Raw genomic sequence first — 53,747 nt, forward strand, 5'->3', positions numbered from 1 at the left:
GGGGTAGCAAAAATCCTGGACTGTTTGTTGAGACCTTGATGGATCCTTCATGCCCTGTAACTTCTTTGGCTAAGTATTGATAAATTCCTGTGGTTAGTATTGTTCTGTGGAAATGCACCTCAGATAAGTCAGGCTTCAGTATTCAGATAGTCCTACCCCTCCCTTTTGGATCTAGTAGCACTCATAATCTCTTCGGGCTCCATTTCATCTTTCTTTCAGAGGCAGGAGGAACACACAGGTGAATTAAATATTGCTAGTAACCACATTAATCCTTTAGGTAGGGAAGGAAAGTGAGGAGGCCTTAGGTTGAGGTGCAAGGTAACCTTGACTTTTCTAAATAGTTTCTGGCTTACTCCTCTGGTACTTTCTGTGGGTGTGGACTGTATGGATATACCAGATGAAGGGAGAGGATCCTGTAAGCTTTTGTACCAACAAACCAGCGGTGAAGCTGTGAGAGGGTGAGAAGATACTTTATTTTCTTCTTCTGATACTCCTGTTCTTCTTTTTGCACCCCATAACAGCAACTTCTCCCACTTTCACACTGTTCTCTGAGGTACCCACACTTCTGTTAGACATCATGGTTAGAGCAGGTCAGGCCCTTCAGCTAAATTAATATTCACTGGATTGGATAACAATGAATATCCCTCACTGGTTCCTTTTGTAGAACTGAATTGGGGAGGGGGTGGAGAGAAGAGGTTTTTCTTGTTTGGTGGCAGAAGTTCTTTCCCTGAGAAAGTGGGGTGTTCAGGATCACTGTGTACACAACTCTGACTTGTTAGTGGATTGCCTCACCCAACAGGTTAAGCTGTTACTTTACAGTACACAGGGAATAAAGTTGTGGCCATCAAAGAGTCTGTTCTCCATTCCAATTTCTTTTGGATTAAATAAGATAAATGAATAGGTTTTCAAATCATTGTTGAGTGAATGCCCAGATGTGATACAGATATACTGCAAATGCACATTAAAAATGAACCAAACCCTGTGGAGACACTGCTGCATAACTACTGTTCAGGCGAGTTGATATTAAACAAGCTGCCTGAATTTTTCACTTGTGGAACCTTGGCATTCAGCAAGGAAGCAATGATTTATCATTCTTGGGAAAGAAAAGGCAAGTGAAAAACTCCAAAACCAAATCAGACCCAGCAAGAAAAAATGTTCTTGTCTTTTGTTAGTCCCAGTGGGAGAAAAATAATCCAGGAAGTAGGTTCCTGGTAAAGTCCAATTCAATGTAGCTGAACCCATTGTCAAATTTTTTAAAGAACTCCACAAAAAGCAGATTATTAATGGGTGAAGTAAAATGAGAATAATTAACAAGGCATATAGGCTCTAAATAGAAAATTTTGAAAGACACGTTAAGAGCTTATCTCCATTGGCTACCAGGGTGGTTCAGGAAATGGAGAGACACCATATGACTTCCTGGGATGCACTTGGCCCTGTTCTCTTGCAGGAGCTCTCTTCTGGGCCTTTAGCATATCCTTTTGAATCAAAGTCCATGAGGCTTCTTTTGGAACAAGCTACCTTATTATTGGGTTGGTGTGAGGATGTAACCTCAGTGCTCCACAGTTTGAAGAGTGTTTTGTTCTGATTTTTTTTTTTTTTTTTTTTTTTTTTGCTAAGGTAATATCAAATTTGGAAGAGATAGGGTTGATATTCAAAGGGAGAGAGGATTAAGACCAAGGGAAGATGGAAGCAAAGAAACCAGAGACTAACAAAGGTAGAAGAGGGATATGAATGATGAATCTTTCATATTCAGGCCTGTCTGAAACAGAAGAAATGGTATGTTCACCCTTATTCCCACCATGTCAAATCATCTCTCAATTCTTTTTTTTGATTAGTTACTTTTAAAATTAGAAGCAATGACTCCTTTTTCTTTCTTCAGCACTCTAAAGACCCTCTTGCTAGTGAAGATGTAGTTGCACAAAATTAATTGAAGGCAATGCACTTAGCAGTTTGATAGCTCTTCACACATTTGAAACCCCTTTACAGAGATTAACTAATTAAGCAAGTCTAAGTAGTACATTTTAAGTACCCCCATGTTAACTCATGATTCATTTGAAGAAGAGGTAAATTTTCACGTGATTTTTTTTTTAATTGATGCTTAAGGAATTAATACTTAAGGTAATTAGCATTAAAGGACTGCATGCTAATTATGGACAACATACCAACACCACAGTAAAATCACGACTTCCCATTATGAGCAGCACCTAATGACACCAAAATTACTAGGAGGTAAAGGTATCATGGTGTCTGTGATAACTATACTAGTGCCATGTTCTGCATTGCCTTGTGCAGCTGGCCCAGCTTTGGTCTGCAAGACTATGTCTCGCTTGCCTCTGCTTTTTGTCCTTGTGGGCTCCCCAGACTAGAGGCAGTGCTACCTGCATTTACCGTACATGCCAGTAGCTGCAAGGCATAGGTGTCAGACTGCATTTTTGTACTCTCCCACAGTAGGCGTTTTCCTCCCAGTAAAACAACGGCAGAACTACGGCCCTTCCCAAGTCAATGGAGTCTATAGATACAAGGAGAGGTGTGGGCAAACGGGGGAGTTTTGCTGGGGTAGAAGGTGCTGTAGCCACTGAAGGGAGGTGTTTTCCATGCTCCATGCCATTTTCTGCTGTAGTCTGCCCATGAAATGATACCTCCCATAGATCAGGTCACTTAATAAGGAAAAAAAAGAGGGAGAGAGAGACAATCCTCTCCTCTGCCCATATATCCTGCCAACCTTTCCTCTCCTTTCAGCAGGTTTTATTTGTAACACAACCCTTGCTAATAGTGTGGTGCTTTACTTACACCTGTGCTGTGAAAACCTCAGATTCTGTTGCCCATGCAAGAGGCACATATTAGCAGTGTAGGACAGAAGCCTTAAGATGACAGTGTGGTGAACTGAGTTTACGTGACATTTGTCAATGTTTTGTAAAGATCTAACCCTCCAGAACACATCCTGAGAGAGCCCACTGTGAAACCAAAATGGGAAGAAATAAAGAGGAACCCAGAGAAGTATTTTGGTTTTTTTCTTAAGCAAGAAAGACAGTTCATGAGAAGAGAGACTGTAAACAGAGATAAAAGTAGGAAAAGTAGGCGGGAAGGCAAAATTTATTATTACAGAAATTAAACAGAAGAAGCTGGACTTGCACATGGAAAAGTATGATGAACAAAGCTGAGCTGTACTTTCTCCCATCTGAATGAACTTTTCACCTACATTCTGCTGCAGATCCCTATTTTGTTTAGAAATGTCTCTGTGACTAATAAGGCTGAGCAAAAAACAGTAAATGGAAATCTTTCATGTGAAAGCTGTCTGGGTGGGTTTCTGTGATGCAAAATAGGAGATGTCTCTGTCTTGGTGTATGTGCTTACTGTAACAGCTGCACTCACTCTGCTACAGAAACAATGGGAACATGGCTGGTTCCTGTTTGACTGCCGACAGTGTAAGAGCACCTGGGAGATGGTCCTCAGTGCTGCCTGGTCAGGCTGCTAGGCCAGTCCCTCCTGTGCCAGGGTTACAAGTTCCTGGGCTGTTATTGGTGTTTTGGTCTTTTGGGGTTTTTTTGTTTAATTTGAAAGTACTTCTCAGTTTCAATGGGCTGTGCAAGAAGTTTAGAGCTTTTCACAACGGGCACCTGTTCAACATCTTTTCTATTCAGCAGCACCTCTCATCCTTCCTCACCAAGGAAATCCTGATGCTGCAGGCTCTTGGAAGGCCATTTTGCCTTCAGTCCTTGTGGAGAGCAACAAAGGATGGCAGAAGCAAAAGATCCAGCAGCTAGGACCATGTGGTCAGGAGAAATGAGGCTTGAACAGCAATGTGGTATAAATTGGGACATTTTGTACTGCAGGGTTAATGCCCTAGCAGCTGTAGTCCAGCAGCGAGGTGAAGTGTGAGTTGTACTCTGAGTGGGAAGCAGAAGGTCTTTAATTATATCAATGTCACATCACAGGGACAACGAGGATGTCTGGTGGGACAGAGGTGTGGCCATCTGGGCTAGGGTTCTGCTCAGACTCTTGCTCTGCTTCAGCAGCTCTCTGCCAAGGAGCCTGGGTTATACCAGACTAGGTGTGAGACGTATTTGGCAATGCCGTTTCTTCCGATGCTGCCTGTCCCTGCCCAATACAACCAAGAAGCCTACCTGCACCTCCCTGCGGGTGCAGTCCATCACCTTGCTGTCCCTGGATGCACTAGAAAGCCCATCGCCCAGCTTTTGCCTCTGTGCTGATAGAAAGCCCTCTGCAGACATCTCATTTCAAATACTTGTTCAAAGCAATTGGTTTAGCTGCTTTTAAATGAAACTGTATAGAGATGAGTTGAAGCCATCAGTGTTCTATACATGATCCAGGCAGTAACATTTACTGGTCTAACACATATGAATTGACTAAGGAGCTTCTGACACCCAGACACTCCTTTCTTCTGAGAGCTTTGCATTTCAGTGGGGAACCGTGAATGTATGATAAAGCCTTTAATGGCACCGAGGAAGAGGGCATAGCATTGCCAATTTCTCCAATTTTTAGAGGCAGCTTCCCTGTGACAGAATTCAGGAGCCTTAATTTGCAACAGATGCAAAATTAGTTTCTTACATAAGCAGAACTTACAGTAGAAAACAGCCAAGGACTTATCTTCAAGCTACAGGACAGCAGGGAAACAGGCAAGTGGGTAGGAAAAGTTCACTGACCTTTGTGCAGAGGGAAAATTCAAAGCACATTGTCTGCTGTCATTGTGCAAGTGAGAGCCACTTGGCAGATGTCCAGCCTGCTAACATGAAAATGCAAAATTTCACAAATGACAGGTGTGCAGGGATCCTTATAGACATGCAGAAATAAAATTAGCCCAGGCAACAAAGGGAGGAAGAAGAAACAAACAAATTAAAAGATCTCTAGATATCTTGTGGCTTCTCTCCGCTAGTCCAAACAGGCTCATTTCCACCAGGATTTATGAAAAATATAGCCATAGCAAGTTTGTTTGTCACAAATAAAAATGAGAGCAAATCTGTGGGGAGAAAAAAGGCAGTTTATTACATGAGCTACAGTTTATTACATTACATTACTGGGCACTTTAAGCTATAAAATGGTAACAGTGTCCTGATATCATGACTGAAGTTCAACTCCCTGTTTAAGAAGTGCTTCTGGGAAACCCTTCAGTGATATCCAGCCACAGACAAAGAAAAGAAGCAAAATAACCAAACAGAAAAACCCAAAAGAGGTGCCTTCTCAACCGATCTAGAGGTCATTTGCATTGTATTTTTTATGACTGTGCTGTACTGAGTGTGTCAGACTCAGACCGTAACTTCCTTGTGGTACTGGCCAGTCCCTCTCCCCTGTCAAATTCCAAGAACAGTGTTGCTGCAGCACCAACAGATAGTAAAAAACAGCAGGAACTAGTCCACAGTGACCCTTCTCATGACTGGATGTTTTCTGCCAGGTGCAGCACTTCAGAAGTTTGGTTGCAAAATGCTGAATTAGAAGTAGACTGCATCAACTTTTTTTTTTTTTTTTTTTGGTCTCATCAAAATTTACAGTGGGAGGAATCAACTTCGAGTTTGCTACCAGCACCAAAGGACTGGGAAACTGCTGCCCTTTGGTCTGCCCCTTCCAGAGTTATTTTCATCAGAGTTGAATGCATGTGTATCATCAACAGCTCATTTTGAACTAGCAGCTTTTTATATTTACTTGGCAGAGGTGTCAGTAAGAGGGATATATGGCAGCAGAGAATCAGCTCTCTGTAGCTATGTATCTTTATATCTGAGCTCGCCATTGTGATGGCAGCTATTTGCCTGTTATCAGATGAAGATGGTCTGCTAATAACAATGGCCATGATTTCATCAGAGCAGGTGAGTCAATCTAACAGCTCACTGCCACCCTGCAGAAAATGATCCACTTGTTTTTTGCTGGGTTAATGAGTTGAGTCATCTCACCAAGGGCAGCGTCAGGAAGCCCAGAGCCAGCTCAGGGTGAGCAGTACAAATGGACAGCCAGGAGCAGAAAGGGTAAAACAGAACCTCCCAGTCCTGGTGGCAGGAGCTATTTGATCATTTCATCCTAGGCTACAAAGTCAGCAAAATGAAAACTTACTTGGCTTTGAGGTTGTCATAATGACTTTAAGGTGAGCAGGGAATCCTTTCTTTAAAGCTTGTTTGGGAGATCGGGGTGGGGCAGGAAAGGGGGTAAGAACTCAGATCTGCTACAAACAGTATGTCCTACATCTCTGAAGCTCACAGAAAATATTTTTATTTAAGCAGCAAAGCTGTAAGAGTTTTTTATTTTTTGGACTGTAAATTAAAGCAGGAATAAAACCTAATTCCTAACATGGTTACAATAGTAAAACTCTCAATCATTCAAGCTATTAGCAACATTACCTCTGAGAGGAATGGACCATGCACAATCAGGAGGAAAAAAAATAATAGCAAGAGGCACCTTGCTGCCCTGTGAAATAGCTGAAATAGTGCCACTTGTTGCTGATGCTTCTCTTTCTGGGTGGGGTGCAGTTATCAGTCATGTTTATCAAGTTGCAGAGCACACCAGTGCTTACAAGTTTAAATCTTCAGCATCAGCTGACCAAAATGATAGCTGTATATTCCCATTTTAAATGTGCATGACTTGAAAAGCACAGACATTTCACAAGCACTTAACACAGCAGAATACACTCTGGAACACCTGTCATAAACATCTTGAATTTAGGACTCTAAAAATAAGTAAGGTTTCAAGACACACAAATGGGTGGTTTGCACCAACTTCAGGCAAATTCTGACTAAAAATAAAATGTGCATATTTAAAAGAGAAGGTTCGTAACACCTTGAGTAGCATAGCAAGCTTATGGTGGTCTCTACCACACAGTCTCTGGCTCAAGGCTGGCAAAAGGGCTGGATACAAGATTTACTGGGTGAAATACTCTGGCCTTTGTTATGGGAAGCTGGAGAACATGGTCACAGCTGCCCCTTCAGGTCTTCCAAAGCCTTTGGCTCTGTTGGTGAATTGAAGGCCAACCACTATGATGAGTTTACAGTTACTAACAAAAGACTGGTGGTGTTTATTGTCCTTACAATAAACATTTACATATGAAGCCTATTTTTCTGAAGTGCTAGCTTCCCTGGGTCTAGAGGAAGATGTCTCTGAATGTTTTAGTTTGAGTGTGCAGCTGTGGTACAACACAGGTTTGAGTTTGACTCTGGGAGAAGGAGGGCACCTGAGAAGACATCTGAGCACGCAAGAGGACTGAGCTTTGTCTGAGTAAGTCACTGTTGTATGTTTTAATTCCATGGAGCTATTCTGATTTTTACTAGCTGAGGTTCTGCCTCATTATTCCAGAAAAAGATTGTACTTTAATTTGATAAGATCTTCATGTAGGGAGCCAAAGGGTGTGGGTAGTGATTTACTCCTCTTTGAAATTATAATTATAATCTTTCATCTATTTAAAGAATCTTTATATTTACCTATGTAAGACAGTCTAATATGGTCAAGGCCTTGTGGTTTTCTTTTCTGATGACTCAGACAAAGCTGACCACAGCTCCAAAGCTCTTCTCAACATACTCTTCATATTATGCTTTATTGTTCCTACCTTCCTTATTTCTGCAGCCTCCAGCTTATTGAAAAAGCTGCTGCAAAAGGGTTTTTTTCCAACCACATCTGTACATTTAAGAAAAACAGCTGGTTGACTTAGAGCTAGTTTAACTCAGTAAATAATTCAAGCTGCTGACAGTGGCATGACTGTTTCACAGTAAGTGGTCAAGCCAAGCATCCTGCATGGATGCGTGCAGTCCACACAGTGGAAGTGAAGGACACTGTTCAGTGGAGGCCTGTCCAGTGTAGAGTAACAAACCTCACAGGGGAGTCAGTGAAGAACAACTGTGTTGTACATAAATTACTATCCCATGTGAAGAAGAGCTAACATTTTGAAGAAAACGGTGCCCAAGGAGGCTGAAGTCTAGCATATACAAGACACATGTTGTGTTCAGAGAGTATTAACCAAGACTGACTAACCCTCTTTTAATGCAGCTGTCTTTTGGACATGCAAAATTCAAATTTATGTTGAGCAGCCTGTTAGAGTGTGGGTGCAAAACTCTTTCTAATATGATGTGTATTACTAGTATAGACAAGGCTTGGCTGGCTCAGCACTGCAATCACATCAACCTCCTATTTGCATCCCACCATTGTCTCCCTTTGGACTCCCACATTAGGTCTCGTCTTCATCATTGTAGCTTTCAATTCCTTTGTCCTGTATCCCCAGCCCAAATACATCATTATGATCCTGGAATTCATTCAACAGTGTTCCTAAAGTTCCCCGTCCCCATCACCTTCTCTCTCAGAAGTGTGTAGGTTTGTAGATTTGCTTTAAATTTCATTCCGCTTTTCATGGATTTTAGTACACTCTCTTTTTGTGTGTGCATGTTTTTTTTTTCTCTAAGTTTTGCTAGTATTATATTAGTATTTATTCTTACTACTCCCAAGTTGCTGTAAGCACTTGGGAATGCCCAATCCAGAACGAGACCAAGGCCCTGTAGTGCTGGCACTACGGCCATGACCCAGAGCTCTTGCAGCTTCCAGCTAGTGATAAGAGGTGGGTACAAGCAAGCAGATAGGAGTAGCACAAGGAAGAAATGAGGCACGATCAATCACTGTGATGGCCAAAGCAGCAGGCATTTCTGACTCATCTGAATATCTCGGTGCATGTTATATGAGTAAAGTATTTCCCTCTGACTTGAAATCCCTTTTAAGACTTATTTGTGCTACAGGACATACAGCAGCACCACTGTAACTCCACTGTCAGTGCTCCCTGGTGCTTCTCCCCTCTCACTGCTTTGTTCCCAGTGAAGCAGTGTGGTTTCTCCATATCTAGTGAATGGGGCAGGGTGGAGCTGGACCCCTCCAGATGTACAGACATGAGCAGCCATGCTGTGAGTCTGGCACAGCCTTACCAGCACAGGTGTCCTGCTGGTGGTCTGATCTTTTACCCCCCAGGTAAAAAGCACTAAGGCAAGAGGAGTCCTTAAAGCAAAGACCACTCATCTATGCAAGACCTCAATTTTTACCTGGAACAATCATTTTGCCTCACCTTATCAACTTGCAGTTTGTAAGACAGGGCTGGCCTTCCCTCCTTGTCTGCACAGCACATAGACACATAGGTCATGAACTAGTCTGGAAGTTTGGGTCGCTCCTGTGGTATGAATGATTGATTGCAATTAAGGATGAAGCTGAGAGGACCCCTGTGATGCTGGAATCCATAGTCTGCAGGTTTGGCAGAAGTCTGTGAAGTTTCAGCCTTTGCATCAACTGTGTTTTAGGAAGTAGCAGACTGTTCTGGCTCAGTGGCAGAGGTCAGACAGCAATTAGAAATAAAAAAGTAACATATGCCAACTAGAGGGGAAAAAAAGGGGGGGGGTGGGGGGCACAGACACAATTGTTTTAAAGCAGAAATTATAAAATGTAGAAAATTGACATGGAAAACCAAACACATCAAGGACACAACCCTGGCTGGAAAAACTAAAACCAGTAAAGTATTTTAAGAAAATCTGGAAAACTCTAGCAATGACACAGACTTAACAACATTGTTATTGATACAGAGAAGACATGGGGACTTGTGTCAGTTTTTATGGAATAAGCAGTGTATATTCATCTTGGCAAACTCTGTCCTATAGTTTTGTGCCCACTCCCACCCAAAACACAAGACAATATAGAAATAATTTTCTTGGATGTATCTATGCTGAGAGAGAATGTGACAGGTTCAGAAAATAAGACAGGAGGACCCACAAACAGGGAAGAGGATAGTTTTCATTGAACCATGACTCCCAAGCCCACAAGAGCCTCAGTTTCACCTTGAATGGAGGACAATGAAATGGGAAGCCACAGAGGCTCAAATCTTTACAGAGGTCTTTATTTCACATCAAATTTCTTTATGTTAATGGCATCTAGTGCCCATTAATGGCATCTACTACCCATAATGGCATCTAGTTGCAGTGGAGCTCCCTTGCATAAGTGGGAATTCAACATCTAATTACACTTGAGGGTCTGACCCTCCAAAATGGACCCTGCCAGACCCTGCAGAGTCCCTAGACCCTCTGCTGTGCAAGGGCTGCAGCGGGGGATGGGGACAGAGCATCCTGTCCTTGCGGTGGAGGGGAGCTGTTGCACACAGGATACTCTGACACAGGCTGCTGACGTCCTGGATCCAAGTTAATTGCTTGTGTCTTAATTTTCGTTCTCTGACTTCCCCACTAATGTTTCTTCCATATTTCTATGGTTTTGTGTGTGCGGCTGCCTGCAGTCCAGAAGGTCTATTACCTTCCCATCCTGACATCCTGATAGGCAGTAGAACAAGTCAGATGGAGCACTAAGAGGTAATTATCATTCAAATAGGTCAGGAGCTCACTTGGGTGCGTTTTCCCAATTTCTTGTCAGAAACAAGTGTTGATAGAGCGAGGATGGTCACCAGTGGTCAAACTGCAACATGAAATCAAACCTTGGTGGTGCTTCAGAAAAAGTACATGGAGGCAAGGAGGAGTTCACCTTGCACATTTGCTCATCTGCAGAAAAAGGAAGTCATGAAATGCTGCCCAGAAAATACAGAGCATGCGGCAGAGAGCTCACTGTCTGCTTCCTGCCATCTCTCCTCCGCTGTCCAGCGCTATCTCATGTTCTGAGAAGTTTCCTTTTTGGTGGATGTAATGTGATGACCACTCCTCTCCTGTCCTACAGTGAGCTTGCTGGTCCCTTATTTTCAGCGTACACCAATATATATGCAGACTACTGCGTGTATGTGTGCATTTGTAGAAGATATGGTTAGTACCTGTTTAGATTTGTGGGTATGTGTGCTTGTTAGGAGTTTCATAATTTCTCTTGGAGTTTCCTTATGTGCAAAATTGAGATAATAACACGTAATTACCTACCTTGCAGGGCTGTTGTAAGGATGAATTAACCAATGCTTATGTGGGTGTTCACAGATGAAAAGCATGATATTAAGAGTAAATATAATGATTGAATGTTACAGAAGAGAGTTTGTATTTATTATAGTGATTGAATATGAGACGAGAGCACTTTGTGGGTGTTTATTTCTTGTGCAGTCCCAAGTATTTGTGGAAGGTGGGAAACTGGGGAAGCTGAGTTTAGGGTAGGTGTCAAAGAGATGGTTAAAGTTAATCTTTAATCTTATAGCCTACTGACTTTATTTTCTCAAATAAAGGACAAGAGAACAGAGGAATGAAAACATGACCAAACTATAGAGGAAGGGAATGAAAATAAAATACAGTTAAAGATCATGATTTCTAAGGAAAAAAAAACCCCAAAACATAAAAACTGAAGGGGAAAATAAAAGCTATAGGAAATGAAGACAGGGGACAGAAAAGAAACCTCAGAGATTCATAGTGTTATATTATCTTTGTACATGGCATTCATTGTGTTATGTTATCTCAGTACATGGAATTATGAGAAAGCAAACACCAGTTTCAAAGAGACATCAGAAACAATTGATGGAAAGCATGTACAAGGAGGGAAAAAGAGAGTGGAATCGGAAGGAAGCAATTATTTTTTGGTTTGTTTCATTAAGTGTAATGGCACTGTTCTTTTATTTCCTATGCATTGTTGAGAGGCACATCTTTGCAAAATTTAAAGATGGTGTCAAGTATTTCAGACACTTTTTCCATGTGTTCCATGGGCAGACTGGTTAAGAGTTAAGGTGTGGATGCATTTGTCAGCCTGAGAATGGCCCTGTCTGATTTCATTTGGCTTTCATGATGTCTCTGGAGAATTAATGGAACAAAATCATTTCCATCAGCTCCACTGAAGCTGTACCAGGACTGCATCAGACCTATTCTCCCTGCTAAATGCAGATGTTGCCCTGTGACACCCTGATCCAAAGTGTATTTCAGACTAAACCTGGAATGTTTTGTGATTAAAAACAAAGCTTAATTGTTATGATCTCTCAGATAGTGTGGTATGTTGGTGTGTGAGCTGCCCAGAAGGGAAGGGAAGGTGGACTGTGAAAAAGAGTAAGGAGTAAATAACCACTACACTGCAGAGTTCAGGGAGCAGACTGCCTTTCTTTGCAAATTGCCCTGGGTTAGAATGTAAATCATTGGCAAACCCTGCAGGGCCCTGTGGCCTGTTTGCCTTTGCTCCCTCTTGTTCGACCACTCATTCTCACTCTGCCAATCCAGGATGGCTCCAGTTCTTCACCTGGTCCTTGTTTCACATCTCTTCCTTGCACCCCAAAACTTATTTTGGGCTGACTCACTCTCATCTCAACTCAATGACCTAAATTAATCCTTTGTGTAATTCAACTGACTAAAATTGACGTAAATGGAGTTACATCAGAGCCAAAATTAACCCAGCCTGACTAAAATAGCACCTGCCTTTTCTACTGAACCATTGCTTGTATCTTCCCCACCTCCACCCACATGTCATGATTTAACATTTCTTTCTCTTCATTGCTCTTTCTCTTATCTTGCTGCCACGAGAAAGCTGTGTTCTCAGTGGCTGGTGTTGCCCTCTCCAGCATGCTGTTCTTCTTCCCCACAGCACAGGCTGTCGGTCCCTGTTAACAGGGAAGCCTTGCCTGTATCCAAGTTTCTGCAACAGCTTTTCATCTTCCATCAGATTTTGCTGTCCTTCATGATAAAGATGCACCAGCTGAGTTCAAAGCCTAGATGCAGTGGGCACTTCATATGCCTGTAGAAATGATAAGTGTCACTCCAAAGAATTTGCAAGTCAGACTACCAAGATGTACAAAGACGTGAAGGGGGAAGTTAGATGAAGTTATTTGCCACAGGTAGCATAGCAGGACAGTGGCAGAGCTGTGGATGTCAGACTCAAAGCTCTTCTTCCTTTTCCATGACTATCTTTATGCCAGCATAGCGTTTCTCATCATCTCTTACAACCTTTGGGCCCTAACCCTCACATGGTGGTTAAGCATCTCCTTTGCTTCCTTTCTCATCCTCTCTGTCTTCCTGACTTCTTTCATCTTGCCCTTGGAGCTTGCTCATATTGGCTAGACTTTCTTCCCTCCTCTTGCAAAAACCCTAGGTGCTTGCAGCACGCTCCTCTCTGGTTGAGCTGTACTTCATGTTTGGCAGTGTGCTCCACCATTCACATCTGGGTATCTCTTTGGGGCAAGGATTTATTCTGTAATTGCTCTAGCTTATGGCATATATATCTGCAGTGTTATGCAAACTGTAAAAGGCTTCTAATTGTAAAGGTCACTATGGGTGTACCTTGTGTTTACCTTCAAAACGCAGATGAGCTCAGAACAAAAGGGACTGGCAGGCCACTGAGTAGATGAAGGCAGGGAATCATCCTGATCTAACTAATTTACCAGGGCAGTGTTCATAAAAGTAGGTTACCTAGTGCTGTAGACAAACAACCCAATCCAAACTCGCTCTTTTCCAGCTGACTGAATTAATTCCCCAGCAATCCTGTGTAGTCCCACAGCAGTATATAGCAGCAAGTCCTGGACACTCAGAGCAGGAGCCTATCCATTTCTCATCCTAAATATCAGCCTACTCAGCCTTCCATACCAGGACTCACATACGGCACTTCTTATTCTCCTGTGGGTATCATGACTGCCTGTCATTCTGCAATGTTGAGTGCCAGTGAGAGCTTCCTGGAGGTGATGGACAGAGGTTGTGATGTTGCCTTGCCATGGTGCATTTGTCCCCAAGCTCGAAAGAGCCTTGCTGCAGCTAGTACCCTTCAGATGAAGCCTAGTTGGAAAGCCACCATGCTATCTGGTCTGAGGCCACCAGCACATCCTTCACATTTTTTGTTACAGGGTTACCCCAAGGATTGGCATAAGTGATATCTGAGCTATAATTTGTTATCCACATTGCTCTGCAGTATTGAAAGAGGATCACAAGACAATTACCTTACATGAGAGGATTAAATGACCCTACTACATCCTATACACAACTTGCAGGAAGAGTAGAAGGATAAATTCAGTATTTGTGAAAAATGCAAAATACTAAGCCATTAGTAGCAGTTCTTCCCAAGATCATCCGCTGTCTAATTGCATTTCCTGCTTTACTGTGGCTTAGGTCAATTGTCAGCATGAGGAAAAAAAAAAAATCCACTCATTTCTTCCTCTACTAATTGGCAGCCTCGACAAAGTGGAAGTAGAGCCACAAAGACTGGACTCTCTCATCCTGCTTGTCAGAGCAGAGATGGTAGGGATGAGGATCTGCCACAGGCTGCACTCTTCCCCAGGGGATGTAGCTGCTTCTCCAACAGAGGAAAATAAATGCAGGAGGGTGGGGAAGAAGGTGTGGGGGTCTGACAATCAGAAACATGTTACTGAGGCAGCCTTGCTGGAAGAGTGAAAGCAAAAATGCCCATGGTCACTCTCAGGGGAAGAGTTTTAAAAGATCCTGCTAAATGATGGCAGGGCAAATAGAAAAGAACAGGTAAGGAGGACAGGCTAAACACAAGGAGAAATCCATGGATTCTCCATCATCAGGAGAAGAGGGAAACAGGAACATGGATAAGCTCAAAGCTGTGGCTTATTTCTGCTGCAGCTCCTCCTCCCCCTTCCTTCCTCCCATGCGTTTTGCATGAGGGTGCATTATGGTAACCTACAGCAGCCTCAAAATAAAGAGTCGTGGGGGACAATCTGTCTGAAAAATACCCCTCTGGAGAAAGGAATCTCTTAAATATGATGATCAAAGTGTTCAGATATTAACAGATTAGAATGGTTTATGAATCTGGATTAGCTCAAAATCCATTTGACTATTTTTAAACCTCTAAGACTGAAAGCTATAAACCTTCCTAAGAGAAATGCCATTTATTTTAAAATGAGCAGCGAAATCTTGATTAATTGAGTTGCCAAAGAAATGGATCTAAAAACAGGCACTGGAGTAACATAAGTGCATTATGCATTTGGGTTTTTCTTTTGGAAGAATTCAAACCCAGATCTTTCTGCCAACGGTGATCTGAAAAGATGAGCCTGAATTCAGGTGTCTGTAGACCAAGGGAGGGACAGCCTGGGTCACTGTCCCTGTGATCCTGTCTCAGGACCAAGACCATCACCATGCCTCAGGCTCGCCAGCTTAGAAAATGAGGCCCAAAGTAGGAGTGCCTCCTGTATCAAAACATAGGCAACTATGCTAGTTTCTCCTGTGTGGCTTCAGGGTGGCTGGAGTGCACCCATACTTGGAGCAGATAACCAAGGATACATGCTGCAGTGCACTGTCTCGGTCAAGCTGAAGGGTGATTTGTCCACTGAAGGAGCAGCCAGAACAGAGGCAGGGCATGACACCTGGTGCATTTTTTATGGCCTTAGTTCTGAAGGCAAAGAATTTAAACAGCAGATTTCAAGCATAACTTCCTGTAAGGTTTTGCTTTCACACCTACAACACGTCTTTGGAAACAGCCTTTCAGGAGGGAGGTCTGGTTGACTCCTTTTATTTGTTTTCTCTGACTCACAGGAGTCACATGCACCCACTTCATCTGCTTTCACTGTAGCACTGCTGGACAGAAACAATAGTGAGTGAAAGCCAGGGATCCTGTGGCGCTAGCAGTGCTTCTGATAAGCTTGTGAGCAGCTGACTTCTCCTTTACATTGCCTCTCTGGATATTTTTAAGCTAAATACACATCAGAGGCCAACATATGCTGATCAGTAAAGGGCATCTTCCAAACCAAATAAACGCACTTCTACCACATCTTAAAATCTAGCTGTATCTTTCTTTATGTTCATGAAATCACAAATCAACTAAGCCTACACTTCAGCCTTTTGCATTGCCACTCAGAGGGCTCCCTTCTTGCCTATGCTGCTGTCTTCACAAAGTTTTGCATTTATTGTGGGGGCCAATCTGCTTCTTACCTATTCATTTTTGTAGTTTTAGGGCCAACTTCTAACTTCTCCCCCCCCATATTCAAGCCTCACAATTCAATTCTTTCCCCCTCATAAAAAAACAGGACTTCCTATTTTGCCATGGCTTTTTTTAGCCATCTTCCAAGGTGGCTAAAACTTTGTGGATACCAAAGCCTCATCTCTGCTTCCCACTGCTCTCCTCTCCTCCACTGATTATGCAGCTCTTCAGATTAATTTGTTCGCTCTTGGATGCATCATATCTCTCTCACATCCCCTCCACTGACTCCCTCTTATCCACCATATAGCATTGGGATATCTCATCCTTGCCATCAGCACGTAACTCCATCTCCCACCTCATCTTGTTGCACCGGCTGGTGGCCTGCTCCACCATATCAGGATAGTCCCATTAATTGCTTCCTACCAGTCTGCTCTGCTCCTTATCCCTCCAGTCTCTGCCTGGGTGACCCACCCAAGCCTCCCCTCTGTGCTCCATTCCTCTTCCCATCAACTCTCACCTGAGCATTTTATTTTCCAAAGAGTTGGTAGCAATGAACACTGACAGGTGGCCATTACACAGCTAAGTAAGTGATGCTGTAGACTTGTTGCTGCACTAATTTACCTGCACTCCCATTCGTGGTGTTTCTTTGTCTATAAACCACACTGTGACTTGAGAGCTACATAATTACAGCTGCAATTAAGCATCCTATTCAGAGACTGCATTGCTTATTCCTCACTGTTTTCTTTAGCAAGAGTTTGCATTCAGGGGTTGGCTCATGTGCAAAGGGACTCTACAGCTGTCCTTTTTTTTTTTTTTTTTTCCCCCTCTGCCTGTTGCAGGAGAAACCGAAGTAAAAGTAGGTGATGTTCGTTTGGGGTTTTATTTTTTTAAGTCCTACCCTGTAGCAGGCCTGCGAAGTAGAGTAGTATCTTCCTCATTTACAGACGGGGAACTGAGTCACAGCAGACAACTTGGCCAAGGCCCTGGCAGGGTAGCTCAGCTGAATCCTTGAATTGCAACTAGTTTTGAGTCCTTGCCTACATGTGAGTTAAAAGATTAAGCAAGAGACCTGGGTCAGCACTATTTCTTACAGGAAACTGCCTCAAATTGTCGCCCTCTGAATGGGAGCAGCTGGGGAAAACAGCCACAGGCCTTTCTGTGCGAGCTCAGTCAGCAAATACCTTGCTGCAAGAAATGAGTCCACAAACACAGTTGTTCTTTATTCAGAGGACTCTCTTACCCATTTACTCTGACATGCAAACAACAACTGAAAAACTGAGTGGGAGGCCAAGAAGCATTTGACTCAGTTGCAGCAGTTCTCCAATTCAGCAGCTAGGTTTCTCCCTGAGGCAGTGTAATATGACAGAAAGGAAGCATCTGAAAGCATTTCTTCATCCTCCGGATTGCAGTCTGTCACTGCTGCTGCAGAAGTGACACACCTACCTTTCTTTCACCGACTGCAGCTCTTCCGGTCACTGGAGGGAAAACGGTAAAGGCAAACACTTCTTCCTCTCCATCCTGAAATCGCCTTGTTTCAGGCTTTTTAGCTCTGCCAATACTTGGACATGACTAATGCACCCATTCCTGCGCTGGAATGAAATTTCAGACTCCGGACAAGCAGAGTGTGGCTTGCTGTGCATGTAATAGTCTTCCCACAAACTCCTGGATCCTGGCTGCAGAGAAGAGAGTCAAGAAGATGCAATCTTCACCAAGACTTTGCAAGTCTTGTTGTGGTGCCAGCCAGCATAGGGAAGGAGTGTAGCGTTTAATAACAACCATGGCACAGGCACCTATTTATTTACCCTTCCATTTCAAGACAGCAAAGCCCCATCACCTCAGGCTAACCTGCAGCTGGGACACTGAGAAATGGAAAACACTCTTTTGTATCCTCCATGCCTTAAGCCATCCTGTTTTCTTTGCAAACCTCATTTTTACCTGTTGCTTCTTTTTATGGAGAGGAAAAAACAAAACAAATCAAAACCCCAAAAGGTAGTATGGTCGATCAGAGATGTTTTGGTAAATCATGTTTTGGAGGCTATTGCCCCTCAAAAAAAAGGTTTCTACTATACAGCTCTCAACCACTTTATTACAAAATGATACTTTCTTTTTAATACTTGCCCCTGGTTTTACTCCTACTTTGCATGTAAATGATGACTGCTCTTGGAAGAAATAATTGGGGGGGGGGGAAGCTTGTAGCAGTTTGTCACAAGAAAAACATTGATGGGAAATTTATCAAAGAATATATCATGAGGTGGGCTATTTAGGGACTGAAATTACACAGGAAGGACTGGCAAGAGAGTTGTATGCTCAGGACAAGCGCAGTTACAATTAATGCTAAATATAAGGTGTCATATCTTTATCTAATGCACAACCTGCACTGCCTCGCAAAGGAAAGTGAAGCAATTAGGCCCAAGTAACCAGAATATACGTGGGAGGTGTTTGAAGGCAGAAGATTTAAAACGCTGTAATGGGGTTGGAGGAGGGCTACAATAAGAGGTAATATTTCCTGACAGGTTAGTTTACATCCTTTGGAAAACGTTTTGGAACCAGACCAGAAAAGTAAGCAAGACCTTAGCTAGGAGTTGGCTGGGATGACACCCAAACAAAGGCAAAAAGCAAAAGAGACCCAGCCCTGCCTACATACATGCTGCCCCTCCAGCCAGTAATCCCCAGGAACAACATAAATCAAAGGTTTGATAGTGTAGTTCTGCGTAGGATTTGCAGCTGCCTCAACCCAATCTAAAAGCAAGCTTCCCCTTTCTTCTTTCTCTTGATCCCATGCTAAGGGCAGAGAGGAAAACCTGAACTGAAACAGTAATGACCCTCTTCTAGAGTGGGAAACTGGAATTCACTCCTTGATCCCAGAGGGGCAGGGTCAGACACAAGTATTTCCCCCCACCCTGCCTGCCATGTTTCTTCTCCAGTCCCAAAGGCTTGGGTTACCTCTGTGACAGAGGGCAGTTTGTTTGCACAGTCCATTTACCAGTGCTTGATGTGAAATTGTCAGCCGGAGGGTCAGGGTATATCAAAAGGGACTGAATCCCTTTTAAAAACTCCGTCTAGGAAATATGCATGGTTGGAATGTATTGCTGGGAGAACAGAGAGAGGGGCTGGGACATATGCAGGTATTGCAAAAGGGTCTCTCTTAGCTTTAGCACAGGTCCTTGCCCCTATTTATCATATCAACCCACAGACAACACTTTGTCTTTTAGAGTGAGAGATGGGGGCTATCCATTTCATCACAACAAACTGAAAAATCTCTGCTGCTTTTACTTGGATGTGGGAAATGTTCACTTGCTTTTAGATATGAAGCTATAGATATATTTGTGAACCTACTGTTGCTTTCATGTGGGAGCCTTAGCTCAACACAAAGGATTACATTGTGCAGCTACAAATGAATAGAGCACCTAGGATTAAAGAGAATTTATTTAGCCACACATGAAATAGCAGAGCTGATGGCAGCCTCTGGTAGAGAAAAAAACACGAAAACCTAAACCAAAAAGTAGTTTAGTGAGCACTGGGACTAGCAACGGCACATCTCCTGTGTATTTGTATATTGTGGTTGACTGACCAGGTGTCTAAGATGGCACAAACTTCATTTGAAGCTTTTCATACAGATCAGGCACTTATTAGTGTTTTCACTTTTATGGAATTTCTGAAATCTAATAAGACATAAACCCATATTGTAACTTTCCCTGTTGGAGACTTTGATAGGGTCTCTTTTTGCAGTCGGGCCATTTATTTTCACAAAATCTGTAGGGATGTTATTACACTTCTGCAAAACTCGATCGAAATCAGTTAGTGGGTTCAAAAGTTATTACAGAGATGGACAGACAGGCAGACAGATGCAGACACCATGACCATGTAAGCCTCATTTTCATTGGAAATAAGACTAAAAGAACCTATATTGACATTAATTTTTAAAGGGGACGAGAGACAGAGTAGACCTTTGCGAAGTGCAATTTCAAATTTTAAGTGAATTTCATGCTAGGAAAAGCTATTGATGACAGTCTGGAATACTAAAATTCTCCCTTCTACCTAAAGGATGAGTTCCAGTGCCCTATTTTATCCTTGAATTTTTAAGCTAACTCACATTGAGTGCTGGTGATTGCTTATAGAGAGGAGACAAGAGCAGCTCCAGTAACTCTGTCCCTACAGTTTTTTGTGCATATGAGCACTTAGGCCTAATCACATATGTAAAGTGCTGTAAATGCCTCTGAATGTTTGTATTTCACCACTGCCTTGCCTTTATCCCCGTTTCATTGCTCATCCCCACCAGCTTGTCTTTTTATCCTTTGTATACGCACTGCAAACCACAGCAGGGCCTGAATCTTGATTAGAGCCCCTGGCAACTATCACATACCATGCAAAAATCATAATTTAACATTACAGCCCCTAATCTCTCAGCTGGGACACGTGTGTCGAGCTGGGGGTATTTATTCATGCTCTCAGCCAGAGACTGGGAGCAGGGCTGTTTTATTCCTAGCTCTGATACCAGCCTGCTGGATGGCCTCGGGCAAATCGCTCCCTCATCCTCCCATCTGTAAACACGGTCCCCACCTCCTGTTTTGGGGAGTTTCTGAGCTGTTACTGCGGCTTTTCAAGAGGATTTGGGAGATGGCCAGCGAGCGGCCAGCTGCAGCCAACAGACCACAGAGGGTGCTCTGCCTGCGACCCTGGCCCCACTCATGTCCACCCCTTCCCCATGAGCACCCCTCAGGTGGCTGCCACGTCTGGAAGAGGGGGGGAACCCCCCTTGAATAGATTTTCGCGTTTGCACCCCAAAATACACCCGCAGCTCAGGCCTGGTTCTCCGCCAAGCACTGTGGTCAGGGCTCTAGGTCACCCCTGCACACCCCCAGGGGCCGGGGCCACGCACCGGCCTGGGAGAGAGGCAGAACAGAGGGAACAGCCGTGTCCCCTGGGAGCCAGGGGAACGTGAGAAGCCGGCGCAGGGCGGCGCAGCCGCTCCACCCGTCGGGGCGGGCTCGGGCAGGCCAGGTGAGGCGGGCCCGGCTCTGCCTTTACCTCCTTCCGCAGCCTCCCGGCTGCCCGGCGCTGCGGGTGACGGCAGCATGGCGGAGTCCCAGGTGCTCCTGCTGGACGAGTCGCACGTCAACGAGAAGGTGACGGAGGCCCAGGCCCGCTTCTACTACAGCGAGGAGCAGCGCCGAGCCCTGGAGGCGCTGGTGACCCGGGGCGAGGGGGCCTATCGGGAGGCGCTGAGGAAGGAGCAGCTTCGCGACTTTCTCTCCAGCCGGGAGCTGCAGGCCCTGCGGGGCGGCTGGCGGGGATACGACGACCCCCGGGAGGGCGGCAAGGTAGCGCGGGGGCCCGGCGGCGAGACCCTCTCGCTGGCCTACTGGCCCGAGTGCTCAGACACAGAGGTGCCCCCGTTGGACTTGGGCTGGACCGACAAGACCTTCTATCGGGGCATCAGCCGAGTGGCCCTCTTCACGCACCCCCGCAAGGAGGAGGGCGCGCCCCACCTGAAGGAGGTGGTGCGGGAGATGATCCAGCAGGCACAGAAGGTAGGGCCTGGGCCGGCCGGTGCACAAAGCGGGTGCCCTCGATGGGCCACCCCTGTCCACCTTCATGCCTGGGCTGGGGGCACGTGGGGTGGAAGGGAAGCGAAGCCCTGCCCTGGACGGGCCTTCCTCGCCGGCCCCACTGCAAAGCGGGAGGAGCGCGTTGGCCTACCGGGCAGGGGCTTTCCCTGTGCTTTGTTGCCAGTCACATTACGGTTTGCCAAATGATGCCCAGGGTGGGGTTAAACTCCTGCACAAACCCCTTCAAATTGGGATTTTCTACCTAGTTTGCTTTGTCCTGTCCCAGTCTGATTCCCTGGCTCAAGGGAAGGCAGGTCGTGATGCTGTTACAGCTGCACCGCCTGTACGTGCAGGTATCCCTAGTTAAACACAGGGCAATGAGTTTGTTTAGGGGGTGGCATTTTTGGGGGTTATTTTTTGTGGTCTCAACACCATCCAGCATGTACTGGAAGAGCCAGAGTCCAGACAATATGTGGCTGCATCCCTATTTATCTTTGCTGGAAAGGGCTGTTAGTGGTGACAGGCCACCACTGGTGAGAAAACCAGCCGTGATGCTACAAGAGCTTGCATTGAATAGATGGGGGCAATGATGAGGTTTTTTTCTAGGTGTGGGTGAAGTTTCTAGGGAAGACCACCCAGGAAAAGATCCCCTTCAGAGCTGACATCACTCCTGGAGCTTTATGTTTTTTCTGCTTTGTAATTCAGCAGTTATTCCTCCTCCACCTGCTCCTCCACCCCAGCATACACTATATGCATGACTTTTACAGACATTAAAACCAAATCTGCTGGGAAAAAAAAAACCACCCAACTTTCCAGTAGCTGATCTCCTCAGCTCCCTGCTTGCAGAAATACTTGCACACCCCATAATCCTGTTCAGCAACTGGGTGATCAGTCGTATAGAAGAGCCAGAAGCTGCAAAATCCTTCTACTCTGATTTAGTGCAACTTCACATCCTCTTTGCACTGCTACAAATGCCTCTACAGACTGTGCAAGGACTGGGAAACTTTGCTCTTTTTGATAGCTGTGCCTGGCACCTGAAAGTAATTAATTCCTTTGTAGATTTTTTTTTTTTCACTCACTGGATGAACTGTGCTTTCCCAGCCCAAAGGTGGTTTCATGTTTAACAGCCATTTAAGTGTTTAATGGTCCTTTTCATAGGTAACTATGCCTGTTGTGTTCAGGTAAGCTGGCCCTGGCAAAAAAAAAAAGTCTCTAGATAGCAGCTTTTCCTTCAGCAGATGAGAGTGGGGTTTTGCTGGTCTTGTTTTTTTGAGGAGGGTCTGAACAGATACTAGTAATATGTGGCACATGTTTGTGGGTGGCTTATCGTCAGTGTTTTACAAACATATGTTAATGAAGCTACCTTACCGCAATGAGATTGATTGGCAAGTTAACGCTTGCCAATCTTTAAATACCTATGAAGAGTTAGGCACGCCTGTGAGCCCTATAGATAAGTTTATTATCCACAGGATAGGTAGAGGAATGGGGAAAACCTCTTGCAGGGGTAGGTTCTCATGCTCTGACTTGCTGTATTTGGGAACTCTCCTAGGTAATCCTGACACATCGCCAGCTGTGGCAGGGGTTTGAGAAGACTTAACATAATAACTGGGGTTGCCCACTGCTGGCTTAGAAGTGCCATCTGCAAGGCAGCTAATCTGTTTTTCATACACATCTCAGTTTTCATGAGTTTAGTCCACATTCTTGCAGGGAAGCCTGAACTGACTCAAGGCCCCAAAGCCTGAAGTCATGCTTCTGCTATCTATTATTGATCAATTCCCTATGTGGATGTTCTTACTTCAAATGAGTATTACCGGGCATTCTCGCTCCTAAATAAGTACATCAGTGCCACAATGTGTGGAGGGGAGAGGGAGCATAACAGGCCTGAATTAATGCATGAACTCTTCATGCCGTTAATGATAATCTGTCTGAATATTACGTTGTTTGGGAATAAAGTGGCACAAGTTCACTATATTTTAATTTTCAGAGGTTCTGGTAACATTACCTGAATCTTGCTGCTTCATTCTGGGAAGTAAGAACCAAGGCAGGACCTGAAATCCAGTTCTGCCTAGCAGAACTTATTGAGGGACTTACTATTAGTATCATGTAGCTCCACCATAGTTCACATGTATCACAAACCTACATGCTAATGATAAGCATAACCACAATGTCAGCTCTTTATTTCTTTTTCTAACAAAGAAAAGCTTGTGTAAGCACTGTTGACAGAAGGAGCCTGACGGAGCAGATGTGTTGCTTGTTACTGGCCGTACAAGCAGAGACTCAGCAAACACAGTAGGGGACATTTAGTATGGCATCACTTTTCCAAAAGCAATTTGTTCAAGGGCATTTGTCAAAGGAAAGAGGTCTCTTGTGAGAATTATTCCCTCTTCAATAGGCAGCTCTTGCAACTTGAGCTGCACTTCTTCCAAACTTCAAGAAGATCCCACTGTTCAATCCAGTCTTCAGCTCCATTTGCACCTGTATGTGTCATCCCCAGCACAGCTTGGCTCATCACTGTGACCGCAGTGCCTGAGAAGTTAAAATTTAGGCAATTCTATTCCCAGCATACTAGGAGTATGAGATGCAAATTGATGCTTCCCAGTGGGACTAGGAAAACAGTAGTTTAGTTTCCTTCATTCATAACCTTTCAGATGTTGGGCAGAATTTCAGGCAGAAAAGAATTGATATTTCTAATGGTGTGAAAGATGCAGAAAGGGAAAGAAAGACAAAACATGTAAGATCAGCTTAAAGTTGCCCATAACCTTCTTGGTTTTGTTGTTACTCATCCTATGAATGTTCAGGCTTGTCTGTCACGTCAGCGCAACCTTTTGGTTTTATGTAAAATCTATGCCTGGAAAGAGGGATTAGTTTTATACCAGAAAAAATGTACATGTGGAGAGAGGCAGTCATCATTTTGCCTCCAAATCTTGAACACACACTCCAGTCCCTTCCTGACAAATATGAGGTGCGTATGTTTGAGCTCCATAAGACATTTCTTAGGAAGCCAGCCCTGAGAGCAGACTTCTTAAAAGGAATTGGGAAAAAAGGGAAATAAAATTCTTGTCTGCCCTATGTACTGTGGCTGAGGATTCTGACCTGATTCCTCTGCACATTCATTCTCTTCCATTACTCACCTTCTGATTAAATGTTAAGAGCAGTGTTTTCCACTCTTCTTTTTCAATCTATTTTCAGTGTTCTTCTTTAAGTGGATCCTTACAGATGCAACAAAAGTTTTACAATACAGAGGAAAAATTATGTGTTTTGCTTTGGCATTCCTCAGGCTGCTGAAATAAGCCATCTTCCCCTAGAAGAAGGAGAAGTCTCAAAGAGTTCTTATATTAAGTTCCTTCCAAAGTGCAGCAGAAAATTACAACATTATTGTTAGTATTTGGGCGTGTACATCCTTGTATATTTATCTTCCCCATATCCTCCTCTTCCATATTCTGGTATCAGTGCTCTCCTTTATTTTGCACCAGTGTGATGAGCCTTCCTTTCAGTTTCTGGTATTTTATTTAGTTGTCTGTCTACTGTCTTCTTATTTCCAGATTATTGCAGTGGTCATGGATGTATTTACAGATCGGGACATCTTCCGTGATATTGTTGATGCAGCATATAAGCGCTGGATCCCAGTCTACATAATCCTAGATGAGGAGGGTGTGAAGCTCTTCCTGGAAATGTGCAGATGCCTTGACCTCAGTGATTTGCAGATCCGGGTAAGACATCCAATACTGCACCATGATCTCCTGCAGGTCATTGACCTGTTTCGGATGTAACGAGTCTTGGAACTCACTTGGACAGGCAAACGCATCTCTTCTACCCTGCAAGTCACATCACAGCACTTAGGCAAGGGTTCATGGAACATGAAGGGATAAGAGAATGACTTGCTAATACAGAAGGGAAAAGAAAGATTTGGATTTTTTGCCTTTCACCTGAGACGGGTGTCTGTGTAGTTTCTTGAGTATTGTAACCTAAACATTCCTGTTTGGGAAGAAAACTGAGGAAATTCCTGTGGGTCTCCTATGTAAGGATTCAAACTAGAGTCCAGAGTAGCTCTTTGAGTTGTTATCTGCATGGATCCCAGTTATAGAACACATACATATAGAACACAATCAAGACCTTCCTATCCATCGGTGATCATCTGGGAGTGAATGCGTTTGTAGTCCTCCATTGCCTGAGAACATAAGGGATTGAGGAGCATAGCTGCTCCCTTGTTCTGTATCAGAGTATGCCTTCATATAGTGCACGCCGCACAGCAGAGCAGTTGGCCTAGCTTGGCTGGCAGAAGCAGCCTCAATAGGATCTCATTCCATTACATACAGACTGAAATCCTTTGTGTGTTTATAGTTAGTATTGTATTCCTTGCTTTTTTCATGTTTTTTAGTCACTGTCACTACTACAGACTTGTTCTGAATACTGAAAAAGTTGCTAGGTTGGAAACAACCTATGGGATGCCAGACTTGCCCCTCTTGTGATCCAACTGTTCTTCTGAGCAGTGGGAAAAAAAGTCCCTTTTTGCCTGGAGGAAGGGCAGATCTTCCATAAACACTCAATAGTTTTAAAAAAAAAAGCAGAACCAAAACTCAAAAAGCTCTGAAGGTTATAGAGGTTCATATTAACTGTTTTAGAAGAACAGTCTTAAATCTGGATGAAAATGACTTGCCTGTATCTGAACAGTGCTCCTGTGAACTACCACTCTGCTCAGTTTCTGGACTTCATCAAAAAAGACATCCAGCTGAGCAGCTTCCTCATCTTTCTCCAAAACAGAGATGGAAGTTTCTTTCCTCTGGTTTCTTTCAAAGAAAGACCTGTTTCAAGCCTCAGGAGTATTCTGTGGCCTAGGCTTAAGTCTTTTTTGTACAAAACTCTGAAATCAAAGCAGCAGTTCCATTTTCTCCAGTATCTGCTTCCCAGTACTTTTCTTACCGTGTCACCATGTGCAGGAATGATGCCTTCAGTACTGCATATTTTAACTTCTGGATAGAGTAAATTAAAAGATGCCCTGGCATTTTAGAAAAAGCTGCAATGCTATTGGAGAGGTGAATTCCTTTTTGTCTGCCTTCTGCATCTTTAAGCAGTAAGCCGTCCCCTTCTGCTCTTCTCTTACCTCTTTCTCCATAGGTATCTATACATACTTCACAACCCAAAATCAGTCATCACAGTGACATGCTACAGCAGTGACTAGGTCCTGCAGCAGCCTAGTTCCATTACCGTGTACAAAGAGGCAGAGTTTGAACTGATGCCATCCAAAGCAGAAGAAAACTCTTCTGTGTCCCTTTTGTGCTTCCTTTCTCTCGCAGCAGTCCTTGCTATGTTTTTCATTAGACTCCTTCAGCTAAAAAAAGTCCAAATACAAGATGAGCTGAAGGAGGTCTACTGAGAAGAACTTTTTCACATCCTTCTTTGATGTAGTTGTTCACTATTCTGCAGAGCTTCAGCCCACAGAGTGCTGTCCTTCAAATTTTTCCCCTCTTTTCTCAGCCATCTCATACTCTATCCCCTTAAGGCTGTTGTATTCTTTTTCCAGTATGGCTTAGGCTTTAGTTAATCCCATTAAGGTCAATGCAGTTTATTCCTGTCTGTGGTACTCTGGAAGGCCTGGGAAGAGTCTTCCTGTAAGGGGAAGCAGGTCATTTGCCTTTCAGTATCCTGCACAGGACTGCCTTGGATGTATGGCAGAAATCATCATATAGTGATTCCCCTGACACCAGGCTTTAGATACCCAGATAATCTCAAACAAGGTTAAGGCTTCCCCTTGTGGGCTTCCCCCACCCCCACCTCATTGATGGAATGTATTGCGGGTTGTTTTGAACTTTTGGTGTTGAAGACCGAAATTTAAAGCAAGAAAGCAAGCTGGGCCTCTGGTCTTGTTCAGGCAGAACCATTTTGTCCTGCACTGTTTGATCACAGAGGATGTTGAAATTGCTGAGGAAGAAGGAGAAACTAGTGTAGTGATCTCCTTACCATCTCTTTTTGAGTACCATTTTGCTTTCTTCTAAAAAATGTTCACCAGTGGGCCACAGTTTATCAGCAAAGGAACTGCATACTCTTCTTCATGCCCTTCTTCCCACCTTTCCTTTGGAATGCTTGTGCAAGATTTAAAGGATAGCTTTTTCTCAGAAAGTTGCAGCAATGTGGGGGTGTAACTTTAAGGTTTAGAGGCAAGTTCTGATCCCAGGAAAGGAGAGAGAGAGAGAGAGAGATGACACACTACCACGGGCTGTCATTGCTGCAGGGTTAGGATGCTTATTCTGTCTTCTGTCATCACCAGATGCTCTGATTCTGTGATTCCTGCCCTTTTGTTTCCATTTCCCTGTTTATCCAATGCAGAGCGAATATTTCATTGGTCCTAATACAGGAAGATCTACTCTTAACACTGGATTTTACCCTTTTTCTACATACAGTGCTGGGCGTTTTCACAAAATTCCTGGCTATTTTATTGTTTTGAGGTGACAAGGTATTATGATCTGCTGACAGTCTCACAGGAGGGAAATTGCTGTAGGAAGACAGTACCTCACTCTGCAAAGACAAAAAGTTATTTACTGACTCCAAGCATGAAATAAGAAAACCTCAATTTTTGTCTGAAGGCCAGAGATCATTAGAAATGCATTTAAATTCAAGCATTGTCACATTCATCCCGGGATGTTAGTAAGAGTGTGTCTTGTGTTTGAGTCATATGGCTTCCTGAGCCTATAGGACATGGTTTGCCAGACTTCTGATAATGTTTGACACAAGAGTGTTCTTCAGAGACCACAATGAATCAGAGTTCTCCATAGATAAAAAAATTCAAAAAATTCATAGCCCCACAAAGAGTCCTCTTTTTGTTCACCTGAGGGTGAGTGTTCTCATCAGTTTTTAGATGAGTTCTCTTTCTCCCCATGCTTCTGCTGAGCAAGACCCCAGTAACAGACACTCCTTCCTTCTCAAAATCAGGGAGTTCACCTAGAGCTCCAAGCAAGCCCAGGGAATGAGTTATCTAGAGGAAGTTCACCTTTATGTTAATTTTTGCATTCATTTTCCCAACATGTAAGGAGTTCCTCCTCTGCCTGAGAAATTTTAGGGATTTCATTCAGTATTTCATGTCTTTCCTCACTGACTCCTAACTCAAGTGAGGGAGAAGCTGAATGTAACGTGATGCAGTGCTGTTGATTTTTTGATTATCTGTTAGAGAATTCTACTAGGCTGCTTTTGACCTTTTGAAAATGGGGGCTCACAAGGCTCTCTCTTTGCAAAGACCCAAATAAGCAATACCCAATAATGACTTTATCAGGTCAGGTCCAGCTAGCTGCATTCCATCCTATTCTGTTTGAATACCTGCAATACTTGTTGACTGTTTTGTCAACAAACATGCCTTTTCCAGAACTGTTCAGGGCAAACACATAGGTGAAGTCCACAGTATTTCCCAGCATTACATGGTGGCTGCTTTTGTGTCACTGTGTAAGATGAGCACCCTACCACCCATCCCTCTGACCTGGTGGAGGTCTGATCATCAGAAATGAGAATCTTGCAGACCATGAATAAGAAAAATTCCTTTACTGTTGTTACTGTGGTCCTGTCCACATGAATCCCATGTCTCTCTTCTTTCCCCCTTCTGTGGTTCTGTGGTATCTAGGATTTTAGAGTGGGAAATAATGGGCATCTAGGGCCTCCCCCTCAGCCCTGTGCTCAGGTGAAGCAGTAGTACAAAAAAACAAAGGACAGGAGCTATCCCAGCAGATTCTGTTGACTGAAGGGATCTGGTGTTTCCAGGGACAGCAGAAAGGGAATCTCTGCATTTTGAAAAATGCAGTCAGTATAAGGGACTGTTGAGTCACTGTCATCTATCAGCTACTGCTTTTGTCTGTTGCCTCCCCTTAATCTGTTTTACATCTGTTAATTTATAGAGGTCATTCATGCCATCCTTCCCAACTTGAAATAAAAGATCCCTGCTTGCTTTTCAACATATATATCAGCAGTTGTTCTGAGGGAAGGTACACACAGGATTCCTTGGTGGAAGTACTTACAAACACTTCCCTTTTGGCTCTGTCTTGTGTTTCCCCCCTGCTCAACCCCAGCTTGTAACACTACGGTCCAGGTCGGTCAAGTGACATCTAAGTGTCAGTTCACAACACACCCTATTACTGACTTTCTAAACTGGGTCTAATTTAACTTTCTGTGGGTTCAGGGTGAGGTTTAAAAATGTGTAACAATAAAGCAGGAAAGACTCATTCCTTCACTGTTCGCATTAGGATGCTCTGTCAGGCTTGACTGTTACCAGTCCATATTAACTTGCTGCCAGGGAGACATTAGTCACTGCTTGTGACGAGGAGTGGTGCAAGCCTGCATAAAGGAAATGCAGAAATTTAATGCAGGCTGCAGCTTCCATACGCCAGGATCTGACAAACCTTAAGCAGGCTTCTGCAAGAATACAGATCTGGAGGGGTCACTTCTATCTGGTGAACTAACTGGTCCTCTACCGTAAGTATTTGTTAGTACTGTAACGCTAGTGCCCCCTCCAAATCTCATATAATTTATATTTGGTTTTCCTCTTTTGTTGTTGTGTAGTCTTCAGTAAATGAACCCAGGCTTGTTCCTTCTCTGTACAGCTTGATATATCAGTCTACAAACGCTCCAAGATCCTTCAAGGCAGAAAACATTATACAAATAACCTGTTAAGTGACTTGATGCTTATATGACTTTGTGCTTGTTTTCTGCATTTCAAGATGTATTTATACACTCCTGTGCCTACTTTGTTTAAGGCGGTTTATGTGTTCAGCTGTTTGGTTCTACCCTCTCTGTGCCTTTCTAAGTGTTATGTGTAGCTCAGTTACTGCAGAAATTAAAATGTGCTTTCTTTCCACCAAAAGGTGATACAACATACAAACACAATAAAATCTACACATATTACATGCTAAGAAACTTTCTGCTCACACAGGCTGATACTTCTTGATTCACAAAGGTACAGGACATGTCAGAGCTGTTGACCGATTTGAAGAATGGAGTTCCTTCTTGTCACTTGCAGTCAATACTCCATGATTTGGCAAATTCTACATCCAACTTTACTCAGCAAGGGAAAAATATTATTTCAGGTGATCAGCCAGCCAACTACAAATGTTATTCTAAATACTGGAAAGGGCACCCTTTCTCCTGTGCTCTAGCTAACCTGCATTCAGCATCCCACACATATGACTCACTGCTAGGCCTTGGGCAAGTCACTTCATCTTTTTCTCTTTCAGGTTCCTCATCTTTAAAACAGAGTAATAATACTTTCAGAAGTGTTGGGAGTTTTAATTAGCTAATGCCCACACAGGACTCCAGACAGATCAAGCAATAGATGAGTGCAAAATAGTAGTATCATCAGTTACTGTTAGTCAGAATTTGTACTGCCACTGCTGTATTTTAGTGGGGGACCAGATTCAAAAGGTAGGAGTTATATTCAGAAAAATGTTCTTTGATGTAAAACTGCATTCTTATAATCACTCATTCCTGCATGCTGATTTCTATAGCCTAACAATATTTAAGCCATCAGTGAAGTTTATAATAATAGGAGTTAGGTCTTTGGGATCCAAGGCTGTACTAGCCAAATCCTCATGATTCTCCTGCTCTGCAGATGGGGGAAGAATGAGGCAAAGGTGAATTGTCTTTCCCAGACCATCACAGGAAATAGTGTCAGAACTGTGATTATACTTGGGACTGTCTGACTCTCAACCCTGGATTTATTACTCCAGTTCACAATACCTTTTAGCTTTTCATTGTTAAAGAATTCTTATGGAAACAGGTGGAATGAAAAAAATGGTCTAAATTTGTGTCTCAGAGCAACAAGATAATTTGCTCTAAACTTACACTGACAGTCAATGCTTTTTGGGTTTGGGGGGGGGTGATGTTTCATGTCAGTTTGGCAATTCAGTGTCATGCAGCCAGGACCCCTGAGCAGAACAACACTCAGTCCAATGTGCAGATATGTCCTTATAGTAACTGTAGGCACACATCTGTTGTTGAAAATCATGTAACCTTAAATCGGTGTTTTTTCTCTGTGTCTAGTAGTGCTTTGTTTTATTACTTGTAGGTTTGATGGCCAAAGGGTGTGTGAAGGGAGGTTTGAGGAGAGGTATTATCTTTTTCTAACTACTTCCATTCATTTAATTAAAAGTTGTTTCTTCTGTTTCTTCAGATTCTTTGCTGATCTGTTGAGGACATCAGTAGAGACACTACTCCTTTTGTTCAAAAAAAGTTCTGTGGTTTTTTAATTCTCCATTGAACAGTGAGGAATCTGGGTGGACACTCGCTATTTGGGGTTCTGAACAAAATTATAAAGGTTAGGGTTCTCCTTTTGTTATAACTGACAGGAAACATATATCTTTTGAGTAATAGAATTGTTTCCTCCTCTCTTCTGTAATAGTTAAATTGTCCATTCTTCTAATTTGCCCAGTTTTGTCAAGCCATGTGTTGCTGGGAATTAGAACACAAGCATAAAAAGAACCTAATAGAGACCTGTCTTATACATTACCCTCAAAGTAACTGTGTCCTTCATACTGCACAAGTGTTGCAAAGTTCCTTGGTTTTGTGATCCTGCTAACGTAATCTGGAGAAGATCTTGGGATTGCTGTGGAATAGGGATCAGAATTCAGAGAGTGCAGATGTGACTCAGAGCTTCTGCTGATTCATTCCTCTAAACTGGGCTGGGCCTTCTGAGCTACAGCACAGGACTGGAGGTGGAGGATTATTTGATTTTGAAAGCGTTGTCTTGCCAGTGGGCTAAGATGAATAGCTGAATACAACAGGCAGGGTTACAAAGATGCTGACCCATTGGCTAGGGCTATAAACTGATGGAGAGGAGTGACTTGCATAGACAGGGGATGACAACAGGTCATACAGCACTTCTGATTTCTGGTGGCTAAAACAAAATGTAGTCCCAGAAGTAGTGAGATAATGTGAGTGACATGTTAAGACTTGGAGCTGACAGTTATCTAATTCTCTGCCCTATTTATTGTGACATTTTGTCTTTTCACCTCCCTGTTAGAACATCCGCATACGTTCTGTGACAGGAGTTGGGTTCTACATGCCAGCAGGGAAGATCAGAGGCACATTGGCATCCCGATTCCTGATGGTGGATGGTGAAAAGGTGGCCACTGGGTCATACAGGTGGGTCACTCTTGCTTAAGGCAAAGCTACATTCTTTGTGTAAAGAATGGTTTGTGGCTCTGCTTGAGAGTCTTCTTCCTATGTCATTCCCTTTCTTATCCCAGCTTTGTAATCTGTGTGGCATCTGTAGAAATGGGGGTGGGACAACAGAGAAGGTGGCATAGAGCACAAGGTGCTTCTGAGAGAACAGAACATGCCTGTGCTGGTGGACCATTTCAGAGGACTGGAGATAGTTCCCCACTGCATCAGGTGGTGGTCTGCCAGGTCCACCATACTTAGTTCTCTTCAGTGAGGTTTTCAGTCTGTACACTCCTCCTGTTGATGCAGTGTTGCATTTTTTAGAAGGGTCAACTGTCCTCAGTGTTTTAGGGCCTTTTCTTTCAGATCTGGTCTGCATGCCTAATGAAGAACAATAGTAAAGAGCTTCATATGTCTATCGTGACCCATCTTGTCAAGGATATACAGGCAAATGGCACAATGCTACGTATTCCCATGCAGTGTTTTAGAAATTATTAGGTGGGCTGGGTCACGTATGCACCCAAAAATCTAATGCCGGTTCTGTTTCCTGCTTTTAGCTTCACATGGAGTTCATCCCACATCGACAGAAACATCCTGCTAGTCTTGACAGGACAGCACGTGGAGATGTTTGACATTGAGTTTCGTGAGCTCTATGCCATCTCAGAGGAAGTTAATTTCTACAAGGAACTAGGTATTGCTAACCCATCCCTTCTTGTAACTGGGAAGCCAGGCCTTCATTCCTCCACTGTGGCTCGGAAGTTCATTAACCCCAAGTATGGTTTAGTGGCAGGGGCAACCCGTGGTGATATGATGCTCTGGGCTTCACGACACAGGCAGGATAATCAGGGGGACATAGAAAAGGAGGAAACAAGTGAGTCAAAGAAACGGTTAAATCAGTTTCTGAATGATTTAGTCACATTGGAGCAAGAGTTCCCAGAAATTGATCCACCACTGGAGAACGTGAACAAGCTGAATCGGAGCCCTCAGAAACTGTTCTCCCGGCTCCACATGGACCTGAAAAATAAATCCAAATCCAGAGAGTCTATTCATGACGTGAAGAAAGAAAATGCACAGGCCAATTCAAAGCAAGGAAAACGTTTTGCCAGTGGGCTTTTCAGTCGCAAGGCCAAACGGTCTCCAGGCTCAAGCATTGAGGCTAATTCTTTTGCCAGTGAAGGACATTCAGGAGAAGACCTTGGGAACATGAAACTGGAATATGAGCGACTCAGCATTGGTCATGGAAGTGTTCGGAGCACTGGAGGCATCTCAGGTAAAACTTCTCCTACCAGCATATTCTGCTTCTGTGTCCCTTATTCTGAGTTTGGCTGATTGGTGCAAACTTATTCAATATAGGCATTGGTGAGTAGATGCTCTTATTTATATTAAAATGAGTGGGATCAAAGCAGAGTTGTATCAAATGATATAAGCAACTTAATTTGAAGGCAGTTTAATGGCAGTCTTACTGTAAAGTTAGTACTTCTCATGTAAATATTTTCTCATACTTCTCAGCAAGTGGGTATGGAACAAAGGGAAAGAAAGGTGAATGTCTCCTTGTGTAAAACAGGTTAAGTGTACAGTTCATGAAGTGTGCTGTCCTAATAAACAGTAGCAGTATCTTCAACTATTGTAGTGGCTAGCAGGGTGCAAGCAGATTTTCAATGTAACCCTACCGTTCCTTTCCTCATTCAGGTTTAGTTGGGTGTGTTTACTGTGACAAGTTACTGGTGGAGGAGAGAGGAAAATGTGTTTCTATTGAGGTGAGGGGGCAAGGAATGGAGGAGAGGGGGTCTTTTTAATTTGCTCATCACCTTCCAAAATGGAGGAGAAGGTCCTGAAAATAGAAGCTATGGAGAAGTACTAGATCTCAACTTTTCTTTCTTTGCTATCACATGATTGAGATTTTCACTAAGTCCTTCCAAGGCTTCATCCAGTTGAAGACATAAATGATAAAGATTTCTTCCAATTTATGAGTTCATAGTTAACCTCCCAATGTTTTAGATGTTTTGTCAGACTGAAGTAAATCTATGGACTGTTTAGCCTGGTTGCTTTCCTTTCTCAGTGAGCTGTGCTGGGTGTCAATATGTCATGTGCCAGCAGGAAAATAAACTAGTTCCAGGGAGAAAATTCCTCCTCAGTTTGTCTGACCAGAGACCATTCTGTGTTCTGATGAATGCAAAATGCAGGTCTAGAGAGACTGAATTCCCTTGAGACTGCCATGATGTGAAATGGAAAGACATTCTCCTGAGACCGAAAAGAAAAGCAAGGTATTGGGAAGGTTATTAGGTTCTTAGAAATAATTCTGGCTGAATGAAGGACAGACTCAAAAATGCGAAATGAACACAGAGGAACTGTAAGAAGGCATGGTATTTAAGACTATAGTTGACCTATTGTGGACATACGTTTGGTATTTGGGGAGGCAGAGGTAAACCCTGGTCTAAAGAGGTCCTCTCTCCAGTTCTCTTTATGTCTTAAGCACAGACTGTATGTGCTGCTGGGCCCCATTCCTCAGAGCCAGAAAAACCAAAATCGGTGAAGACCTACAGGGAGATTTATGGGCATTTCAGAGGAATGCATCTGAGGGCTTGCACTACCCTCTAGTGACAGAAGTAGAGAACTGTGTATGTCTGATATGTCAGCACTTTACGATCTCAAGAGATTCCCTACGTTTCTCACTGTTACCTGTTTTAAAGCAGATAGCCCACCATTCCTGCATTGTCATGATGAAATTAGGCTCACATTAAGGCACGAAAGAGATTGATGTCTAGTTGAACAGTGGGGCGCTGCGCCCTTCTGGGGCATTGCAGAGTCAGGGCAACAGGGATGTCCCTATTCCTTTAACACCATGGATCTATGCCAGACAGTCTGATGCGTGGTCTGGACCGTTTCCACAAAGACACTATCATGCTATTACATTCAGGTTTTATTTATTGCCGCTGCTACTTCCTGAGGGCTGCCACGTCTTTCAACAAAGGGGAAGGAAGAATTGAGAACAGGTGTAAGGAATGCACAGAGGTCCAGCACACCAGCATTCCTGCTGTGCTCTTCCTGACCTGATAAGTCTTTCCAAGGAGTCCATGCAAGTATTGTTTTGTTTTATGGAAATTGAGAATGCCTGTTCATGGTGGCAATGGGAGACTCTGCAGCTTTTGAAGTATGATGTGAGTAGAGTTAGGTCATCTGGTGTTGTGAAAGGCTGGAGGACAATCAAAGCTTGTGTGATGCTTTTGAATTGAATCACTGTTCTTGAGAGAAGGCTTCTCTAGTCTAATGGTCCCAAAGTGACATGTGAACAGAGATATTAGAAGGCGCATTAGGAAGATGGAGACCTATGAGAAATAGAAAAAAGATCCTGCAGCTACTTGGTCAGTACCACATGCTTCATTAGGATTTAATAAAAAAATCTTGAACATGAACATGGAATAGAGTTTCAGCTTCAAGATTAAAATAGGGGTACTTTGTTCTTGGGTAACTATAGGACTGACTTTGTTTTAAAGGTTTGTCTTGAAGTATGTCTAGTAAAAACTGATGCTGTGATACTCTGGGTGACAGAAGGGAGGTAAGAAGTGAAAATGAAGGAGGGAGAAAGTGCTTGATATGCAGTCAGGTTAGGATGCAATTATTCAGAGATTCACAGTTTCAAATAGCTGCCCTTACCTTTTGTAAAGATTAAACAGCACGCTTAAGCTCTGTGGACCTGCCTATGCACACATCCTCCAAAGTCACTATTAATTCTGTAGTACCACAGAGACACATCCCACCTGGCAAATGCATGAAGAGACCAGAACTACACCCCAAGAAGCTCGCAGAGTAATTGAAAGACATTATTCAAGCAGGCTAAAGGTCAGGTTCAGTCTTGTAAGAGCAGATGTTGATGAAGAGAATCTGAACTGGGAAGAGAAGTGATGAAAAGTGTGTTTTGTGACAGAATCTAAAAATCTGGCTCAGTATTTACATGGTAGAAAAGGGATACCTGCAGGTCAGAATTGGGAGTCTGGAAAATACAAGGACTACAAATAGTAACTTCCCAAACTAAGCTCTGAATTAACATCCGGAGGTGTTGTCCTAGCACACTGCACAGAGACTGTACACTGTCATATGAGGCTATCTTAAACCACATCATCAAACCGACACAACTCTTGAATTTCACTGTTGCCTGCTTAGGAACACAACATCAGCATCTCTGTACCTGACCAGAATCTTGTTAATTTTGAGCTGCTGCTGGGCAGGCTGTAATCAGCAAAGACACTGACATCTGTGTGCAGTTTCTGGGAGATACTGTAAGGGTTTGAAAGCTGTGTGCCTTTGGAAGGTGCTGGCTTTTTGTTTTGTTTTCTCCCCTGCAAGAAGTGGGCTCATTCAGAAAAGTCTGCTATCCTGAGTTGCTCCATACATTGGCCTCCACTCCTCATGAGTGTTGATTGCAGAACACATACTTAATAGCAGGACTTTGTGTTTTACTTTTGGGTGCTTCATGCAACAAGAAATGGATTTACACTGGGCACTGCAATACCACAAAAATAGCTGCTTAGTTATCACCAGTATTTTTCAGCCAAAGTGGGATCATGGACAGGTGGAAACTGGAATTTTTAGCCTCTATTCTAGAGGGGAACATTATTGGGTACATACAAGGATGGTGTTTGCTCTAACTGTAGCAGGATCTGTAGAAAAAGGTTAGAAGACAAGAGTAGAAGGTGAGAAGAATAAAGGAGTTGGGAGCTGAGATTAAGCAGGGGAGCACAGACAATTTTGAAAGTAAACGTGAGGGTCTTGAATATGATACAGACAGGGAGGGGAACAGGGGTGGTGAGGAGATAGGAGTAATGATAAACTTAGTAGTAACATACAGAATTGGTCAAAGGCGGAACAGGAGGCACAATGAAATGCCACAGGGAGATGTGGGGAGGAGGCATACAGAGTAGCCACAGAAGTCAGAGCAGGTTGCAGTGCAGCCTCCCACATGGATATCAAGAAGCTGCAGTGTGGAAGAAGGTGGAGAGGGAGAGGACAGAGCTATTCTCTTCCCCATCACCTGCGGGTGAGGAGAATATTGATCAAATAGCCACAAGCAAGAGAGTGTAATGAAAAATGAATCACTTGAAGCCCAGTTGAGAGTCAGTGCTTGGGTTGAAAGTTCCCTCATCTTAGCAAGGTTGAGACTTCTCAGTAGCATGTCACCTTGACCTGTGGCAGTTTTCCCTCCCTGTTCTCACTCTGTACTGGCCACTGGCTCCAACTGCTTAGGAGATGCACATATACTTTTCTTCTGTACAAATACATGAATGGGGTATGCCCTGGTTCAGAGTGACTGCAAGTGACATGGCAGCCCCTCTCAACACGTACTGCCCTGGGCTGTAAGTCATGTAAGCCTTGCTGAGCTCAGAGTACAGATGAGCTCCCGTACTTGCAAAAGCCTCTGCAAACACACATTAGAACAGTGCTTGAAAAAAATATGCTAGGGCATCCAGACCAACAGCTGGCTGTAATGAAGGAGATGAGACAGCAGTGCAAGCATTGAAAAGTACAGATACTGGGAGCAGAAGGAATCTGTTGAGTGAGCAATGAAAAAAACTAAGATGATAAAAAATTGAGGAAGCATACTGTGCTACTTAAGTGAGAGACCCAGAGGCTTTGGGATTTGTCTTGCAAAGGAAATGGTGGAAATACTGGCACTTGAGAAGTTTATAGTGGGATGTGAGAAAACCTCTACTGAGAATGTGTGTGTGTGTGGATCAAATGGATGAGATGACCTGACTTTTTTTTGTCATACCTCACTCTTCAAAAAACCTCCACCAAAGTCCTGGCCAGACTGTTTTTCAGTACCAACTGGGACCCAAGAATACTGGTCTGGGTACAGGCCAAAGCCTGGAAATACTTCTCCAGTGGTTTTCTCCACTGTATACTCTGAATTTGCTCTTATTTTATTGTCTTTTTATTTCACAGTATTAGGAAATAAAACCAGAAGAGAGTGCAGAGTAATGTAGGTCTAATACTAGGTGCATAGTAAATAGCAAGAGAGGATTGAGGCATGAGTCCAAACTTTATCCAGGTCTTGTTTACTTAACATTACTTCAACTTCTTTTCATTCCAGGTAACCTAAGTCCAAACTCCACTACAAGCGATAAAACCAAACAATCTACCTGTGTGTTATCTTGATTGGGAAGGATTGTCTGGAGAACTGAAGACTAAACAAGCTGGAACAGTAACCTCTTGACTGATTTTGAACCTACAGCTATGTCCTTACACAGTGGTCTGAAAAGCCACTGTCTGGTCCTGGATGCACCTGGCACCCCCACTTAAAGCACATTTGCTGCGTAAAGCATAGACTTTGGATGGTTGGTCCCTTAAATGAGGGTTAGATGAATGTATTAGTCCTTATGTCTGTGTGCACACATTTTTATATATAAAAACGACTGTGATGACTGGTCTCAGAGCTCGCTCTGTGTCCAGATAAATGCAGATTTTCTGACTTACTTGTGCTGCTACTTCAGTCTGTCTAGCTACAGACTCAGAATCACTGTGTTGCATTGTTTACTCTGCTGCACTGCAGAAATGTAGTGGTCTGACTGGCTGGAAGGCTAAATCCAATTGAAGTGGCAAATTCTGGGTGAAATAAGGATGTTTACAGACAGTGTAGCAATCCTTTGTCCACAAGGAGTCTTTTTGTAGATTCCTGTTATCACTTATCCACACAGAAATGAGTGGTCTGGGAGAAGGGTTTAGTGAGCAGAGGCCAGCAGATTAGTATCTTCACTGTTTCTTGTGATAAATATAGCAGTTGAACAAAATGATTTAGCAAGAGTGTAGTAAAGAGAAAAAATAGAATACAGGGGGACTTAACCTGCGGTTGAGACTGGGTCGGAGAAATGCCGTGGACTGGGCAGGATCTGGGAGCAATAATGCAGCCTTCAGTGGCTGTTACAAAATCCTGTTTGTTGCTAATTCAGCAATACTTTACCATTCATGGAAACTGAATGATTAAGGAGCACATCTTTCAGGTTGAGAGGAAGCAGGGGGAGGCATACAAGCTTTGCAAATGTTTTGGTTTGTTGGTTGTTTTTTTTTTTCATTTAGCCTTTTCAGACTCTAATCATACCAAAATTGAGAGCTTTGATCCATAAGAAACACCGCATGCAGTCAGACCATAGGCCATCTAATCTGCTATCCTGTCTCTGAGGATAGCCAGTAACGGGCAATCACAGAAGCATAAAATAAAAAGCTTGTATACAGAGGTCTTTCTCTGACACCATTCCAGCAGTATGTGGACTTTCTGAATTGGCAGTTCCTTCTGGACCTGGCCTTAATGAATGCATTTAGTGTCTTTTTAAAAATCTTCTTCTAATTTTGGCCTCCACAGTGTTCTGTGGCAATGAACTCTGAGTTCATTGTGTAGTATGAAAAAGACTTGTCCGGCTCTTTTAATGTTTTTTTTTTAGAATTTGTCGAGTAACCCTAATTCTTCCACTGTCAGATGTAGTGATGACTACCCCTATTCCTTGTCTCCTTGCCACTCATGATTTTACAGATCTATATATGTCCTCAGTCATCACTTTTTCCAAGTTGCAGGTTCATAGTATATATAACTATTCATTACATGGGACCTGATTGACACCTCTGTCTTCCTGTTCACTGGCCGTTTTCCAGTTCTACCCACTAACAGAGTGGAGAAGCGGATTGTTTTTTTTTCCTTCAGTGTGGAGACTGATGTTTCACTCTGCTTTCTCACCACCTAAATTCCATGCTCTGATGTCATAAGTAAGCCATCTTGTGATACCTAAGAAAAATATATCTAATTGTAAGTAGACACCTGAAAACTAACATACCTACATGCCAGAAAAACACAGGTTTAATTTTCTTTTTGTTTAGAGAAACCATTTGAGTTACTCACTGCACAAGGGATTGACAACAAAGACAACTGCTGCACTCCCAATACAGAACAAGCTGTTCCAAAACTTCTCAGCGCTGGGTTGCAGTAGTGGGTTTTGCACTGAAACAACTGTCTGTAGTTGATGATAAAGTGCAATTGATTGATTGACTGGTTGATTAACTGCCTTTCCTGGAAGTGTATTTAACATGAATGGCAAGCAGGTCAGTTTTACTCTGAGTTTACTCCATAGAATGTCTAGAGATGCTAAAATACCAAAGATATCGTATCCTCTGTTTAAATGTACTCATCCTCACACAGTCGGTTAAATGCTTGCTGCTCTGTATAGCTATTCTATATAGCCTTCTGGGAAAAAGCTGTAATTTTACAGCTGGGTCTGTCAGTTCCTATTATCAGCAGTGTTTTATAAAATTGTTCCTGGTAATGGGAGGAAAGAGGTGTTGGAAATTACACCATCACTTGAACATAGAAGTAACTTAATAGTTCTGTGTTTTGTTGTTGGCTTCAGGTGTATGGCTCATGTGCCAAGAGCTACTTGCTGTACGTTTGTAAGGTTGTCTAAAATGGCTTGATTTTGCCATATTTCTGTTATTTGCCAGATTTGCCAGTTTGGGAGATTTTTTTTCTCTCCTTGTATTTATTTCACTGTGTTAGCAGAGGTCAGAGATAATTTTATCAGGCCAACACTGTTCCACCTTTCATTCTAATAAGAACATTGTCGGTGCTTCCTTGTTCTGCCAGACTTTAAAAATATTTATTTATTTTTAATTGTGCAATAGGTTAACTAATTATTACTATCTTGATATATATGGTCAAGTTTTCCAGGAAGACCTCTATCTCTTTGTTTTTATGTCTTTGTTGCTTCATCTTGGGTGGAGTGACTTCACAGTCCAAGAGGCTGATTTCACTTGCCCTTCCTTTCCTTCTGTGCTTACTTACTAACATGCTTTACTTTCTCTCTCCTGTGATGGATGCAACAGCACTTTTCTTTAACCTTGTTAAATAACAGGATCTCCTTTTCAGAGACAGTCTCTCATCTGTATGTTGTCTTCTGTTTTGTTGTGACACCAGTTCCTGAAAAGCAGTGTTCACTTGTTTTTAAATTCCTTCCCCTGTCACAGAAGTCTCATGCCTTGACTCCAGGGGCTAGTAGAATTCCTTAGGCTTATCACACACTGTTTAATTACTTAATTTGAGAGAGCAAACATGCTTTCTTTCATGATACGAATCTGCTCCTTAAACTCAGCGTGACTCTTTGGGGATGCATGCAGCCTTGCTGATCCAGAGTGGATGTTTCAGACTGGTGGAACTTGTTCTTCCCTGAAGATAAGATCAGCTGAACTTGGACTATTTGGCTGCTCCTGTAGCAACAGATCTGAGTCTGGGTGAGGTGACCACATTTATTTCGATTAGTTTTGCTAATTGTGGTGCTTGATAAGTGCTAGAAACCTGAGACTGTGACCTGTAAATGAATCTTTATCATTCTCCAGATAATTTGTGGTTAATGGTGCTGGGGGCAGAGGGACAAGGAGCAGTAGTTATGAATTCTCTTGGAAGTCTGGTAGTGGAGGCTGAAGGTACAGTAAGTACCTGCAGCAGTCTTCAAATAAGCAATCATTTGGTCCTTTCCCAAGATGTCGCCTCATGCAACCGAGTCACTAACCTCCCAAGGGGATGGGAAAGATGGGAGATATTTGTTGTTGCTATTTTAAAGAACAAGATTAGCTCTCCTTGGCATCTGTGTCCTGACCCTTGCCAATCCCAAGAGGACACCTGTTCTCCACATCTTGTTTACTCTTTGGCTTGTCACTGCAGGTTTGCTGATCTGTGTGGTGTACCATGGGGCCTACCTACACTTGCAGTCCTGGACAGAGAGTAGCAAAGGTGGAACTTGCAGTTCTTTCTTTCTGGTGTGAAATGGTGAGTGGTTCTGAATGAGCCTCTTGGCTGAATGTGTGCCTTCTGGGTTTCTTTTAGTATGCGTTTGTATATTTAATGTATATGTGTCCAGCAAATTATGTCAGAGAACTTTTCTAAGTCAAACAAATAAACTCTTTACTATGTTACATTCAGATAGTTTGTTCATTGGTGTTACTTTTAATTTCTCAGCTACAATTCCTGGGTTTGGGGGATTTTTCTTGTTTATTTGTCAAGAACCTGTACTGTCTGGATTAGAGCAGGTTTCTATGAACATCATGAACATCTCTGGCCAGTGTTTGGCGGTGCTTGTTAAAGATGTGTGGGCAGCTAAATTCCCCACAAGTACAGAGTCCTGTGGCTTTGGATACCTTGAGAGAGACTAATTCATTCCTGCTTTCTTGTTGCTGGAGTAGGCTGTAGCAACTGTCCACTTCAATTTTTATTTATTTTCTTTATTTTTTACTACCGCTCTCTTTGCAGCTGAACTGTATCTTGCTGCAGCTATAAATGCATCTGACAAAGTACCACCTCTGTTTCCCTCTCCATCTTTCTTATATAATTTGTACCCATCAGCAATGACATTTCATTTATGAAACTGAGTCCCTCTGCTACACTTCAGTTTTACCTGGCAGAATGCAATCCTTGACATTTAAGTAACTCCCAAGCTTTTGTTTCCCATGCTCCTTTTGTTTGTGTATACAAAAGCCTGTTTTAAAATTCCTGACCATGTTTCAGAACAAATCCAGCCTCTATTTTACTTTTGGACATTAAGGTACATGAAACAGTATTTGCAGTATACAAAACCTTCATCTTTCAGTGCTTAAATTCCCCATAGCAATTGCATTCATACTGTTTAAGAGGAGTCTGTCTAATTCAAGCTTGTTTCACAGGGTATGTCAGGGCCTTGTGGATCCTGAGCCTCCTTCTTTAGAGTATTAGCACCACCATCACTTTGTGCCTTTTCCTTTTCTCCACTTGTTTTAGGCAGGTTCTTCAAGTAAGATGCATTTGTCCTTCCCCTCACTTCACTGCTACTTTAATATTACACTTTTATCTTGTTTCTTGACACTTTTGTCTGTGTTCTTTCAAAATTAGGGAGCAGTCCAGGATTGAATTACCTCCTTGTGTCCTTAGACCTTATGTCCCCTGTCCTTATCCTACTGAAGAAATGCAGATTTGGGCATCATCATTAAGCACAGTCAGTGACTGTAGGAACCATCTTTTAAGAGAAACCTATGGATGCAGATGAAACGGTAAAGCCTTTATGGATGTAACAAGGCTGGCAGTTGTTTACCTAACTCTTTGCACAACAACTGTTTCTGATTTTCTTGCAAGCCTGGGCACATGTACTTGGGGAGTTAGCATACAGAAAACCACAGCATAATGTGCAGCACCCCAGCTACTCCATTCCCACTCCCAATGTGGGCAAATTTGCCATGCTTTTCAGCAAGATAAGGAAGTAAGGGACAGTAGCTGAGAAGTGTCTGCACAAGAACTATGGGGCAAGTAGCTGATGTATCCTAAATTCATAACATAATAAGTTGATGTCTTAAGTTTTGGAGATGTTTCTAACATATTAGATATGTCACTTGTAGGAGAACTGTAGGCATAAAACAGATCTCCTGCCTGTCTCAGGTAGAAATCAGCAACTTCTAGATGACAGGGAGTGCTGAAAGCCACGATTTTATAGACACTGGATGTGTGAAATTGCACATAACCAGGAAAACACAACAGAAATAATTTCTGCAGAAAGCACAGAGGTAAACTACATTATTTGAATAATGAGGATTGTAAATATTATAGAGGGTCTGAAACCTAGAACATAAATCTAAATACATATACATACAGTAGCATAAGGAAGAATCAGGTAAGTCAGATTAAGGATATTTTCCATTTGTGAGTATTGACTGTATTCAGGGGGTCCTCTGCCTTCTTAATCTATTTAAAGCAAAAAAGCTTCTGAGTAGTGAATTTCCAATGTACAAGAAAGAAAAGTATGTTGTACCAGTGGGCTGTGGACTGATCAGCACTTTGCATGGGCTTGGGGGTGGATTTGGCATATGCCAGCTGTGGGGTGAAGAAACATGGGTGTTCGTTCATTCAGCTATTTGATTTACCAAACTGAAGTGGCTGTTACAGGAAGGATATTGCTTTCTACAATTGGACCAATAGCTGATGGATTGCAGGATGGAGCACTAATATCAAGACCCTCCAGCCTCTGTACTGTGGCAGGTGTTGTGCCCTTTTAAATAAAAGTGCCCAGAGCAGTACTGCCAAGCCAAGGGCTAAGGCATACAAGCTAAATGAACACAACAACGTGGGGTGACAAAGGAACAGGAAAACTTCTGCGAGATCTGCATCCCTGTGATACAGCTGGTGGAACACATTGGTTTATGCTTCCCCTGAACTGGCTAGACTAATGGTAGGGTAGAGAAGGGGGAAAAGAAACTGAGCGCACAAGAGAGCAGGCTGCTTACTCCAGAGCTGGATCCTACACCAAGCTTTAAAAACAAAGGCTGTATCTTGCACACCAACAGGGCTTGTGGGATAAGAATGTCAGCTGTCTCTATCTACAGAGCTGCAACAGCCCAGGTCTGGGGTTTTGCATGCTTAGGGTTGTGAAGAATATAAATGTTATACTCGAGTGTTTATGTAGGCAGACCCTTGTGTGTGAGGTTCCCCTAGGACACAAGAAAAGGTGTAAGTGCTGCTGCTTGGTTATAAAAGGCAGAACCATCCTTGCCCCTTCTTACATTGTTTGGTAGGTGTTGTGCTTAAGAAATCCAGGGGCTATTTTATTATTAGTATGCTTTGGCTTTTCTGGAACTTCAGTACTAGAGGAGACTATAAGGAACTTCCAGGTAGGTAAGGTCTAACTTCTGTGGAGAGGTTATTTCCACAAAGAAAGATCATTAAAAGAAAAAGCTAGCTCCCTGAGAAATTACAGTATATTTTGTGAAACTGTGCGGAATCTCAAGGTGTAGATGCTAGGCAACCTTGGGAAAAGAGCATTTACCTCAAGTGTTTGAAAAGAAAAGCTATTTAAACTTTGAAAGAGCTACTGATTTTATTGTTGCAATATTTATGATCCTCTTTATAGGTCATGCAACCATTTCCTTAGTTATCCTTAATCTCCTACCAGAAGTTCTTTCCTTTGACTGGCAGTCCCCTTGTGCTGAGCCACTACAGAAACGCAAAATAGCAAATCTAAACGAAGTGGGATCATTTCTAGTCGTCTTGCTAAGTGCACAACACATCTGCAGAAGGATCAATTGCTCTGATTTAGCATGGCCATTAGTGACATTTTGCTGCCAGTGAAAGGAAGAAAATGGCTCTGTTTAGTGTCCTGAGGTATAACTGCGATAATCATAGACATTAGAAATAGAAAAGGCCACTTGGTCATCTGGTCCACTGCCCCAGTACAGTGCAAGGCAATTCACCAATGTACCTTTTCTAGGACTTGGTAAATTATTCTACCACTTGTTTGAGATTCTCCTTTACAGCCTAATAAATCTCATAGGAAGGAAGTTAAAAAATAACTTTTTGGAGAGTTACAGTAGGTAGACGTTCTGACAGGCACTGCACTGAAATAATGACCTGTCTCCTGGTTTATCAAAGCATCTCCCATTGCCCTTTCACAGTGAGGATACTGTAATATATTCATTTCCTTTGTTCTGTATTTATGACTGCAGCATTTCAATAAATCAAGTTTTCTGGAAGGAAAAGTTGGAGCAGTCTCTACTGATTTCACACCAATTTCCAAACCACTTTTAAAGATGTTAATTCAGTTACAGGGCTGATAAAGTTATGCTTCTGCAAATCCAGATTAATTTCCCTGTACCAAATGGGGTTTCGCTGGATTTACACTGGAGTTACTGACAACAACAGTATGACCAACAGCTTCCCCTTTGCATCCAAGGAGACAGACTCACAAGAACAAAGAGGGAGACAGACAAGCACAGGCGCCAGCTATGGATGCTGTACCCTGCAGCCAAAAGGAGGGTGTTGTTCCAGGCAGGCTCCATCTTGTTTCAAAATCTTCCACATAACTAGTGCTTGGTATAACTAATTGGGAATTCACCCATGCACAGCAGCATTGTTAACATGAGGACAGCCTCTGAAACACTGGACGGTTTTTGCATTGAATATTGCTGCAAAAGCAATTGCTGCAACAGAAGGTCTTCTGGAGGAGTTGGGCTCCCTTGATAAACACAGCTTCCCTGGAATGCTTTGGAAGAGTAGCTTAAATGTGTATTTGCCTTGCTCTTTGTGCACTAGCATGACCCTGTGAAAGCAGGACCATAGGTTACAATAGATACCACGGCAAGTTTAGGCTCTGCAAGATCCTAAATGACAGTAAGCAACCCAGCAGCAGAAATCAAATGTGTTCTAAGCAGTGGAAGCAAACAGACTAGAACTGAGCTGCTAAGGGCTCTTGAGAGGGAACACGCTTTCTTTTCAAGGTCCTTGAATCCAGAATAGCAGTCATAAAAGAAAGAACATTTTGCTGTCTTTCAGGAAAAAAACAGTAAGCAAGCCCCAACAAACTGTTGACTTTCTTCTAACAGTCCAGGAGTTGCTTTAGAGCAGGTTTATGAGGAAAGCCCTGGGGTTTTTGCTTGCTTTTTCCCAAGTGAGGGAGAGAAAACCTGGTGTTTTGAGAAGTGCCATTCGATCATGATGAAATCCACTGGAATCTCGATTACCTTTCCTTCCTTGTGCAAAAAGAAAATGGCACAGTGGGCCAAAAATAGTGCTGTATCTCCTGAGCAAATGAGTGTTCCTCCATTGGTGCCTGTGGGCAGTTTATCAGTGTCTCCTAAGAGATCATCTCCCAGTACCAAGAGGTCTTATAATTGCTCCCAGGAGTTGGCCTAAGGGCTTTGCCCACACAGTCCCACCTCACACTCTCAGCGGCTGATCCAGCAGCAACCACAGGGAAGCTGCTGGCAGATTTCCATCGAGGAGGCGACATAGAAAGCTATACTCATGACCCAGGTTGACTTTGCTGCCAATCTTTGCAGAAGCAGAGCTGCGACAGCTAGTGAGTCATGGCGTTTGCAAGTAGTTGGGTTTGAGCAGTAAAAACAGCTTGGCCCACCCAGCTTTGCTGTTCTTTGTTCCCACAACTGCTGGAGGCAAAGTCCTGGGAAGGGCTGCTGCCACCTTGCTCAGGGTTCACCCCACCTCACATGGGGTGACACTGGGCCATTTTCCTTTGCAGCTTTCGTCCTGGTACTCACAGGCCACTGTTGCCATCCATCTCCTTTCTGCCTCTCCACACTGCTATCTCTGGGTCTTTGCCAGGGACTACCTGCAGCTGATCAGGGATGATGCAAGGGCGAGAAGACTGCAGCTGAGGAGAGCTTTGTGTGAGGGACAAAATACGCTCTTCTCTGTGCAATGCTGGCCTGAGATCCAAGAAACCTCCCACAGAGCTTCCCACTCCCTGGCACATAACAATCTTCCCCACGTTTTTCCCCACCATCATCCTTGTACTGCGGTCTTCAGTAATCATATTTTTTTACCAATTCCAGTTTTATGCTGTCTTTCAGCTGGTTTTCTCCTCCATCTTTCTTACATACGATGCTCCCTTCCTGAATTATTTTCACTTTCTTTCCTCAGGTCCTGCCACAATTGACTCTGGCCCCTTTGCACGTGTCAGTTAGCAGTCCAGTTAAATACCTGGGGATGGGGGATTTTAGTGGCTTTCTGTTTTGTTTGTTTTTAAATAAAAATGTAACTTATGCTTCCCCATCGAACAACAGTTTTGGAAACTCTGGAAAAAAAAGGAAGCCCATGAAGGGGGAATAATGTAGCCACCATCCGAAGTATGGAAGAGTTTAAACAGTCAAACTGCAGCCTTAAATCCCTAATCAAAACTCATGGCAACTTTTGTGGTTTTTTTTCTGTTCTGGGCTGCCTGAAGGAAGCACAATTTTCCACACTAGAAAAGGAAACTGATTTCCCCCCCCCCAGATTTTCTGCTCTGCATCCTACACACTCCACCACCTCATCCTTGAGTAAATCTTCAGTCTATCCCCTGGTCTCCAGGCCCCATTCCTTGTTTTCTCATATGTTTTTCTTGCAGAGCATTATCCTGCTCACTGCCTGTGTCTAGATCACTAGACCAAAGAAGGGCTTTGCTGATGGTACTGCTTTCAGTCCTGATGACGAGTACAGACAGTACTGTGCTTTTTTTACTGTGGACAGTCTCACTTCCACAGAATAAGAAGAAATGGCAGCCCTTCTGTTTGCTTTGATCTCATTAATAATAAAGGACAGTGGGAGCTCTTTTGAATATGAGGAAAAAGCTTGAGTTAAAATAAAAAATTAAACAGCATACCCAATTAATTAGAACCACAGCAAAGCACTGGAAGGCTGCCATCTTAAATTACTATACAGCTACAACTCCCAGAAAATACTAACAATAAATAAAAAAAAAAAAAAAAAAAAAAAAAGACTTATATGCTCTTGCTGTCCTAATAAGGAGTTTGGGATAGACAGACTGGTGGGAGCCTTCTCCAGCATCAGTATTGATCATACATGCGCGATATTTTGAGATGCACGTTCTTGTAAGTGTACAGGCCTATACGTATCCATAGCTCCTGTGGCATAGGGAAGGAGCTGGCAGGGACGTGTCCAGCCCTTTTCTTTCTTCAAAACTTGATACTTCTGTTGTGATGGGACTGAGTGACATAAATTGGTACATGAATGAGTACTACACATGCAACTGGCTAACCTGGGAGAAATAAAAACTCCAGTGTATACCTGAACTTTGGAAAATGGAGGGAGAAGGTGCCTGTAGCAGTTACCCTCCTTCTATCTGTAAAATTCTAATGCTGTCCTGATGATGAAGGTGGACCTATGACAATAAAATGCTATAATTGCTTTCACATACCTATAGCTTAGTTTGCATTTAGGTTCAGCTAAAGGTGACTCAGAAGTTTTGCACAGGCTGCTACTGGTGTTGAGTATCATAGCTCTAACCAAGTTGGTGAAATGGTAAAGTTAAAAGGTAAATAAAAACTTGTCTGAAGAGCTGCATGACCTCTAGCCTCAGCATGACTGCTCCAGGCCTAGCCACATGCTAGTTCACTTTCAGCATTGAAAGCACAAAGCAGGCAGCTTCCTCTGCCAACATAATAACAAAATGGACAAAAAAAAGGCTGTTTGGGTAAAAGAATACAGTATTATTCAAAACATTTTCCTAATTGCCTTTTTCCCATTAAAAAAACCCTGCGTTAACATTGTTTTGCTGAAAATGGCAATATTTAAAATAGCTTCAAATAATGTTAATGAAGCATTGTTTTAATGTTGCCTCCAGGAAAACAAAACAAAATAAAAATATTATTATAAAATGTTCTCCTTTTAAAAACACTGCCATCATATTAGTAATTTTTTCCCTTTAGCTGTGGGCTGGCAACCTTCTCTTTTTGCCTTTTTCTTCCAACAGTATTATGTGAGCGAAACAGCAAAACAAATTGAAACTTCTGCTAAGCACTTTGCCCAAGATACGCATAAACTGCTTTTCTTTCTATTGCAACTGCATGTCTTTCCTGGGTATGACACATAAAAATCAGTAATGTCAAAATAAGCCTATTATATTAAGAACAGTTATAGATGTGGAGATGTCTGACTGGAACTTAAAGCTCAGATCCTGAATACTAACACTCATTAAAGATATTTTTTTACATTTTTTTGTAAAGCAAGAATGTTAGCACAACGTACAAATTTGAAAATTACATTTGACATTATCTCCCTAATTTCCTCCTGCTATTTCACATAATTCTAGCATTCATTACTTCTTTTTTTCCTTAAATTGCTCTTTTGTATTTGTTCTCTGCTGTTATAGGTGACCTAGAAAGGAAAAAAAATAATTGGGTTGAAATCTGCTCTTCTCTATTTTAAATACAAATTCCTTTTTCCTATCCCCATTTTTACAGCTCCCAGCCATATGAAGTATTACTTGTCTCTCTTGCTTGTTCCCTGAAAAGCTGTGTGAAGGATGTAGAAGAATGGTTGAAAAATCTGACCACTCAAATGGAGGAACAGAAAATACTGAATCCTTAGCAGGTATCTTTTCTGAGAGTAATTATTAGGATAAATACTTTTAAATAAGGATAATTGGTATTTTAAACAGTCTCAAAATGTTTCCAAATATCATGTTTTATTCCCTTGGTAATTTGATGTCATATGCCTGCTGAAACTTCACTGAAGTCTTCTAGGAAAAGGATAGATAAAAAAGCAAGAGAATTTTCCAAGGGAAAGAAAGAAGCAAGAGAATAACCTAATCAGCCTGTCTTTATATATAACAAGAAAACATAAATTATTTTATTACTTTTTTATGAATCATCTGTTTAACAACAGCCATCTTCTTTTCCAGTGCTGCTTGCATCACATGTTAAATGCTGTATTTCATACCAAAACACTTAAACAGAATACACCATAAAGAGCATCAGCATACACTTTACTATGGCTTTCCAAAAAATAATCTATCTCAATCTCAGTGCAGGTAACTAACCTTCTGTGCCCACTAGATAGCTGCTACTTGAGGTGTCTGAAGCAGACAAAAGGCAGGGTTAGCGAAGACTGGTTTTCATTATCTGTAGTTTTTAGTGACTGACTATCCAGAGTTCAGATATATTCATTTAAAAAACCTAGCAAGCCCATAAAAAAGGTGTTACATCACTGTTGGAAATAATAAACCAGGGTCAGATCTAAATAAAAAAATTACTTTCAGCTCCAAATATCAAAGCTGCTTTTGTCCCCTCTCATTCCTGCATTCAGAATTGTCCCAAGCTGGCAGCATTCCTTGTTTAGAGAAGTCCCTTCACATGGCCTTTTCCTGTACTGTATCCCTGTCACGTGCAGTATTACTTCTCTCTCTGGTATCACAAAACTTATTTTTAAAAAAGAAGAGGCCATGTCTTTTCACGGCATAAGGAGGTGAGGTCAGAATAGTGAAGAGGTGGTGGAATTGACCCCAATACTGAAGTGTGTGTCTCTCTCAGGCTACAGTCCCTGTGAAGTTTGATCCTTTAAGATGTTTGCAGGCAAGGTCCCAGCCTGCTTTTGCAGAAGCCAAAGGGAGCACATTCATACTGCAGCAAGCTCTTTCCCCTGAGCTTCAACTGTCTTTCACATTACTTGTCTACCACATAAGAAAGATCTTCCAAAAGCCCTCATCGCAAAGAAGCCCAACCTTTTCCAGCACCTGGAAATGCACCACAGCAGTAGTGTAACACTGACATCCAGTGGATGAAAAAGTGCAATTTCACTACGTAATTTGGTCCCATTTTTTGACAGAAATGGCAATGGTGGAGGTACAAAAAAAAAAAAAAACAAACCTACTCTGTTCATAAATATTTGGACTTTATAAGAGCCAGAAACTAGCCTGGGAGCTGTGATCCCCCCAAATCTAGAGGTGAATCTGGGTGGGAACTTCCAAGTCATCCACTGTCATTTCAGACAAACCAACAAAACCCACCTGCTTTCTGCAGTTCAAATTTGTTCTGTAGCATGAAACTATAGGAACAATGGAGCGTGGTAACTTTTGCTCCTCTGAAATGAAAATGTCTGGTTTCCCAGGCTATGCAAAATAAATCATGTTGTTTCACCTTGCTTCCCATGTCTTTCTACTAGTGCACCAAAACCCTGAGCAAAACATATGAAGGAAAACCTACAAAGGAACACCAATAAAGGGAAGTGGAATCTAAACAGGGAAATTATTATTTTTCTTAAATTATGGCAAAGACAGGGTCAGCATCTTGGACATATCCTTCTCTCCCAGTGCATGCAACCTGTACTCAGTATATTAGTGATTTCTGCTTACACCAAGAAAAATACATGTGGATACAGACAGGATATAAACAGTTGCTACTCAGTGAATAAACAGTGAGGAACAGAAACAAGGTGCATCACCAATTTATACTATTTCATACTGAGTTATACAGTGCCTTTTGCATTCCTTAAAGCACTACAGTAACAAGGATGTATATATGCAGCAAGAAGTCTTACTCATATTAATGGGGCTATTTTCCTCTACAAACCAATTACCATTACTGAATGGGGAAGTCACCAAAAGATTCACCGCTGTTTACTGACTTGTGTAGCCCAAGTTCACATGTATCTTGTTTGCTGTCCGTGCCAGCAGCACACACAGTTTTGCTGCATTGGCAGCTGTCCCTCCTTGTGATGACTAACCTGTGAAGGGTTCTACGGCTCTTCCAAGACAGACTGTGTTTTCACTGAACACCCATAGACCCATTTGCTAATAATGACAGGCACATAACATCTCTATAGCTCTCTCTTCAGCATCAAACCAGTATTTTCAGCTGCTCCACTATTTCGTTGATGTTGTAACAGGATTCTCTGGAGGAGATCAAATGAAAACATTGCACTGGCATACAGCCCTGGGTAAGGTCAGGAAGTGACAGATGCTAAGATAACAGCAGTCTTCAAAAATACTGGAGAATAGGAAGAATGAGCGAGCATATAATTTCGTACAAGCACGGATAGCCTCTCTCTCTTCCTAGTTTATCCTCCACAAGCTTTATTCCATATATTCCCCTCAGTGTTTTCTGTCAGTTTCAGCAATTTACATGCTCCTCTGGCCATGCTCTTCCACTCCCCTAATCCTAAACCCTTCTTCGTCCTATGTAGGTCCTGGTTATCCATATCCCACTTTCTTCCTTCCCTTTCTGAGATCCAGCAGTCCCTGAGGCTAACATTGTTACACCTCACATCACCTCCCAGGCAAGTGTCCCCTAGCCAGCTCCTGCCTCAGTCTCCCATTGCCCCATCCATCCCCCTCATTTGTGGCTTAGCCCACTCCATAGATACCAAAGATCAGCATTTGTTGTTAACAATTACATTGATGGATTATATTGTAGTCCTTCCAGAACTGTTTTTCAAAGGTTTTCCTCATCACTATTCGCAGCTGCCCTCTGAAAATTATAGAAGTCATTTTCAGCATACAGAGCCTGCACAGTAAAGGGCCTGTAGATATTCTCAACTAAGCTGCCAGAAGCACCACAGCCTTCGAAGACTGAGGCCTGCTTCCAAAAAAACCTGCACCTGGCTCTCAAAGCACGAAGGGCAAAGCGTCACATCATGGAAGCTGATGGCCAAGCTCCTTTCAGCTCTAATGAACACTAGATTCTGTTGGTGAAACGTAAAAGATGTGTCAGCCGGGTATCTGGTAGCCCAGATCACTAGCCACCCTCCAGGCGACCCAGAGGTCGCAGGGAACTAGCCTCCACAACTTAAGGGAAGCCCTGAGGGAACATGGAAGCAGGCAGGACAGAGCTGGACCACAACCCTCCCTCGCCCAGCGGGACAGATGGCGACGCTCGCGGCAAAGTGCGAGGGCGAACCGTGCTGCCGCCCGAACCGCTCTGACCGACATACCGCTCTGACCGACATACCGCTCTGACCGACATGACATACCGCTCTGACCGACATGACATACCGCTCTGACCGAC

General features: G+C 42.9%; 1 protein-coding gene across 1 annotated transcript; it reads left to right on the forward strand.

Moving 5' to 3' along the window:
* The first annotated feature begins 20,728 nt into the window (after positions 1-20,728).
* Positions 20,729-39,140, forward strand: FAM83F (family with sequence similarity 83 member F). The gene is made up of 5 exons (XM_026867956.1): positions 20,729-21,308; positions 24,869-25,036; positions 32,320-32,441; positions 33,017-33,729; positions 38,548-39,140. The coding sequence occupies exons 1-5, from the start codon at positions 20,853-20,855 to the stop codon at positions 38,610-38,612; spliced, it is 1,524 nt and encodes a 507-aa protein (XP_026723757.1). The 5' UTR covers positions 20,729-20,852; the 3' UTR covers positions 38,613-39,140.
* Positions 39,141-53,747: the final 14,607 nt, after the last annotated feature.

Source organism: Athene cunicularia (genome assembly GCF_003259725.1).
Source record: "Athene cunicularia isolate RWA chromosome 1 unlocalized genomic scaffold, athCun1 chr1_part2, whole genome shotgun sequence".
NCBI classification, from domain to species: Eukaryota; Metazoa; Chordata; class Aves; order Strigiformes; family Strigidae; genus Athene; species Athene cunicularia.

Excerpts from the sequence above, each read along its gene's own strand:
- FAM83F (XM_026867956.1), top strand. The coding sequence starts at position 20,853 with ATGGCGGAGTCCCAGGTGCTCCTGCTGGACGAGTCGCACGTCAACGAG. Across the intron at positions 21,309-24,868 it reads TGATCCAGCAGGCACAGAAG|ATTATTGCAGTGGTCATGGA; the intron begins GTAGGGCCTGGG and ends TCTTATTTCCAG. Across the intron at positions 25,037-32,319 it reads TCAGTGATTTGCAGATCCGG|AACATCCGCATACGTTCTGT; the intron begins GTAAGACATCCA and ends CCTCCCTGTTAG.